This window comes from Akebia trifoliata, chromosome 7, assembly GCF_017979445.1.
Source record: "Akebia trifoliata isolate Shusen 1 chromosome 7, ASM1797944v1, whole genome shotgun sequence".
NCBI classification, from domain to species: Eukaryota; Viridiplantae; Streptophyta; class Magnoliopsida; order Ranunculales; family Lardizabalaceae; genus Akebia; species Akebia trifoliata.
The window spans coordinates 29,742,523-29,814,611 of NC_141381.1; the positions used below are offsets into that span (position 1 = coordinate 29,742,523).

Here is a 72,089-nt window from a genome sequence, read left to right on the forward strand (position 1 = left end):
TATCTTTCAGTTATAACTATTTTTGTCATAATTTCAACATTTTTTACAGAGATTTATCTTCAATAATTAGGATTAGTGACTAAAAGAATTATACCAATTTACAGAGATTTCTCTTTTATAAGTTATATATTTTTTAAGAGATCAAATCATTTTTGTTGTTTAAGAGGTAGAATTGAACTCCAAATTCACTTGTTCTTTCAGGCATTTGAGAAGAAAGGCTTTCAATATCCTCAAAATCCATCGATTTGTGCTTGTTTTTGTCATTTTTTCAAATCTACGGATTTTAAATCCACCTTCTCATTTTCATATTAAAGTCACGACACAAGTATGCCTCATATAGAGTTTTTTTTTTTTGCTAACCAAGTGTTCGGCCAGCTTGCACGCACCACAACTAATCTCGGGGAGAACTACCACAGCAACCCACCGCATGGTCCCCAGGTAAATCATGAGAAAAACTCAAACCCAAGAGGGGAATCGAACCCGTGACGTGCGCCTAACCCACACTTCACCTGCTGGCCCTTACCACTTAGCAACCCATGGGTGGGTTACTCATATAGAGTTATGATAATAATAATAAAATAAAATAAAATTTTGAGTAAATGAAATTATTTTAATTTTGGTAGTCGAATTATGACTTCATTTACAAATCATGCTTGCATTTGCTTCGTGTGGTGATTATTTGTAATACTAGACTACAAATAATGTGCTACTTCTTTAGTTATTTGGTTTTAAATATGATTGAAAATTTTTATGTTAGGATTGCCAATGGATCAGAATTTTGGATTGGTGTTGATCTATAATTTATTTGAAAACTTATTGCATGGGGTCTTTATCAAATCCTATAAAATGAGGAAGGAGATGCCATCCCAAAGAGAAAAAAGAAAAAAGAAGAGAGAATGATAATGAAGAAGGGGAAGCCATAGACAGAGAGAACTTAAGAAAGAATGATTTCATAAATAATTTTGTGTTTTATAATAAGGATTAGTTGTTTTTTAATGGTCTGTTTATGATTGGTTGGATTTCACTTAGAATAACTTCATAAATTTTTAAGGGTAATTTACCTTCTCATTTTAGAGTTCATCCACTCCATGGTGCACCAAAAGAGGGTGGTACGGAAGACACATTCATGCGAGAAAACCCCAAATGAAATTTTCATCTGGAGCAATTAAGTGGTAAACCAGATCATCGTCTTTCAATTGGCAACAGATACCGATCATCATATTTAAGAAATTGTTCACATAGACATGTACCTTGGTGAAAACTTGGCCTGAAATGGGTGAACAACTGCTCAATGCAAACATCACGACCAAAAAATAATAATGGGTGAGACCTACCATTGTTATTGTTGTTGTTACTAGTACTTCTACTATTGTTGTGGAAGACTATAACTGCTCTATTAAATAACCAAGGCTTTCTATAGAGATCAGTAGGACGCTCCCAATAAATAGTCAGCGATCAAGTAAGGTGGTCTGTTCCTATAAATAGGAGTGGTGTCTACGTGGCATATTTTGATTGCACAATGTGAAAAAAGCCAAAATTTGACACACTTGGGCCGTCAAATTTCATAAAATTCGATGGACCAAGAGGTCAAATTGGCGTCGAATTTTTCATTGTCAAATTATTTGTTTTGACGTGCCCAAACTGTCAAATTAATGCAGGATGGGAGAAATTCAACAACTCTAAGCCATCAAATCTGAGAGCATAAAAAATTTCAACGGTCCTAGACCGGCAAAATTCAGTTTCTAAAATTCGTGGGCCTTGGCTCGTCAATTTTTTCTGTCGAATTTTCCAATTTTCACATAGTGTTGGGCTGCATGTACACCCTGGTTAGGAGCCCAAGATGCTTTAAACTCTAACTAAAGTGTGCCGCATAGAAATTGTTCCTATGTTATAGAGTTGTGATAATCTGACTTAACCACTTGGCATGTTGTGTATGTGAACACCTTTGTGAAGCTCACTCAGTAATTTGATGAAATACCTATTGGGCATTTGACCAAACACCTTATATATGCTACACCTTCCAAGACTTTTTTTGTTAAATGTTTATGAAGGATAACTCAATTAATAATAGCAAATGTAAATAAGATACATAATCATACAAAGAAAGAGTAAGAACACAATACTCACAATATGAGATTTTACGTGATTCACCCAAAGACTATATCCATGGAGATATGAGCGTTGGACATCAATTTCACTATAAAGAAAACAGAACAAATCGATACAAAAAAATACCTCTATCACTTAGCTTCACTGTCTTCTAGATCTAAATCTTCTCAAACCTCATAACCTCTTCTCTTTTGATTTTCTCTCTCTTTCTCTCTACTCTTTCTTTTAGAAAAGGCTTAAACTTACAGTTACAACAAAAGAAAATAAAACTCATTTTAAAAGCATCACAAAGTAAATCACTTACATAAGTTACAAGTCCAAACCAAATTATCTTGGATCGACCAAAAAACACATACACACACTTGGACCAGACATACTTAATTTTGAGCCATACTTCAACAATAGCATACTCAATCAACACCCCTGTCGTGGCAAGCTTGAGAATCGTAGATCTGCTCTTTTTGGGCTACAAAACTACACCTTTTTATGAGGAACCATAGTTCTGTATCCCAAAGAGAGTAGATCTACGATTCCCAACCCTGTCGCGTTAGGGGTGTCGATTGAGTATGCCATGTGGCTAAGTCAGATTATCACGATTCTATTTTATACCAATGACAAACTGTATTGATCCTCAATCGCCAATTAATAACTCTGACTAACCAGACTAGTCTGAGTTAACCAACTTTTAATAGTGAGTTGTGACAAACATATGCGCTTAAACATGCGCAATTTGTACACGGATGACGTGGCAAAGACACATAACCATAGACCTTTTTCTTCAGGATACACAAGGAAAAAAGATCTACGATTTTGTGCCCTTGCCACATCAGTCGCACATAATTCGTGTATGTGTCAGTGCATTGTTTTATCATTAGTCTTTAATAATTATAGTATAGTCATGATTTCATTCTCAAGAATGTGTTGGGAAGTTTCATTAAAGTCGACAGTTGGTCGTTTGGCGAAAACACCAATAACATGGCTGAATTTCTTGCTTTGGAGAAATCCTAAAAAACTCTGGGCGTTCTTCATGAGAAGGTGGTTATTGAAATGGATTCACTCCTCTTAGTTTATTGGCTGAAAGGAGGGTCTATTCCTTGGAAGCTTGATGGTAGTATCCATCGAATCTGCGATTTTCTTAGGAATGTAACTTGGACTGTGCAGCATAAATGGAGAGAAAGCAACACTATGGTGGATGCTCAAGCTAGATTGGGCATGCGACATAATTCTAATGTAATTTTTTCTTTGGTGAAGATCGCCTTTGTAGTGGATAGGATGGGTCCACCATCCATTCGAGTGGTAAAGTAGGGTTTTCCCATCTTTTTTCTTTTCTTAATATATTCTTACTTAGCCAAAAAAAAAAAAATAAGTAGAGTCATGCTGGAGTGACCTCAAGCTGGAATCTCATATCGCACTTCTTGACGTGAAAGTGGATAGGAACCATAACTGCTTTTTCACTTGTATCTCGATGAAAAACATTTATGGCTCCCTTGCTCTTTCACGTCAAGAAGTGCAATGTGGGGTTCCAGCTTGAAGTCACTCAGCATTATTCACTATAGTATGTTGTGGGTTGTCAAAATATATTCAGTTATAGGTTCCAGTGACTTACGAATAAGAATGCTCCTAAGAAAACGCATGATCAATCCAAGCCGTGTAAAAATGATATCCAACCATCGTGATTTACATCTTGCCAATAATATATATCACAAAGATACTTATCCTGAGGGTAAATCTCATCCGTTGAATTTTGTGTTTAAACGAATGCAATCATGTTTTTTTTTTTTTACATGGATCATTCTTCAAAAGGAACCGCAACATGAACAATCACACAATAATCAATATTTATGAGAAGTGTTTGAAGATTGACCATCAACACCGTGGCTTCAAAACCCAGTTTATGGTCCTATCTTGCGTCCAACAAGATCTAGTTGACTAGTTTGAGTCATTTCAAGTCAAATTAAGTTAAGCTTCTAAATCTTAGGTGCTGTTTGTTAAACTGAACAAATAAGTGCTGAATGCTTATAATTGCTGAAACTGTATAAGCGCTGAATTTAAGTGCTGAAATTGTTGTTTGTTTACCGATCTAAATTGTGCTGAACTGATTTAAATTAAGCACTGTAATCGCGTAAATCTGTTTGTTACTTAATGCTGAAAACTAGTAAATTGACTATATTACCCTTTTCAACAATTGTATGTTTAAGGAGAAATTATTAATAAAATTCAAAAATAAAATTTATTTATTAAAAAAATACTAAATTTAATGAAATTCGTTTTGGGAATCTAGCCAAACAAATTCTCTCTCCTCCACATCATTTAAAAAGTAAATTTTAAATTTTTTTAATTCAAATTAAAGAGAGAGAATATTAAATATAAATATTTCGATAAATATTAAATATTAAATATTCCAAAAAAATAAAAAGGAAAGAGGAAATTTCTCTCTTCTTTTATTTTTTTGAAATATTTAATATTATTTAAATGCGTGAAGGAGAGAGAAAATTTCGACCCTTTAAGGGTCAAAATTTTCTCTCTTTAATTTGAATTAATATTATTTTTTAATTTAAATTAATATTATTTAATTTGAATTAATATTATTTTTTAATTTGAATTAAAATTATTTTTTAATTTAAATTAATATTATTTAATTTGAATTAATATTATTATTTTTATTTGAATTAATATTATTTTTTAATTTGAATTAAAATTATTTTTTAATTTAAATTAATATTATTTAATTTGAATTAATATTATTTTTTATTTGAATTAATATTATTATTTAATTTAAATTAATATTATTTAAATACATAGATGAGAGAGAAAATAGGAGAGATAATATTGGTGTGGGTTGCCTTATTAATTTGTGGGGTGCTTATAGCATTATTCATAGGACATAAAAGGTAATATCATTTCAAATATAAGGGTATACTTGTCCGTGTTGAAAAAGACCGGTGCTTACTGCTTCAGCAAAATAATTAAGTGATCCAACTTCACTTAATGCTTATCACTTATTTTTCAGCAATAAGTGCTGAACATGTGGAGTAAACAAACGTACTGATTGCTGAAGCTGAATTGCATTCAGCATTAAGTGCTGAAATTAGCGGTAAACAAACACCCCCTTAGTTATCAATCTCATTGTACCCAACAGAACCTCTGAATCTACAATGATGCAGCCCTCTATCAATATAAAGTCACTGAATCCATATTTTGACGCATCGAGGACCATTCTCATTTTTGAATTTAAAATTTTTGGGGTCCTGGTCTAGTCAAGTGGTTGAGTAATATTCTACTCCTCTTTTACACATTTGGGCAATACGATTCATCATCTCTTTGCAATTAGTTACTAAACTGCATCTCATTGACAATAAAATTAGCAACGATGATGGCACATATTTGGCGCAACGGTGGTTCTTAACTTCTTATCTTACAAGACAAAGACAAAATAGTTACAAGAGCTCAAATTTTAGAAAATTCACAATAATTTTCAATTACTATACGTTTGAGAGGTGGTATTAGAATATTAAGACATTATGCATTGTAATAAGGTGTACTTGATAGACCATATCTTCTTATAGAGATTAAGGTTAGGATGAAATAAGCTTAATATAGACATGGATTAAATTTGATTTTATTAGATTGATTTGTTATTATTTAATATTATTGTTTTTTTTTTTTTCTATATAAACCATATTAGCTGGATTCCTATAATCTCATCCATGAGAATCAATCGAATCTCATAATTTTACAAGAACAATTTTATACACGACATGATTTCCGAGGAAAATTTACGTGTATTTGCCCATCTCAAAAACTTCCTTTTTTAGATTGATCATCTAAGATATGCTAGAATTTTCCCTTAAAAATGAAGAGTGGAATTGATGATCCCATTGTGCCCCATTTTCAATTTGTTTAAAATAAATTAAAGAAATTTAAAATTTAAAAAAAAAAAAAATTGATAATATTACATGTCCTTTGTTGGGTGGTTCTATTTGCACATACCTAAATGGCTTTACTTAGTTACTAGCGACACCCACCTTAAAGACAAAATATCTCATTGCACACACCTAATTCTTAATTTTTAGCGAGATCTCATCATACCATCCCAAGTCACTTGTCCTTCTTCTTCTTCTTCTTTACATCTAAAAAGGTTTTCAACGAGGGTATTAAGCTTTGATTTTACTTGTTTTGTTTTTTACTCTAACACCTCAAAAATTCAATTGAGTCAAAGCAATTTATATGAGAAATTTTATTTGCGAAATTTTATGTTCAGTATGTCAATATCAAATCATTTTTATAATGTTTGGTAGGTAACTACTGATCCTATACATAGAGATTCGATACTAGCATACTGAACGCAAAGATTTACCAAAGAAATTTTGGTTAGGTACCTATTGAATTTGCCAAAATAAGCTCGATTTGAATCTATCGAACAAAATATAGCAAAAATCTTTGAGTTCTTCAATCCAAAATTGTCGTTTTGGAGTTTTTAATAATGGTCTTCCATCTTCTTGAGTGATTAAATGCAATAAAAAATAAAAACTAAAACCTAATCTCCATTTATTCAACTTTTCACAAAACTCGAAAGGACATGAAAATGCACACAAGAGAGAGAGAGAGAGAGAAAGAAGAAAAAGTGGGTTTTTTTATGATAGGTTATGATGGGTGCACCAAGTACATAGAAAATGGTAAAATTGTATAATAATAAAAAATTACAATTTACTTCTTAAAGTGGGTACAATGAGCCATCTAGATATATGCAAACTGCAAATAGTCACTTTTTTTTTCCTTTTTCTGCCGCTTGGTTCTACTTTCAGAGCCACAAACCCTAGGTTCAGCATCTAGCTTAATTAAAATCAAAAAGAAGAAGAAAAAGAAAAAGTTCTTGATGATATCTAATTATTTGATTCGACCATTTTATTTTTCACATTGAACCCATTACACGTGTGCAGCTGAGATGGAAAATATTCATGAGGATAACTTAGATAAATTCATTATTAGAATATTAGTACCGATCAGCAAAAAGAAATTGTAACTTTCCTCCCATCTCAACCGTATTAATATTGTTAGGGATTAAAAAGTTCGCTATCATATATTTTTGAAAAATGCTGAAGTAACATTAAAATTGACATTGTTTCACATATTGCTGATGTGGGTGTGTACATAACCATAAATGCTTTTCATTGAAATTCAGGTGAGAAGAATTTATGGTTTGGTTCACACCAATGACACCAGCATGTATGACTATATTTTTTGGCTGGGATAGGAGGAAACAAACATTCACCTATTTGAAAAGAAAACAAACAAGCGAAATCTATATTAGCAGTCTGAAAAGATTCCTTTATTAATGTTCAACATTTGAATACAGACTCACTGTTGCCATTTATACACCAATTCGGGTTTTTTACCATCAGGATAATAAAAATATATGCCATCGACTTGGGCAGATCGAATGCATTCGCTATTACACGTATACATATCCCTTGAAGCGGTGTATATCTTGAAACTTCCACGTACAGTTCGGCCTTTAGAGTTCACCCAATCCATGGTGCACCAAAAGAGGGTGGTACCAAAGAAGTTAATGCGAAAACCCCAATTGAAATTTTGATTTGGAGCAAGTAAGTGACGACCAAGATCATCATCTTTGGATTGGCAACGGATGCCCATCGTCGTATTTAAGTAATTGTTCACATATACATGGACCTTGGTGAAAGGTTGGCCCGAAACTGGAGAAGACTGGCACAATGCCAACATCACCACCAAACCAAGCATAAAGACACACTTGAGACTTGCCATTGTAGTTGTTGTTGCTGCTGCTGCTGCTACACTTGTTATTGCTATGGGTGATTCAAGGTACTCGTGGATTAAATAACAAAGGTTTTCTATAAAAAAGGAAATTGGACATATAAGGTAGTGAGATGCTCCCAATTAATTACTCTGCAGACTAGCCTGACTATGTTAGCTTCCCACCTCGCACCTTGGGAGGGACTGGCTATAGCCAATTTTCTTCTCATGTGGTGCACCCAGAGGTGTTGGTCAGGATGGGAGTAAGGCTAACATTAGTTGGCTTAGAGATTCTCTTAATTTGGTAAGAGTTAACCAACTTTTAAATATATTATGTTGTGGGTTGTCAAAATATAGAGTCGTGATTATCGGACGCAGAGAAAGAAAAAAAATACTCAACTGACGCGGCTTGTGCACGATTTTTCTTCCTAATACAAAAGGAAAAAAATCTTGACACATTCTTGAATATATTTAAATATATTTATTTGAGTCAGTTATCAATATTTCAAAATATATCCCAATTACAAGTCGGGTTCAATTACTCGCGACGAATGACTCATGAGAAACACATGATCCCAACCATGTAAACAAGAAATCGGGGATTTATATGTGACCAATGATATACATCTCAAAGATATTTATCTCAAGGAAAAATCTCAACTGTTGGATTTTGTGATTAAACAGGTGGTAAGATCGTAAATCTTACTAAGGCTCGTTTTGCCCACATGGGTCACATGATAGGAATCAAACTACATGCTTCTAGATTTCAATAAAAAAAAAATATAAATACAAATAAATGAATAACTTAGTAAGGTAATAATTTTTTCTTTCCCAAACTAAAAACTTAAATTATTTGACAAATACCTTAAACCACCCTTTATATCATATATAATTTTTTTTTAAAAAGAAATGTATTATAAAAAAGTTCTAGGAAATTCTAGTAAAAAAATTTAAATAATTATTGATAGATTTAAAACTACATGTTAATAATAGAATAATTAAATATGTTAAAATGGGTTAACACCCGTAACCCGAACCCAACCCATTTAATAATCATGTTAAACATGTTGACACTATTATGACCTAAATCCGTTAATTTTGTATCATTTTTGAGTCGTGTTTGCAGATCATGTTAAGATTGCCTCCCCTAGTTTTACCCCTCAAGAATCAAATCGGGCCAAAGCTAAGCCTGAAACCGAACTACTAAAAACCCAAAAAAATCAAAAAGAAAAAATTAAAATATTCCCCCAACCCCACTTTCTATCTATATTGCTATAGAATTGGCAACAAAATATCTATTTTATAGTAGTAAATAATTATCAATGAAAGAAAAGATTCTTTGCAGAGTTGCCAAATAGAAAAAATAAAAATAAAAATTCTATCTTGATATTTTATACTTCATACCATAGATAACAAAATAATTATTTTATAGTAATAAAAATTACCAATACAAAAAAATGTTTCTATCTCTATGTTTTACATTTCATAGAATAAACAACAGCAGAATAACCATTTTTCTTTCTATATGTATGGTTTGTACAGTTGAAAATAAAGTAACTATTTTATTGTAATAAATAGTTATCAAATAAAATAAAATAAAAAGTTATATGTTTACATTTTTTTATTTTATACAATAGGCAACATAATATAGTAATAAATAATTACTAATCAAAAAATTTAGTAATAAATTTTATATTTTATACTTTAGAGAATTGGCAGCAAGTAGATAACTATTTTATGGTAATAAATTGTCATCAATCAAAATATATAATAAATATTTAAATAATAATTTAAAAAAGAAAACTATTTCTAGAGGGTTTTCTTTTGGTTTTTTTTTTTTTTTTTATAGCAAAAATACATTATTAATGGAACCAAACCCAAACTCATACCAAACCCGAAGGAAACCGAAATTTCCGGGTTAGGTTCAGTTTTGGTTTAAGATTTTGTATAAAAATCCAGACCAAACCTGAACCTGAAATTTTAAGTTTGGTTCTTATTTTGGCAAAACACAAATCAAATCCCAAAATTCGCTTCGGGCTTACCCAAATGTACATCCCTATCAGAATCGGAGCCAAATAAAATTTTGGTTTTTGTTCCAATTGATTCCGTTCTGGGTAAGAAAACCTTGGAACCAGAACGACCCTACAAATACGGTACCCGTTCGATACCTATTAAGATAGATTAAAAAAATTAATGAGAACAAAAAAATAAGTATTCAGTAAAATAGAAAATCATTTATAGATGTAATAATTTAACTTGTAATTCTTCAATTGAAAGTTAAAATCAACAATGAATTCTTTAAGCAAATCAATTTTTTAAAAATAAATCATAGAAAATTATGGTAAGGGCCATTTATTTGCTTTTAAAATTACATAATATGTGGAAAATGAATGGACTTTTTAAGGTAGAGAAAAGTTAAAATTAAACACTTCATATTTTCTTTATATTTTATTTTATTTTATTTTAGGCACATTTACTTCAAGATATCTCTTTATCGGGCTTCATGTAGTCCTAACCCAACCCTAAAGAGGCGGCTCTCCCTAAACCAGCCCCATACCCTTATTGGGCCTAAGTAGACTACGCCGTAGCCCAGCCCTAAAAGAAAAATACTAAAGTGAGCAAAAATGAACTAAACATGAAAATAGGCACTACTTAGAAGTAAAGCAGAATCAACGATACGTGATTTTGACTTCTATAAATAAAGTTATAAATAAAACAAAACAAAACAAAAAAAAAATTAAAAACCTAAAAAGGATGGTAAACGAAAGAATCGGATCCAAAAATGAAAAGTCCAAAGTATTGCTTAGATCTTGAAATTCTCAACATTTCTACTCAAGAATGGATCTTCATAAATGATTCAGACTCCATCGTCCATCCAGGTCTGTGAGCCTATGATTTTATGAGTGTATTTAGGCCTTCCACTTGAACTTTTGGCAATCCAAACCTTCCATGAATTCTTCAGCAAGTTATCCTACATCAATATAGTATCCTTCTCTCATAGAAAATTAATTTTCTAGACAAACGAGGTATTTGAGAAGAGCATCCAAGTGTAACCTTAAATCATGTACAGAAAGCTATATGACTACTATCTTAATTTAAAAATAAATAAATTGATGACCCAAATTGTATTGACCATGCCATATTCATACTACTCAAGTCAAATATTGGATGAATCGTGATAATCTTACTACCTCATGTGGCATACTTAATCGACTCCCACCCAGATGTGAGATGTGCTAGAAACTTAGAACTATATTTTAGGGATGTACAATTACATTTTTATGGGGATGTGCAGTTGTGTATCTCAAGGAGTACAAATCTACTATTCTCGCACATGTCATACTCGATATTAACTCATATGGTAACCCTACTTGCACACGTGTGATCGTGACTCGTGAGCGTGTGAGAGCAGCAAATATAGTATACGTGACAATGTGATGGTTGACATTTAATATTATATTAAAAACATGATGTTAACAAGTTTAGCAAACTAAAGGAAAGATCCATAATACGTGGCAATATATTACTATAAATAAAATAAGAATAATTGTACACTATGTTACCCGTAAAGTATTTAATATAATATATCACAAAGTGCCTACTTCTTACGTTAAGAAAGTTTGGTGAAACTGAATTATTAATATACAACATGTATAGGGAAAATTTTCAAATAATAACGTGTTCTTCCTTTATGACCAAAATGTTATCAGATTTGTCGTATTTCCAAAAGATATAGATTCAAATTCAATCAATGAAATTTGGTTTCAAATTAGTCATTTTCAACTTTTTAATCTTAAAAAATGTATTTTACCATCTTTTTTTAATTTGAAGAATCTATCTAGTTATTCAATTTTCAAAACTCACTATTAAGATATAATAAGACTTTTAAGATAGAAGAGGAAGAAATTTTGTTTGAAAATGAAAATATTTAAATTATTTTTCATTAGTTTATAAGAGAAGAACTTAGGTCAAGGGAGCATATATTCAATTTTAGAAAAATATCATGAATATTCATTGAAACATGGAGGGTAATGGTAAAAATCACAAACAAAAAAAAAAAATTAAGATCCCCTTCACATAAATGTAGTTGGGTCACCAATTAAATAGTTTGAATTGGGTGGATTGTTTGGTTTCTTAAAAATGGATTTTTCACTTGACTCAATCCAACAAGACAAACATCAAACTAACAAATTTTATTTAATAATAAATTCACCAAACCAACAGGGAAAGAGTCTGCCTACATTTGGGTTTAGGTTTACTCTGATTCTTTGTTTGTCCAATCATAGACCTTCTCGGCTGACCGAGTGTCTGCAAACACATAATATATCCCATCCTTTCTTACAGACCAAAGGCACTTTCTACACTTATCATAATCCCTATCGATACTGAACATTTTAAAACTTCCACTTGTCTCATGGCCGTTTTCAACAAAACTCATTGCACACCAGAATAATGTAGTTCCCCAGAAATTGGGGTGGAAAGCCCAGTTGTAATTTTGAGTCTGAAGCAACGTGTGCTCCCCGAGATCATTGTCCTTTGATTTGCAATGGATGACCAACGGGGTGTTATTGCCTATGTTATTTGTCACATATATATGTACTTTTTGATAGACGCCGATGCTGCAAACGAGAGACAAGCATTCACAAAATGCGAATATGAGAAGAGCAAGCTTGAAGCCATGACTACTATCCATTGTTGCTATTGTTGTTGTTGTTGTTGTGGTTTCTTATTCTTGGTCCTTATATAATGAATTAATGAAGATAACATTTAATTCATTTAAAGGTCCTACACTCCTACTCAGCATTGTTTAATTGTGGTCAATAGGTTTTATTATTTTGGCAATAATATAAATGGAAAAGGACTTTTATAAACCCGAATGTACAGTTGAGATGGAAGGAAAAGTATAGATTTTTTTAGAGATAAAAGAAAATATCTAGAGGATATATCTTTCTAGGAAATCATTTTGCCCACATGGGTCACATAATAGGAATCAAATATTACATGCTTCTAGATTTCAATAAAAAAAATATAAATACAAATAAATGAATAACTTAGTAAGGTAAAAAAATTTTATTTCTCAAACTAAAAGCTTAAATTATTTGACAAATACCTTAAACAACCCTTTATATCATATATAATTTAAACAAAGAAATGTATTATAAAAAATTTCTAGGAAATTCTAGTAAAAAAATTAGTAATTTAAAAAATTTTAAATAATTATTGATAGATTTAAAACTACATGTTAATAATAGAATAATTAAATATGTCAAAATGGGTTAACGACCGTAACCCGAGCCCAACCCATTTAATAATCATGTTAAACATGCTAACACTATTATGACCCAAACCTGTTAATTTTGTATCATTTTCGAGTCGTGTTTCCAGATCATGTTAAGATTGCCTCCCTTAATTTTTCCCCTCAAGAATCAAATCGGGCCAAAGCTAAGCCTGAAACCGAACTACTAAAAACCCAAAAAATTTAAAAAGAAAAAATTAAAATATTCCCCCAACCCCACTTTCTATCTATATTGTTATAGAATTGGCAACAAAATATCTATTTTATAGTAGTAAATAATTATCAATGAAAGAAAAGATTCTTTGCAGAGTTGCCAAATAGAAAAAATAAAAATAAAAATTCTATCTTGATATTTTATACTTCATACCATAGATAACAAAATAATTATTTTATAGTAATAAAAATTACCAATACAAAAAAATGTTTCTATCTCTATGTTTTACATTTCATAGAATAAACAACAGCAGAATAACCATTTTTCTTTCTATATGTATGGTTTGTACAGTTGAAAATAAAGTAACTATTTTATTGTAATAAATAGTTATCAAATAAAATAAAATAAAAAGTTCTATGTTTTACATTTTTTTATTTTATACAATAGGCAACATAATATAGTAATAAATAATTACTAATCAAAAAATTTAGTAATAAATTTTATATTTTATACTTTAGAGAATTGGCAGCAACTAGATAACTATTTTATGGTAATAAATTGTCATCAATCAAAATATATAATAAATATTTAAATAATAATTTAAAAAAGAAAACTATTTTTAGAGGGTTTTTTTTTTGTTTTTTTTTTTTTTATAGCAAAAATACATTATTAATGGAACCAAACCCAAACTCATACTGAACCCGAAGGAAACCGAAATTTCTGGGTTAGGTTCAGTTTTGATTTAAGATTTTGTATAAAAATCCAGACAAAACCTGAACCTGAAATTTTAGGTTTGGTTCTTTGTTTTGGCTAAACACAAATCAAAGCCCAAAATTCGCTTCGGGCTTACCCCAATGTACATCCCTATCAGAATCGGAGACAAATAAAATTTTGGTTTTTGTTCCAATTGATTCGGTTCTGGGTAAGAAAACCTTGGAACCAGAACGACCCTACAAATATGGTACCCGTTCGATACCTATTAAGATAGATTAAAAAAATTTAATGAAAACAAAAAAATAAGTATTCAGTAAAATAGAAAATCATTTATAGATGTAATAATTTAACTTGTAATTCTTTAATTGAAAGTTAAAATCAACAATGAATTCTTTAAGCAAATCAATTTTTTAAAAATAAATCATAGAAAATTATGGTAAGGGCCATTTATTTGCTGTTGAAATTATATAATATGTGGAAAATGAATGGACTTTTTAAGGTAGAGAAAAGTTAAAATTAAACACTTCATATTTTCTTTATATTTTATTTTATTTTATTTTAGGCACATTTACTTCAAGATATCTCTTTATTGGGACTTAATTAAATTATAAATTTTATTATAAATGAAAATAAATTCACTAGTCGAGTACCTGAATGAGACCCGATTCTTATCAGATCCTCAAAATAACCCAGAACCGGACCCAAAAATGATAGGTCCATTATGGTAGACCCAAAACCGACTAATTGGATACTCATTGACACCCTTAGTTTAAAACATGGGCCTGATGCAGTCCTATGTGTGTTTACTCCAAACAAAATGTGCCATGTACACACCCTGGATTGGGACTCAAGTTGAATTTAAAACACATTGGGCTCCAAGCAGTTTTCTACGTGGCACGAGCCCAATGTGGTTAATCTCCAACCAAAAACTAACATGTAGACACCGTATCTCTCTCTCTCTCTCTCTCCCACACACACAAACAATGAGGCGTAGGGCTGTAAATGGGCGGGTTCGGGCCGGGCTTCATGTAGTCCTAACCCAACCCTAAAAGAGGCGGCTCTCCCTAAACCAGCCCCATAACCTTATTGGGCCTAAGTAGACTACGCCGTAGCCCAGCCCTAAAAGGCTCGGGCTTGACTCAGGCCGGGTTCGATCAAATAAAAATGTCTAGAATTCAAATTTTTAGTGGAACAAATGTTTTATTTCAAAAATGTTTTTTTTTTTGTATTTAAGATTATCCTATTGAATTTGCAATTAATATCTTATTAACATATAATTGTAGTAAAAGATGAGAGCTAAATTCTAATTATACAACATATTTTATTTTTTTTAGAAAAATATTTATCTAATTAATATTTTATGAATATTTCTAAAATATAAAATAGTGGATCGGTAGGCATGTCCTAGAGGAAAATTGGCCATACCCACTGCCTAGCTTATTTTTGGGCTCCAAAAAAAAGGGTTTGAAGAGTCAGGCCGGGTGAACCACACTCGGGCAGGTCAGGCTAGGAACTAGAAGGTCCTAGCCCAACCCGGATTTGTCGGGTTGAAACCTATTGAGCCCAGCCTTACCCTTGCAGGCTCAACATGCATTTTTATTAATCAGAATTGTTTAAAGCTCATTTCTCCAAAAATAATAAATCAATTACAAAGTAAATCTACTTTTAAATTTCAGTTCATTTTATAGAAATTTGAAATTATATTTACTGTAAATTACACTTTGTTGGAAACAACAGGTCTAACACTCTTTTGAGACATATTTTTGTTGAAAACATTTTCAGGAAAATTTGTCTTTGTGAAATTAAACAAAACCCTCTCCATTCGTACTTTTTCTTGTTTATAAAACCATGTCTTCTATTAAATCAAGTGCAACTAACCTAAGTTTGAACAACCAGTAAAAGTGAGTGAACCCTTGATAATAATAAAAAAAAAGCTCTTGCTCTTATAATAATCCTTTTTCTGTGCTGATGCAAGGATTTAAAGAATTAAGATTGCCATTGATAGTGCTTGAGGTCTTTGTTTCTCCACACATTTAGAAACAAACTTTTAGAAATGAAAAAAAAAAAAAAAAATCATAAATCATAAACATCCATATGCAAGTATATATTTACCTGAACAAAATTAGGTTACTATACTAGAAAGAATCTTTCTAATACTACTGTTGTAGAGAAGTCGATCAAAGAACAATAAAGAAAGATGCAATCACACACAAATATAGAGATTTTTACGTGATTCCCTCAAGATTGAAGTACGTCCACAAATCACATTTATTCCACTATGAAGAGAAAAGTCACACTTACATAATACCAATGATGAACGTTACTCATTCCTGACTAGCACCATCAGGCTACATAATCCATAACAACTACGGTACCACTGGTGTAAATGAACTAGAGGAGAATCAATTGTCGAAATCAAGCAGGATACTAAGAATTGAACTGGCCTTCTTGCAACACCCCTGTGAGTGAGAGGGTCTTTTATAAGAGCAACTCCAATGAACTCAACATCCCACTCAGCATCCCTTCTTAACTACCATTTTGGAGAGCCATATCTAAAATGTCTCCCACGCACTATCCATCCTGCTCTCCAAACTGGAGAGTGAGAATTTCACTATCCATTTTAGCTAGCAAGTTTGAACTTTCCAACCCCCAACTGCTATTTTGGAGTTATTTTAAATTTTAGAGGTCTCCAATACACTAGTCATGTCCATCAAAATTAAAAGAATATTAAAATCTTCATGGACAACCATTTGAATAGCATGGTTGGAGTGCATACCCTTTGTATATCCAAAATAATTATTCATAATGACATTATGCCTTGTCATTTCGGATATTCCCCTTGGAGTTGCCCTAAGACTGCAAACATCTCTTCGCCACCATTGATGCATAGCGACATTAAAATTGAAACAAAGCACTCCTTTACCATCTCAGATGCGTAGCATACCCACTAATAAGAGGTAAAGCTTCTGGCACATAATAGAAGCTGATGGGTCAGCACCACAACCATCTAAATTCAAACATAACGCAACATCAATAGCTCGTGAAACCTGTTAAACTGCTTAGGAGCACAACCTCCCTCTCATGAACGTTTATACTCTCTAAACCAATTTCCTCATCCATGAATTTTATTTGCTTGTTATATTCATACCAGCTCCCAATTTGTCGAGTCGAGAACCTATTTCAGATCAACTAGGTTGGGAGCAACCCTGTTCTTGAATTGCTTTAAATCAAAACTAAATAATCTTCTTTACTCTTAACAAATATGCTCTACTTCTCAGACCATTTCTTCATGAAAGGAAGCAGTATGACATAATTTACTGATCCTAAACTAAAAGCAAATTACTCAAAAAGAAGCTTTCAATCTCACCTTCCATAAAAAAAATTCACATAACAGCAGAGCAATCAGCAGAGCAAATCATAACATGACTAAAGAAAGGTTCTCAACCTTGTAATTCAATTTTATAGATAAATAAAAGATAATTTCATACTGAATTTTGATGGGTCTACTTAATTGTTACACTTTTATTTTCTGTTATCCAAAAAAAACAATTGAAATACACACCAATATATATGAACATGCTTCACAATGAGAAGCTAATTTAATCGTTAGCTCTTAATAAAACCGAGCTAACTTCCTAATCTCAAAAAACAAATCAAAAACATCCATACCCAACTACATATATATGTATATATTTACATGAACAAATGCTTGAACAAAATTGTTTTACTGAACGTGAATGAATCGCTCTTGTGATACTGCAGAGGTCAACAAACCAGACAAGTTTCGATCATGGAATTCATGTAGGATACTAAGAACCGAACTGGCCTTCTTACTAGCACGAGAGGTGCCATCTGTGAGAAGAGAATACAATGATGCCATAAGCGAGGGGATCTTTTGTAAAACTGCGACCACCTCTTCACCACCATTGATGCATAGAGACAATAGAATCGAAACACAATACTCCTTCACCGTTCGAGACGTGGAGGAGTGTAGTACACCCGCTACGAGAGATAAAGCTCTTGTGCAAAGAACTGCATCTGTTCCATCGGGTTTATTCACTAGGGTCGCTAGAACTGCTAGAGCATCGGTTATAAGATCAGGTCTTTCGGAAGAATTCAAAAGATCGACCAACAAAGGGACAGTTCCAGCTTCTAGAACCCTCCTATGGTTCCCAGGGAACAAGAGAAGCGCAAAGATTGCAACGACGGCATTCTTCTTCCCACGAGGGCTTCCGTCTTTGATTAGCTCCACCAATGCTGGGATTGCTTCTTGTGTTTCTCCAATCAATTTTCGATACTCTTCGATCGAAGAAAGATAAAAGATTGTAGCTGCTGCAATCTGTCGGGATTCTGTCTTTAATCCCCTTTTTAATACATCAAGAATCAATTTCAATCCCCCATTCTCGATGATTACCGTTTTGCTCTTAGAATGCTTTGAGAGGTTTAATAGAGCTGCAATTGCGTTGTCTTGTGTCGATGGATCTGTTGAGGAAAGAAGATTTAGGAGAAATGGGATTGTACCGGCCTCCACCAAACAAGATCGGTTAAATATGTTTGATTTAGCTAATAATCGGATCTCATAAGCAGCTTTATTCCTCTCTACGCCCGTTCCAACATCAAGCCTACTTCTTAGAAAGTCGGAAACCATTCTCATTGCCTCTGCTGCAGATGGGCAACCAGCGAAAATTGTCCTCGTAATATCCTTATTCCGATTACCCGATTCCACAATTGGAACCCCATTATCAGAACAAAATTGCCGAATTAGCTTCTGCAGAGCTACATTCGGGACCAATTCCGTGTTCAATAGCTTCTCACCTGTTTTGGGGCAAATATGGTTCCCAGCCTTAAGCCACTTTTGAATCGAAGAACGATCATAGGTATGCCCAGTAGCTATTGTCACCGGATCGGTCATAATCTCGAGAGTGATCGGACATCGGAAATCGTCCGGATTTAACCAACTAAGCATCTCTGCATTGCATCTAATATCGGATGTATCAGTGCTTCGATTGCCCACAACATCAAACACCACACAACGACAATAGCTCATGAACCCCATTAATCCGCTTAGGAGCACAATCTCTCTATCGTTCCCCTTCGAGCTCTCTAACCCAATCTCTTCATCCAAGAACTTGATTTGCTTGTTACATTCATTCCAGCTCCTAATCTCAAGATGATCGAGAACCCGTTTCAGATCAATCGGGTCTGGAACAAACCCATTCTCGAATTGATTTAAAGTCGAAATTACAATACCGGCCGCTTGTTCATCATCCGAGTCGACCTCGAATTTCACCTTCTGTGCCTGTTTTGCTACCAATTGAATTATCTCCCTTACATCAGTGGGTAAATCAATCGAACACATGGGGAGAACATCAAGTGCTGTCGCGATGGTCCGTATCATGACCCGTAATTCAGTCGAAACCCGTTCCCGCTTCATCAAAATCCATAACCGAGATTCTTCACGGCTGCAATCTTCTAGTAAAAAAAGAATCTTTTGGAAAGCGAGATGGAGCTCGAAGAAGCAGAGAACTATGGACTTTGGTAGAATCGATGGACAATCTCGGATTTCTTCTAAGAAGATTAAAAGAATTCCGATTTGCCGAATCGCTTCTCTGGAATTTCGCTTTTGAGTTGCGAAAACCTTCGATTTGTAATCGCGGATTCTGCGAGCGAGAGCTATCAGAGAGTTAAGAAGGGTAGCCGGAGAGATACCTTCACAGGGATGAATTGCCGGAAATGTCAGAATCCGGCGATCGGAAAGATCAGATTTTTGGATCATTGAAGAAAGAAGAACAAAAAAGGAAATTTATTGTACTTTCTATATTTTTCGATTGTTGGTTAAGTTGTTAGGGATCTAAAGATATAAAGGAATCTGGGATTGGCAGTTACTTATATAGGGAAGAAATTAAAGTAAAAAAAAAGGGACACGTGTCAGATGATAAAGATTTTTACTAAAATCGAATATTCATGAACGACACGTGTCAAATTTTATTGGGAAAGGCGGCTTCTTGGGATCCGAGGTAATTATTATCGTGAGCCATAAGAATAGGCTGTCGTTGTTATTTTAGGACCCCACGAACCGACTTTTGACACGTAAATGCATGAGGAGATGACACGTTACAAGAGAAATAGGAGGAACGAGCTCGTGCAGTCAAGGAGAGGAAAGAAGACGCGAAGCAGCGTTACCGACAGATACAAAATATGCATTATTTTACGTACAGCGTTGTACAGTTTAAGAGTAAGATTGATTAACTATTTTCCACAAGTGTAAATAAAATGTTTGAGTCGTGATAAATCAACACGCTAAAGATAGTATGTATGTACACAAATGATGTGAAAAGGACTCACAACCTTAGACCTTTTTCTTTGGGAACACAAGAAAAAAGGTCTATAATTTTGTGTCCTTATCACACCATTCGTATACACGTGTAATTATTTAGTTAGTCGATTTATCATTAGACTAAAATATTTTTTTAGGAAAAAATATCAATGGTTGGTTTCGTGTCACGTCAGCTTCTAATTAGAAAATAAGTACTCTTTTAAAAAATGCTTAAGTAAAATTAACATCATTTCACACATTGTTGACGTATATAGATGCTTTTTATTAAGATAAGAGTGAGAAATATTTATGCAATGATTTAACTTTACGACCCTACATTAACTTTTTGCCAAGTGTAAATTAAATGTTGAGTCGTGATAAATCAACGCGCTAAAGTTCGATGGTATGTTCACGAATGATGTGATTAGGATACACAATCTTAGATCTTTTTCTTTGGGAATATGAGAAAAAGATCTACGATTTTGTGCCCTTGCTACACCATCTTTGTACAAACCGTGTAGTTTTTTAACAAGTCAATTTGTCATTAGACTAAAATATCTTTTTAGGGAAAAAGATATATGATTATGTATCACGTCAACTGAGTATTGATCGAGTGAAGGCCTTCTAATTACACAATCAACACTCTTTTGAAAAATGCTCAAGTAACATTAAAATTGATTTCGTTTCACACATTACTTATGTGCGTAGATGCTTTTCATCAAGATAAGAGTGAGAAATATCTACAGTTTCATGCACACGAACATGTGAAATGATGTCAATTTCAATGTTATTCCAGCACGACTCAATGTTTTATTTCAATATTTTTTCAAGAATAATGATAAAGTGACTCAAAAAAGAGTCACCAAAAATTCATTCAATTGCACATAACCATAGATATTTTCCTTATGTATTCGAGGAAAAATCTATGAATCTATGCACATGCCACGTCAGTTGAAGGAATTTTAAGTCTCTTTTTTTTAGCTAGTTTATAAGGACTCTTTTTCCAATATAAGGCTTTGAGTTCACTCAATGACCAGCTACAAAACATTGTAAAACTACTCTCGACAATGACTAACTTTATCCAACTCTACACTATTTTATTTTTTTGTCACATGCAAGTAAAATGTTATGTTTCAACATTTTTCCAATAGTCCAACTAGCCTTACTACTAAATTTTAGATCTCTTTTTCTTCCGAAAAACATTTTCTTTTTGGCATGATCTAAGGTTTTGAAAATGGATGGCTAACAAACTTCCACTAACTCCAAAATTTAAAATAAAATTTCAACGTGAAAAATAAACTTTTTTTCATAGTTCATAGAATTTTGTCCTCTATTACTATAAAGCATCAGATCATGTTTTTGAATGTCACAAGGTGAGCCCATTCAATGAAATCTAGAGGACTGTGGTGTTGGATTGTTATTGTAGTAATCTTTTTTAGCAAAACGACCCTTAGTAAGCTTAAAATCTTTATATGCTAGTAAGGAAAATGTTTCTCTTTTTCTAATTCTAGGCTTTGCGTCCATTCAATGGCCGGTATTTTTAATCTCGTGCTATTGATCAAGGAGTTACTATTAATAATTCCATGATATTCATTGAGAGAATCACGGGTATTTTCATACTTTCATTGATATTATATCAAATCCTAATTACGTTTTTGAGAGTATATATTTATCTTAAATGAGTGAAAGGGTGTAACCTATAGCTATGTTACCTAATTCATTGGTTCACTTCATTCGTATTTAGGTTCATGGTTCGTAGTTTTTTGCTCTTGAACGAATCGATTCATAGAGTGTTGACAACAAATTTCATGATCTACTTCGAGATGAGTAAAACAAGATTGCAAATGATGTTCATTGCTTTTGATAAAAATGGATATACAAATCTCAGTATTATCCTATGATTAACAGTCAAATACAATGAAAAAAGTGTGTGTGTGTGTGTGTGTGTGTGTGTAATTTCTATTTTCTTCGAGTTTCTTGTTTGATCAGTTAAGAAGACGGCTTTTGATGTATAGATGGTTTCTTTTAATGTTTGATCTTCTGTAAAAGTTTTTGTAGATTTTTTTCTCTCTGGACTTCATGCTTGATTGGCTAAGAAAGACTTCTTAACTTTTGAAGAAGGGCTTAATCTTCTTTTAAATTGAAATTCAAGTCTCTTTTGAAGAACCTTGCTTCGTCTTAGGCAAAGGCTTGAAAGTTGTTTCTTCTCTAAAAGGAGAACTTTTGTCTTCTGAGAGAAAGTGATTCAGGTCCTCCTTAAAAAAAAAGAGGTTCTTATATTTATGGACTTAGGAAAATCTAACTTTCCAACAATGCCCTGACTTAATGAACTTTACTTAGTTGGTCTAAAGGTTAAGTTCGTCAGACTCTAATTTTAAGGATTCTATGTATTTTTGTAGACCAAATTAAACTCATTTATTTGGGTGTAGGGTCTAATATTTAACGTGGATCACTTTGATTTATTTAGATTATGAGCTTTAAATGTGAAAATCCAAAGTGTACGAAACTCGCTCCCTATCAATGGGCCCCAATTAAGATGTGTGGGCCCAACTTTTATGACTTTTAGGGACCTTTTGATAATTTAGAAAGTTGTAAGATCCCTTTAAAATTTTGATGCCTGCATAGAGATAGTTTATAGAGGTTATTTAAGTAATGTATATTAATCTCATAGAAGAAAACTCAAGTAAAAGGACAACTTATCAATTTGAAAAAATAAAGGGGTATATTGACCAAATGTTGGTATTTCCAAGAGTAGGGGGTTATCTCTTATATTGATCAGACTTTAGGGACTTCTCTAAAATTCATCAAAAGATGGGGTATTGTTAGGTTAGCTCATGTTGACGAACCCACTATAAACCAAACTCGGGAACACAGATCTATAGTAGATAATTTTCCTTTATAGTAAAATTGGTATGGATCTATGGATGTACCTCAATCTTGACGAATCACAAAAATGTGTGTTTCTTGTGTACTTGCATCTTTGTTCACTCCTTCTGTATTGTCCTTGGATCAATTTTGTTACATAAAAGTCTCTATAGATCTATGGCCAAAAAAATCATCAATCAATTTGAGTTCTATTTTTTATTGGGCCAATTAGAATGTATTAGGAGTGGTAGTGGGTCTTGTCATGTTCATATCGTGTTGAGGTAAGAGTACTCTGAAAATTTACTAAACCCAAACCCAACCCATTTATAAATAGGTATACCTAACCCAACCCCTATATGACCTATTTAATAAAATTCTAATCATTATTGGGAAAAATAAATTTCACTACCATCACCAAAAAAAAAAAAAATACTATTACTAAAAATAATGTCGAACAACCGTAAATCAAGTTCAATGGTGAAAAATAACTTTCTTTTGATTTTTTTTTCAAAGTTCATAGAATTTTGTTCTTTACAACTTGTGGCATCAGATCACGTTTTTAGATGTCATAAGGTGATGTGGTGCAAAAACTTACCTTACTTAGTAAGAAAAGTGTTTTTCAATATTATAATAATAATAATTATTATTATTATTATTATTAATGTTGTTATTATTAGCTTAAGCAAAGTGTATTTCATTATCACATGAGACATGCTAGTTTTACTATGTAAGATCTTAAATCTTCCTAGGGTCCTTTTGCCCATATTAGGATCAAACACTACATAACTCTAGATTTTAATATAAACATAAATAAATAACTTAGTAAGAAAAGTGTTTTTTTCTTTTCCAAACCAAAACTTAACCATTAATTACTTTTAAAATATCTTAAAACACTTTTTACATTTTTTAGAATTTGAAAAAAAAAAAAAAAGGTTATAATGAAAAAGTTCTAGGAAATTCTAGAAAAAATAATGAGTAATTTAATTTTTTTTAAATAATTATTGATATATTTAAAATTACATGTTAATGACATAATAACTAAGCGTGTCAAAACATGTTAAGTGAGTTGACGCCCATAACCCAGACCCGATCCATTTAATAATCGTATTAGATGGGTTGACACTATTATTACCCAAACCCAATTAAACTTGATCCAAATCCACTAATTTCATGTCATTTTCGAGTCGTGCTTGTGGGTCGCGTTGAGATTTCCACCCGTAGAATATATCACGTGGCATAAATGAAGACATTGAGTTGAGGTGCATGGAATATCAGACGCGTTTTTAAAATATCTCGTTAAATTAAACTTTCAAAGAGTCACTCGAAGTGATTGTGACAAAAGCCTTACAAGTTTTGTTGGTTATATGTTCTACTTGTTGACCCAATGAACATTATATATTGAATCGTGATTATTTGACTACCCCACGTGGCACACTCAATCGACTCTCCTAATGTAATAAGTTTGGGAACCGTAGATTTATATGCCTCGGGATACAAAACTGCATTTCCCCATATAAACAGGGTGCCACTAATATTCAAATATGTTATATTGTTAGAAAGGCGCACATTCATTGAAAATGTGCCCACTTAAAATGCATATTTGACCAAAATAAATTCGAGCAGTAACACTTATAGAATCCAAAACGTAGTACCCTTAGTATGAGCTGTGATAAATCGAGATGAAACATTTATGATTTGTACACGACGGATGTGACAAGGGCACAAAATCATAAATATTTTTCTTCTAGATACACAAGGAAAAAGATGGACGGTTTTGTGCCCTGTCACATCAACCACGTACAGACCACATATGTTTTGTCGCATCGATTTATCGTTAGTCCTTTAATACAAGAAGAAAAAAAATTATTAATATAAGTTGCGTGGATCAAAGGACAAACAATCTATGTGAACTGAACACCAATGGGCACTCAAAAAGTTGATGGGATGTCAGTGGATGCAGAGCATAAATAAAATTTTATGATTTTTAAAAATAGATAATTTTTTATATTAATTGATTTGAAATTTAATTAATATGAATTCACTGTCAAAGACCAGTAAAAAAAATATTGATTTTTTTTTAAAATGTAATCTAGATCACGAACTTTAGAGCACTAAAGGTGTAATTTAGAGTTTTGACACATAGCAGTATGAGTGACCCAAATGAGGATCTAGGCGCAAACTTTTTATTGGATGGACACAGTTGATGGTCTCAATCCAAATTATTATTAGGACACGAGGAAAAAAACACAGATTTCATATAGATCAATTTCTATATTTAGGATTGGCAATGGGTCAGATAATATCTATTTACTCTACTTATCCTATCCAAATTATTCAAGTATGGGTACAAATTGTTTATCCAATTAAAATTTTGGGTAAATTTATCTGCACTTATTTCTATCCAAATCTTTTTAGAGTCGGATATGGACATGCATCCTATCCAACCCGAATAGCCGTTTATCCGAGTTCAATATGATAAATTCAAGATAAAATATATGTATAATTCAAAATTAAATTTTTTCCATCATCTTCACTATATATCCAACTTGGACATCCACTTGAGATTTGGGTATAAGTCGGATACGAATATCCTTTAAAAATGTGGATAAATAATTGGATATGGATATCCTGAGCATAAGTGAGTAAACAATCAAATATAGATGACCGGATGTATAATTGGATAAGGATACGGAAATAGTTTCATTTGACCTACACCTAACCCGTTGCCAGCCCTACCTATATTCTATGGATTAAATTAAATAAAATTAAGCATATAAATTATGGGCTTAGACCCATAGCTGGGTTGGGTCGACACATTGCAAAACAACACTGATGCCGTGGGTTCAAGTCCAACATACCCATAAAAAAAATGATGGATTATCTCCCATTTTTCTAGGGATATATATAGTTTTGGGAATCCCTAACATCTTGCGGTTATGTTGATAGAGAGCCTCAAATCATCAAGACTAGCATTTTTTTTTTTTTAGGATAACTACTTTCGAACGCTAATAAGTGTTATATCTACTTTGAATTCGCCTACAGTCAGCTTCCCACCCGAGTTCCATCATTTTCATCTTAATAGGTTAGACTTTCTATACATATTGGGAAAAAAAATTGAGAAGTATTTATACTTAATTTTAGAGAGTTATTATTGTCGCACCAAATTTTACTAATGCCACACCAACCGTGTGCAATTCTTTGGTGATTTACATAGTAATTGGTGTGGCTTTAGTAAAAGTTGGTGTGGTAATAGCAACTCTCTAATTTTATCTTTACATTATTTTTGAAATATGCATATTATTGTAAATCGATCACCATATTGACGCATTATGAAATAATGAAGGAATAAGAAAATCTTGAATCCACAAAAAAAGAACTCTCAAAGAGAAATTTTTACTAAATTTGAAGATGATTTCTACATTGCACTTACAATCATTTTATAGAAAAGAGTTCTAATTTTAGTAAAACACAAAACTAGTAAAAAAATACTAAAGTAAGCAAAAATGAACTAAACATGAAAATAGGCACTACTTAGAAGTAAAGCAGAATCAACGATACGTGATTTTGACTTCTATAAATAAAGTTATAAATAAAACAAAACAAAACAAAAAAATTAAAAACCTAAAAAGGATGGTAAACGAAAGAATCAGATCCAAAAATGAAAAATCCAAAGTATTGCTTAGATCTTGAAATTCTCGACATTTCTACTCAAGAATGGATCTTCATAAATGATTCAGACTCCATCGTCCATCCAGGTCTGTGAGCCTATGATTTTATGAGTGTATTTAGGCCTTCCACTTGAACTTTTGGCAATCCAAACCTTCCATGAATTCTTCAGCAAGTTATCCTACATCAATATAGTATCTTTCTCTCATAGAAAATTAATTTTCTAGACAAACGAGGTATTTGAGAAGAGCATCCAAGTGTAACCTTAAATCATGTACAGAAAACTATATGACTACTATCTTAATTTAAAAATAAATAAATTGATGACCCAAATTGTATTGACCATGCCATATTCATACTACTCAAGTCAAATATTGGATGAATCGTGATAATCTGACTATCTCATGTGGCATAGTTAATCGACTCCCCCCAAGATGTGAGATGTGCTAGAAACTTAGAACTATATTTTAGGGATGTACAATTACATTTTTATGGGGATGTGCAGTTGTGTATCTCAAGGAGTACAAATCTACTATTCTCGCACATGTCATACTCGATATTAACTCATATGGTAACCCTACTTGCACACGTGTGATCGTGACTCGTGAGCGTGTGAGAGCAGCAAATATAGTATACGTGACAATATGGTGGTTGACATTTAATATTATATTAAAAACATGATGTTAACAAGTTTAGCAAACTAAAGGAAAGATCCATATAGTGTCCACGTCACCTTTGAATTATAGAAGATAAGCGTTGAACGTGGACAAATCGTGTTAAGACGGATTGTACGTGATTATTTTTCTATTTATTTCCAATTTTAATACGTGGCAATATATTACTATAAATAAAATAAGAATAATTGTACACGATGTTACCCGTAAAGTATTTAATATAATATATCACAAAGTGCCTACTTCTTACGTTAAGAAAGTTTGGTGAAACTGAACTATTAATATACAACACGTGTCTTTTTTCTTCAGACTCCTAATCTCTGTATATGGAAAATTTTCAAATAATTACGTGTTCTTCCTTTATGACCAAAATGTTATCAGATTTGTCGTATTTCCAAAAGATATAGATTCAAATTCAATCAATGAAATTTGGTTCCAAATTAGTCATTTTCAACTTTTTAATCTTAAAAAATATATTTTACCATCTTTTTTTAATTTGAAGAATCTATCTAGTTATTCAATTTTCAAAACTCACTATTAAGATATAATAAGACTTCTAAAATAGAAGATGAAGAAATTTTGTTTGAAAATGAGAATATTTAAGTTATTTTCCATTAGTTTATAAGAGAAGAACTTAGGTCAAGGGGGCATATATTTAATTTTAGAAAAATATCATGAATATTCATTAAAACATGGAGGGTAATGGTAAAAATCACAAAAAAAAAAAATAATAAATAAGATCCACTTCACATAAATGTAGTTGGGTCACCAATTAAATAATTTGAATTGGGGGGATTGTTTGGTTTCTTAAAAATGGATTTTTCACTTGCCTCAATCCAACAAGACAAACATCAAACTAACAAACTTTATTTATTAATAAATTCACCAAACCAACAGAGAAAGAGTCTGCCTACATTTGGGTTTAAGTTTACTCTAATTCTTTTTTTGTCCAGTCATAGACCTTCTCGGCTGACCGAGTGTCTGCAAACACATAATATATCCCATCTCTTCTTACAGACCAAAGGCACTTTCTACACTTATCATAATCCCTACCGACACTGAACATTTTAAAACTTCCACTTGTCTCATGGCCGTTTTCAACAAAACGCATTGCACACCAGAATAATGTAGTTCCCCAGAAATTGGGGCGGAAAGCCCAGTTGTAATTTTGAGTCTGAAGCAGCGTGTGCTCCCCGAGATCATTGTCCTTTGATTTGCAATGAATGACCAACGGGGTGTTATTGCCTATGTTATTTGTCACATATATATGTACTTTTTGATAGACGCCGATGCTGCAGACGAGAGACAAGCATTCACAAAATGCGAATATGAGAAGAGCAAGCTTGAAGCCATGACTACTATGCATTGTTGTTGTTATTGTTGTTGTGATTTCTTATTCTTGGTCCTTATATAATGAATTAATGAAGATAACATTTAATTCATTTAAAGATCCTACTCAGCATTGTTTGATTGTGGTCAATAGGTTTTATTATTTTGGTAATAATATAAATGGTAAAGGACTTTTGTAACCCCGAATGTACGGTTGAGATGGAAGGAAAAGCATAGGTTTTTTTTAGAGATAAAAGAAAATATCTAGAGGATATATCTTTCTAGGAAATCGTTAAATATATTTCTTATTTTGATAGATTCCATATCTTAATCATATCGTTGACTTTGATGAGATTTTTTTTTCCTTAAAAGAATGAGTGGGAATTGAGGATCCCAATGTGGGCCTTCACTACATGAAAATCGGTATAGCGATGGTACATTTTCATCCGTCGGTATAGAGGACTTATAGCGACGGATCAAAAATAATTTCGTCGGTAAAGAGTTGATTTTTCCGATTTTTTTTTCCATCTCCTTTCATTTTCCGTATGTAAACGAAAAACCTTATTTCTCTATTTTCCCAACCGAACGAAATCACCGACGGATTGGTCACAGTCGGGGCTGATTGGCTCGAACAGTCCACATTTTATTGCATCTTGCAAAAAAGAGAAAAGAAAAAGAAAAAGAAATCAGACAATCTTAATCTTCCTATAAAATCAAGGCCTTTTCTCTGTTGATTTGCCGTGACATTTTGATCACATACAATACAGAGGAACATAGCAAATGCAGATGGCCAACCAAATAGGTGGTCTGGATTTGTGAATTGTGCACTATCATGATACGAACATGAGTTTATTGTTTATGGTGGGCACAAAGTATACGATTTATTCTGCTCTAATCATCATTATTATGAACAAGATTAAGCATTTTAGAATGCATGTGAGCACATTTTAGCTTGCCCTACGTCATTTTGGTTGGCATGGTTGGTGATCAGATATGGGTACACTATTTTGCAAATCATGACACCTTATACTTCTTGTCCACCAAAAAAAAAGAAAAAAGAAGAAGAGATCACTAAAACAAACTAGGGCAAAGTCTACTTATCAATCCTCCCATCTGAATATAATGGTTGATACTCTTATTCATTAGCTCAAGCTCTGTGTTCTGACCTCTGTTTTGCTGTCTGTCATAAACAAACAATTTTTTCTATGTTTTCTTGATAGCCCTGAATGATACACTGAGAGAGGAAGTCCAGTGTTTGAAACTGATGACACCAGTGGTGGGTGGGTCCATGATGAACTTTGGGTCGTCCTTCGGAGCCAATCCCCTTCACATAAACGTAGTTGGGTCACCAATTAAATAGTTTGAATTGGGTGGATTGTTTGGTTTCTTAAAAATGGATTTTTCACTTGATTCAATCCAAGAACGCTATTGGATCTAGTATGATCAACCAATTTAGTCCAATTTTAGGAACTGACTCCCTATGACACTGTACTTGACAATCAACTTATGTTGCATTTGGCGTAAAATCATTAATTTTTTTTATTATATCTTGAGGAAAAATCTATTATTTTACGAACATTGTCACGTCAATTAAGTGTCGAGTGTAGTGTCATAGGGAGTAAGTTGAGAAAGACTATACATTTGTGTGATGTCTTGTTTTCAAATATATATATACATAGGGTCCCGTTCAGCAACAAACATTTTGACAAACATTTTTCAAAACATGGGTTAGAGGTTTTGGAATGGGCTGATTTTTGGTGAGGATGATCTCCTCGGCCCATTCCAAAACTTCTAGCCCCAGTTTACAAGTTGAAAATTTGTGGACCGTCTATTTTTTGTAAACCATTTTTGATGGGGTTAGAAGTTTTGGAATGGGCTGATTTTTGGTGATGATGATCTCCTCACCGTAGAGATCAACCTCACAAAAAATCAACCCATTCCAAAACCTCTAACCCATGTTTTGAAAAATGTTTTGCCAAAATGTTTGTTGCTGAACATTTCCCATATATATATATATATATATGAATCCTGATAATGTGACTATTTTTTGTACGTTTCATTCACAGAACTGTACAAAATCATAAAGATATGTTCTTGTGTATCTCGAAATAAAATATTTACAATTCTGTGAAGAGACCGTACAAAAATGAGAGTCAAATTATCACAACTCTATATATATTTATGGATTGATCACCTCACCATCAAGAAAAATCATTTTTTACCCTCCTAATGCAATTCTCTCGTGAGTATTGCATCTTTCAAAATTATAACATTCACTCCCATTTTGACATTTTTCTAAATGTAATTAAAAGTGTGACTATTTTCATATTAGTTTGCTTGCACATCATCAATTAACCATGTGTCACTTTTTTATTGGTTTAACAATTAAATAGATTCAAGCTCAATCAGAAAAAATTTACTCATTCAAAATATATAGTACTTCTTGTCAATAGTTGGTCTTGTTATAATACATTAATTTACCATTGTTTCAATCCACAAATTTTTTTATTGTTTTTTTTTAGAGAAAAAAAGGAAAATTCTTGAGTCGACTTCTTTATAATTTTTATATGTGGTATATAGCGTTCCACGTGGCATAATCTCTTGCAACCACTGACTTATGGATGCTTAAAGTCCAAAGCGTGATAGATCTGTGTAACAATAATTTTGCTTTTCAATTTTAGGACTTTATTATTATTATTGTTAGTTAGTGACCAAATCAGTCGAACCATGGTTTTTAAACTCGTCCGAGACCGAGACGTATCGTCCAAGTTAACTCGGTATCGGAGCTGAACGAGACCAACTCACAAAGTGATTTTTTTGACCGAGTTTTACATGTTATGTACAAATTTTCGAGTTATCTCATGAGACGTCTCAAACGTATCGGAAAACTCGTCCAAGACGACTCAGTATCGGAGCTGAACGAGACGAGACGCGATACCGAGTTTAAAAACCATGAGTCGAACTGACACTCATAAAACGTCATGATGATGCTCTATTTTTCTATTTTTTTTTAAATCAAATTTGGTTTGGCCATAAAGTTTATGCTCAATTTAAAAAATAATATAATTTTCATTCACTTTATGTAGCAGATTAAATGGACTGCGTTTGTCCCCTTAAAACTCGCGTGGGGTTGGTCATGCGGGCTCCCCAAGGAGACTAGTCTGTCACGCTTACTTGAGAGTGTTGATGGGATACTCCCTCAATTATATATATATATATATATTTGGAAAAGTAATTTCTAGATTAATGTTTGGATCAATATTAGAGAAGTGTTCACTGCAAGAGAATTTGAATGGAAAAATTGACAGAAGTCCTACAAATTTTAGAAATCGAATTCTAACAATCCAGGACCGTTGAAAAATTTTATGTTCCCCTACATTTGATGGTTTAGATCCGTTGAATTTCTCTCATCCTCTATTAATTTGACGGTTTGAACTCATTGAAGAAAAAAAAAAATTCATAGTGAGAATTTTGATGTCTTGATTTGTTGAATATAAGTTTTTTTCACGTTGTGGTTGTTGAGTTAGATTGTTGTTTGGAAGCCATCCTAAGTTTTGAAAAAATTATCATAATGTCCATATAACTAGAATAAAACATCAATTGTTATCATTACACTTTTAATATTCTTTGCCAAAAAAAAATTACAATCACGATCACAAATATTGGTCATCTATGATGTAGATGAAAAATGAAGATTTATTATCATTGGCAATCATCTAATTGTTTTCACATTTTTCAAAAATTAATAAACTTTATTAAGGTCTTTATCACAGATAGTGATGTTGGCAAACAATCATCAACAGTCAGATGATCATGATCATCAATAATCATAGTGCATAGATACGATGGAGATGCTCAAATAAAAAATGCAAGAATGATCTAATTCAAGACAAATCAGATAATTTATATCAATTCCAAACAATTAATCTTTTAAATTCAAAAGATTACAATATTTCTCTTTCATGTCAAAATCAAATTACATAAAAATGGTAAATACCAATCAAAGCTAATTCAATTAAAACACATCACAATTGAATCTCGAATATTAATTCTTGAATAGCAATTATTGTAATATAGGAAAATGTTTGATTGCTTGCGTTGGACACTGGGTCCAACATTGAGCCGAGTTGACACTACATTGATTTTCTAACTTGTATTTCAAGGAAATAAATCTATGATTATTTGTGCACTACTGGGTTTGCTAAGTGTTGAACCCAGTGTCCAACGCAAGTAGTGTAACACAACTCTATTCTAGGCTGGAAATGGGTAGGATAATATTCTCTTACCCGATTCATCTTACCCAAGTTATTCTGATACAGATACAATTTTTTTAAGGTAAATTTATCTACAATTATTTTTAATGTTGGATATAGATAGTAGAAACACCCCAATTTGAACGAGTCCCACTCGAAAAAAGGTAAAAAAAAATACATATTTTTATCAAAATAGGTTTAAGAGCCCAAAACCCTCAAAATAATGGTTTTATTCCAAATAAAAGTCAAAGGCCCCTTGTTTAACCCATTGGTTAATAAAAATGATGAGTCACAGCTCACTTTTCAATCCAACCCATGCCCTAACCTAATCAAACTCAACACAACCCTTAAGCCCATTAGACGTAAAATCCAACTCAAAACTATTATCCTAAACCCAAATCTCAAGTCAAGCCCAATGAACGCCATCAGTTATCATAAGAAACCAAATATCATTAAAATGGGACACATGTCACCACCACAATTTATCTCCCTAATCCATCTATCAACTCCATCATCTTTCTCTAAAAAGTTAACTTACCCACACCTATGTCATAATCTACTCCCATCATTCTCTTCAAATCCCTCATCACAAGTCACTCACACACCATTTCTCTATAATCAACTCACCTAACACATAATGTGAAAAAAAACTCAAATTTGACGATCCTAAACCGTCAAATTTCATAAAATTCTACAGATAAAGGGGTTGAATTGACGTCAAATTTTTATTTTTTAACGGGACAAAACTGTCAAATTAATGAAGGATGAGAGAAATTTGACAGTTCTAAGCCGTCAAATATGAAAATATCTAGAATTTCGACGGCCCTAGACCGTCAAAATTCAGTTTCTAAAATTCGTGGGCCTTAGCCTGTCAATTTTTTTTGTCGAATTTTCCAGTTTTCACGTAGTGACACACACCCCCCCATACACCATCATTCTTTTAATCAAAACCCACTCTTTTTAATCACATTTTTTATACATGTCACCATCTCCTCCATCCTCCCCAAAATATCAACAACTACCCCTTTACACCATCATTCTTTTAATCAAAACCCACTCTCCTTAATCTCACCTAACGCTCAACCTAAATAGGTTAAAAGATCCAATCCATTTGGATCTAAAACAATCCACCTATACTACATTCCACATATACCCTCCCCCTAACCTTAAATTTCATACACCTCACCCATAAACCTCGTGTCATTTTTCACCTTTTTACATTTTCACCCCATTCTACTCCTAAAAGTCACCTCCAAAATCCAATAAAACCCTCCTTATTCTCAACACAATTTTCCCCCAAAACTTAAACCCTTTGTCAAGCTTCAACTCTCTCTCTCTCAATTCCCCTAAAACCCTACCCAACCTTCCAAAGTCAAGCTCATCTACAATCTCAATCCATTATACACCAAAACCCTACATACTTTTACCTCCAAAGCTCAAAAGTACAAAGTCAAATAAGTTCATCACTTGAAGGTTAAGAAGAAGAACATGATAGGGTAAAGATTAAAAAAAAAAAAAAACAATACCTCTCCCCCTTCTCATCCTTCTACATTTTTTCTCTTCTACTTCTCTTCCCTCTATTTTTTATTTTTACCTTTTCTAAAACAACCTTAAGATGTAGTGTCTACTCTCCCCTACTTCCGGTAAATTGGGCTTTAGCTCTGTCGAAAAGGTAGAAGTTAAAATCCTTTTTCAAAAATATTTCTTAAAAAAATCTCTACACTAATGCACCCACCACGAAAAAGTTTTGAGCTAAGGCATTAGGTCAATTCCTTATGGAAATGGACCTTTGACAAAAAAAATCTATATTTTTTGAGATTTATCAAAAGGTATGGATCATAGAATGCCTTCTTCCTCAATAAAAAAGTCTTGAACGATTTAAATTGAAATCAAAACCCCTCGCACTCGAGGGCACAAATCGAACTTTTCTGACTTTTTTTTATTCATTTTTCAAATTGATCAAATCCGAGATTACCACTAATGATGGAAAGAGTAGGGTGCCTAACACCTTTCCTATTTTATAATATAGACCACCCTTACCTATATCTTAAGTAGACTAATATGCTTATCCGTATGAAAGTCACTACAAATAAAACAAGTTTTTTGAAATCATTTTTCGAGTGCCCATTCACGTTATTTAAAAAGAAAATGGTGATGACTCCAAATCCAAGTGGTAGAGATCTTCAGATTCAAAAATCTCATGTCTACAGATAAGCATCATATTTAACTCGAATATCCATTTATCCAAGTTTATTATGATAAATTCACAATAAAACATATGTGTAATTCAAAATTAATATTTTCCATTATATTCACAATGAGGTATACACATTTGACTTTGATATCCACTTGAAATTTAGATACAAGTATGATACAGATATCCTTTAAAAAAGTGGATAAATAGTCGAATATGAATAACCTTACCATAAGTGGGTAAAAATTCTAGATAAGGATATGGAAATAGCTTCAACCCTAGCCCTACCCTATTCTATAACCTAACCTATGATATTATTGTACTTCTAATTACTACATTTAGCTAGTTAACATGCGCAATACAATCAATCAAGTATTCGATTCATGAAGTGGGCCAACGATTAGCTAATCTAATCGCGTTTTTGTGCCGTGTAGACTAGGTTTAGACATGAACAATAAATGCATGTTTGGTAACTGCAGCTATACTTGCAGGTAGCTTCACAAGCCCTGCCAAACATCCTTAACTAATCCCACATGCTTGCTGATTCTTTTGTCTTTTAGATCCAAAACACTCACCCAAAAAAACTAAAGAAGGACAGCTAAACCAACTTTAGACACAACTAAATACTTCCAACTACATTTCCAAGCTCCTTATAGTTCTTTTTTCTCTCATATTTCCTATCTAAGAAATATGCCATTTTCGCAAGAAAAACTTGTGTTTTCCATATTCTTAATCTCGTGCACCATTGTTGCGACATCGTCGCGCCATGGCCATTTCACACCTCCAAACCTCAAGCGTTTAACGGATATTTTTCCTCATCTCACATTTGACCAAGGGTTTGCTGAATTCTTTGGAGGATCAAATATTCGGCTCATTGAAAATGGATCTTATGTTGATCTTGTTCTCAACAAATCTTCAGGTATGTGTCATATTTGTGTGTTAGTTGGTAAATGTGGATCATTTTGGGTGAGTTTTTTTTTTAATCAGATATGATATTTGAGTTATTTTGCAGGCTCTGGTTTCATCTCACAAAACAATTATTACTACGGATTTTTCAGTACTGCCATCAAATTGCCGATTGGTTACTCATCTGGCGTGGTCGTAGCCTTCTATGTCTGTTCTTCCTCTTTGATTACTAGCAGATTCACACTCACATTGAGATGTATATATATACATTGTGCAATCTAGAAACATGAGTGACATTGATTAAATCGACCTTTACATTAATTTGCATATATGTGTGCATTTGTTATCATTATCAGAGTTTTAATCAACATCTTTGAAGCTTTATCCCAATGTTTTGAGCTTAGCTAAACGAATATTATCCTGACATTCAATTTTATCCTAAGCCCTGTTTTTTGTTATTGAAAGTGTGTTCATATCTACTTTCACTATCTCAATTCATGATTTTTGGGTCTTCCCTTATATCTTCTCAATTGCATTCATTTTTAATTTTATCTTTTTGTTGATTCATGTTGATATACCTATAGCAGTTGTGCTCAATCTATTAATATGTTACTTTTTATTCATTTAAAATTCAGCTCCACACAGCAAAGTTGCTCACCATCAAAATTTTATCTGAAAATTTTGGTTCAACTGAACGAAGCTCATTCCAACATTCAGTAATGTCTAATATCATGTCTGCATGAGCTAACATATGGGACAACAAAAAAAAAAACTATTTAAAAAAAAAAAAAAAATGTGGATCGTATGCGCCAAGGTTGGAGGATTGAAACCCTCCTCCCACACTCCAATACACGCCACATAAGTTGTAATCCAAGGAAATTTTTAAAAGGAGATATTTTAGGCTCTAATTCCTTAAATTATAGCTTACGTGGTGTGTATTGGGGTGTGGGAGGAGGGTTTCAATCCTCCACCCTGAGTGCATACGATCCGAACTCCTTAAAAAAAGAATCACTCCCTTCACAAAACCATAGATCCATTACTTCGGGATACACAAGGATAGATATTTGTGGTTTTGTGCAGTTCTGTGAAGAGAGCAGATCAAAAAAGAGCGTCAGATTATCACGACTCTTGAAAAAAAGTATTTCCATGAAAGTTGAACATTGAAAGATTAAGGTGATTTGTATCAAGTTTTAAAAGGATACATAATCTAACAGATTCTCTCTTTTTTCCATCCAATTTGTGTTTTATAGGATGTTCTTGTTTCATAATTTTAAGCATTATTTATAATTGGCCATTGTACATAGTAGATGCATTATATCTAGCATATTACATACTGGTAGGGAGCCTTACCATTATAATATCATTTTATTAATTTTATAGTTAAGCTGTCGGGCTATTATGACCTATGAGGGTGTTTTTGCACATTTTCTATGCCATAATGTCTAATATTTGCTGTCAGACACATTAGTTTTTCGATTCCCACCAACACTGACTTCATGTGACATTATTTTTAATTGACCGAAGTGTTCAAACCCCTAGGCCAGACTAGGGGGCGAGGCATGTAGTCTCTTAAAGCACCATATGTCACCCAAATCCCTCATATACATGTAATACCCCACAAACCACACATACTAGGAAAATTAGGATAAATCCTCCTAGATGAATCCATTTCTTTCATTCATGATGTATGTATATTTGAGTGTATATGTGTGGAGTTCGTTTTTGGAGACCCCACAATCTCATTGGTCCATGTATATTGAAGGGCATCCGAATTTACAGAAATATACCAATATCTTATTTAAGTTTCAATTCGTATGGACCAGTGAGAATGTGGAGTCTTCAAAAAAAATACATAAATTATTTATAGCATATATTAAATAAACTTGCAAAATTACAACTCCACCATAATTCCAAGAATTCATATTTTTAAGAAATTATGAATTAATCGAGATTAAATCCCCAATTGAAAAGGTCATGAATTAATTAAACTTTTTCAAAAAGTCATCCACGACATCAAGAAACATCAGTATCCTACACACAACCACATTTCTTCTATTTTGAAAGATGGATTTCGTGTTTATATTTATAAACTAGATGCATTATGCATTGAGGATATTGGCATTGATATGTGCATCTAACTGATGGCATTAGCAAACTCAGATGTCCAATGCAGATGTGTTCCCTCACAGCCATGATGAGATAGACATCGAATTGCTGGGTCATGAAAATAGGAAAGATTGGATCTTACAAACCAATATCTATGGGAGTGGCAGCACTAGAATAGGAAGAGAAGAGAAATTTCGTCTCTGGTTCGACCCCACACAACAGTTCCACCATTACAGCATCATTTGGAACAACAATCACACTGTGTAAGTCAAATAACATTACCTATAGAATCCTGATTTATTGGTTTGTTAGGTACTTAGAATTGAAATCATCATATATTTTTTCTTCTGGTTTTCATTGATTTTGGTCATATTTAAAATAAGTGAAATTTGTACCAAAGAAATCAACCAATTGTGTTGAACCGAATTACCCTGAGTATCCCCTCGGTAGAACTGATTCTATCTGTTCGATTTATATTAGAACCAGCAACGGATATTTTAAAATAAAATTTAAAAAAAAAGTGTTCTAGGATTTGTTAAATGAGTACCCATTTTTGACGCCCACAACTAGTTGGTTCTCGGGATATATTTATCCATTCTTTTAGTACAATATCCTTATTGTCAAATTCCTTAATATTTTAGTTAATTTTGAATGCTTGATCTTAAGAATCCATGAACATTTGCAGATTTCTCGTCGACAATGTACCAGTAAGAGAAGTGACCCATAATGAGGCAATATCTTCGGCATATCCATCGAAACCCATGTCAGTGTATTCTACAATATGGGATGGATCAGAGTGGGCAACCCATGGTGGTAAATACCCAGTTAATTACAAGTTTGCCCCATACATTGCTTCATTTGGGGAGATGGAGATGGAAGGATGCAAATGGGATCCAACAAAACAAGTTCCTTTGTGTACCAACAATGGTGGTAAAGGTTTGTTGAGCTTAGATCCTGTTAAGGGAGAAGATTTTGTCAAGCTTACAGAGGAACAAAAGATCGGAATGGAGCAAGTTAGGAAGAGCTTCATGATTTATTCGTATTGTAAAGATTCAGCCAGATTTAAAGTTTTGCCTCCCGAATGCAAGAAGTAATAGTGGGCAGACCATGGTTTTTATTTTTATTATTTTTAATTACTTAGAAAAAATATATATATTTGTTTTATTTGTCATTAATAAGATTCATCATGCTTGTGGCAAAATTAATTTCTCTTCATGACCACTTATGGCCCCTAATCAATTTCTTACATCTAATATGCATGATTTTATTTGGTTAGTACTTTGTAGGGTATGGTGGGTTTTGATCCTTAATAAACAACTCCAACCAATGTGGGCACCATTCATGTTTATATGACTTTCTCAAATCTCAATTATTCAATTTAATTGTAATTCTATCAAAGGGAAGGTAAGTTTCAGATTCATAGTTGGTATAAAATAATGTCAAAACCTCGATACGGATCCCCGAATTCTAAAACATAGTTTTAAAACTCGAATGAACATCTAGTCAATTCAATTGAAATGTCGATCGAATTGAGTCAACACAAAAGGTCAACCAAAATAAAGTATGACTCAATGGTGGAGTTGATGAGTTGACTTGGTAGAGATTGTTCCATCAAATTTGTGAGCCAAATAAAAATTCAATCAAGTTGAGCCAACTTGACCAAATTTCGAAACTATGCTCTAAACAAAACCATTAAAATAAATAGCCATCACACCACTGGGACTAGAAATCCACAATTCTATCCAATTTCAACAGCTTCAAATCATTATATCCAAATCAATGTCTTCTTTCAATTCTAGAATAATTTGATAAAAGTATTGTTGCGGATGAAGAGAACAGATATAAATCCATTTTATTAGTAACCGAAGCATAAAAAGAGAGGGGGGGGGGGGGGGGGGGGGGGGGGGGCGGGGGCAGAATCAAATTCAACCTAGTATCTGGTAATCACAAGTTAACATCATCATTATCATCATCATCGTTCGATCGCAATGTGATTGGTGTTTTTTTTTCTAAATAACTGACACGACCAAGAGATTATAACCAAGCAGGGTTCTTCAAGGGAGTAACAACAGCCTTAACTTGCAAGTAGTTGTTAAGGCTGTAGACACCCTTTTCTCTGCCATGTCCACTCAGCTTGAACCCACCAAAAGGAATAGCTGCATCAAAAACATCGTAACAATTAACCCATACCGTGCCAACTCTCAATGCGCGGGTCAGAGTGTTGGCCATGTCTATGTTCTTAGTGAAGACTCCTGCCGCTAGACCATATGGAGAACTGTTTGCCCTTCGTATCACCTCTTCAATGCTCCTGTTAACAATGGAAACCTCAGAGCCAATGAAATGGGGGGAAAACGAAGAAAAAAAAATCATTTGTTGGCACAATGGTAAATGTATTGGATTGTTGGTAGCTCACTTGAATTTCAAGATAGTTTGCACTGGACCAAAGATTTCATCCGTTGCTATCAACATATCATCCTAATTGGCAAGAGAGTTACAAATTAGTCCTATTTTTTTTCAAACTCCATTCGATCTGTTGAAGAAGTGGTGTAAGTGTTTTACCTGAACATTTGAGAAGACAGTAGGCTGAATATAGAAGCCCTTGGTGCCAAATCTTTCACCTCCGGATTCAAGGGTAGCCCCACTTTCAATGCCAGATTTTATGTACTTCATGATCTTCCGAAATTGCTCGGAATCTATCTGATATTTTCAAAGTTGATGGAACAGAATCACAAATCAGACAGAAAATCCAAAAAGGTACTTTTTTTTTTCGAACATTTGGATCATTTTTTTAGAAAACCATTATGAGGGAGAAGATGACTATTTTACCTGAGGACCCTGTTCAATACCCTTCTGGAAGGGATCACCAACGACGCGTTTCATAGCGCGCGCCTTTGCTTTCTCAGTAAACTCATCATATACACGTTCATGTACAAACGTGCGAGAACCAGCACAACAACATTGTCCCTATAGAGAACATAGTGTTTATGATCAACAAAATCAATTATTCTAAAGAAAATATTAATAAGACATACCTGATTAAAGAACAAAGCAAAGTGTGCAAGCTCAACAGCTTCATCAATATCGGCATCCTCACAAACAATGAAAGGGGATTTTCCACCAAGTTCTAACGTCACTGGCTTAAGATTGCTTCTTGTAGCCAACTCAAGCACAATCTTTCCAGTGGCAGTTGATCCTGTGAAAGCAAGCTATAAAGAAGTACAAATGATTATAGAGAGCAATATGACGTCAAATTGAATAATAAGAGACGAAAAAAAATAGCTTTTATTTGCTTTCTATCACCATTTTAATTTGCTATCAATCAATTTATGACGTAAAATACCTTGTCCACATCCATATGACTGGAAAGAGCTGCACCAGCAGTTGGACCAAACCCAGAAACAACATTTAGAACACCTGGAGGAGCCCCAGCCTGCCATAAATATTACACATAAGAATGTAAGATTGTCCCAAATGAAAAGGAAAGTCTGTGGGACTAGCATTTCCACATAATCCATATAAAATCTCACCTGAGACTTGAGACAAGCACATAAATAAATACTATTAAAAAGGTGTCAAAATAAATAAGGAACCAAAGTACAGATAAATTCCAACATCAACGACTGCAAACTACTAACAATATTGAACAAGCAAGATAAATCTTAGGTCAGAAAATACAGTGTAAATCACACTTTGTGTGATGCCAAGGGATCTTTCCCACGCACTCACGCCATTTGGCATCAACATGGCTGTTTTTTTCAGCAATGGCCTTTATAACATACACCAGAGTAGCGCCCATCGAGTCCACATAGCTTATAGCCACACAAATGAAGGAACGAAAACTAGGTCGAAAGTAGCAAGGGATTGATTCGAAATTGCTGAAGCAAAATAATATATTGAATGTGCTAATACTCTAGAAGATGGATTCACCATTGCCCAATTGAGTTCAAATATTCACAAACACATGGACAGTCACGTCTAAAGTATTTCAGAGGGGGTATGTTGAATATCACCTAAGTGTTAGGTAAGGAAGCTAAAGGGATTAAGCGCTAATCTCTCTTTGCCACACCCGACAGAAGAAGAAAAATGAGAAGTACTAGTATGGTCCCTCCATCCCTCCCTCAATTTCCATAAATTTCCTCACTTACCATGAAAATGTTAAAGATGACACCACATCATGTACCTTCTCATCCCCTACAATTGAGTAAGAGGAAAATGTAACATCATGGATAATGAATTCAGCCTTCAACATATAAAGTAGCACACTTACATGAAAATTGAAAACTATGATGATGACGATGATGTGCAAGATCCCATGTTATGATAAAATAAACCACTTGATAGTACTAAGCAGCTATAAAAGATATGAGTCAAATAACAAAACACATAACAACAACTATAGCAACTCTATCGTTGAGACATCTAAAAGGCCAAAATATAAATAAAACTAACCCAAGTCAAATTGTATGATTGTATAACTCAGTTCACTACATCAATTATGTTTTAGCAGACTTGTGTTCACTTTAAATATACTATTAAGTAGAAACACTTTGGAACATTCCAATATTTAAATTCTTCTATACAAAAATTTTGACCGGGACTACATTCTTCACTTGAACTACAATTGTCTTAAGCATATAGAAATATTTTGTTTTCTGGGGATCATTGTTGTATCCGAGTTACATAGGAAACATAACTCAAATAATACGTAAATACCCCCAATTATTCCATGAAACAATGCTAATAGTTATTTCCGATTAAAGGCACATTGAGATACGGAAAAAAAGTATCTCGCGATGAATATTTTACTTACGTCTATTCATAAATATGTTTGCAAGAAGTTCTCACATGTAGTCTGGCAGAGTTGCTCCAACTTGAAATGAGATTTTTAAGTAAAGACAGAGAACCAAATACCTACCTCAAGGAACAGCTTTGACACATATAGAGCAGATAATGGTGTCTGCTCTGCAGTCTTTAGCACAATAGTGTTACCAGTAGCTAATGCGGGCCCAACCTTCCAAGCAAACATGAGAAGGGGAAAATTCCATGGAATAATCTGCCCAACAACACCAATTGGCTCGTGAAGAGTTTGCACATGGTATGGTCCATCAGCAGGAACTGTGAGACCGTGAATCTTATCTGCCCAACCTGGATATTTTCAATACCAAACCTTAGAACTTTCAACCAAATAATGTAGAACAAGGGGAATTCAGTAAATATATCTAATTAATGTTAATCAACCAACAACTCCAAAAGCCCGATCTGTTGGAGAGGGGGAGAACTATGAATAAAAGAGGGTCATAGGGCTTAACTGGGGTATGACACACCCATATAGGTGGAAAGTATTGAACCGGTGAACTATATAAACCTAGAGCCCAGATACCATGTTAATCAACCAACTACTCCAAAAGACTAATCTTTTGGAGAGGGAGAAAACTATGAATATAAGAGGGTCACAGGGCTTAACTGGGATATGACACACCCAAAAGGTAGAAAGCATCGAACCCGTCACCTATATGAACCTAGTGCTCTGATACCATGTTAACCAACCAACTACTCCAAAAGACGGATCTTTTGGAGATGGGGGAAACTATGAATATAAGAGGGTCATTGGGCCTAACTGGGATATGACACACCCATAAGGGTAGAAAGTATCAAACCCATGATCTATACGAACCCAGAGCTCTGATACTAAGTTAACCAACCAATTACTCCAAAAGACCGAACTGTTGGAGAGGAGAAGTATTAATATAAGAGGGTCATTGGGATTAACTGGAGTATGACACACTTAAGAGTGAAGGAAAATATAGACTTAACAAAAAAGATTACAAAAGTATCTAGAATACATTTCATTTATGTATCCCACCAGCATAATATCGTAATAGGCGTGCCAGCATTGGTACTTCAATGTTCGCAGCCTGTTCATAAGGCTTCCCATTATCCCAGGTTTCTAGTGTTGCGATATCATCATTGTGCTTTTCAACCAAATCAGCAAAGCGATAAATTATCTGTGATCTTTCCTGTACAAAGCCACACAAAAAAATGGAGAATAAGTTAAAGAATTTCGGAAACTATCCAAGATCATGTATCAGAACACTAAAACACAAAAATTTGCAATTATTACATAGGGGGACATCCTTGGCCATGGTCCCTCGTCAAATGCCTTGCGAGCAGCGGCAACAGCACGGTTGATATCCTCTGCGTCAGCTTCGGCAACTTCAGCAATGACTTCCCCTGTCCTTGGGTCCAATGTAGGAAAAGTTCTTCCTGAGACCAGTAAAAATTTACGACATCGGTTCAGTAACATAATTCTAAGCATATAACCTAGTAAGAAAGTAAATGCTTCTTAATGTGTAAAATAGATGGAAACAAACCTGCTGCTGCATCGACAAATTGGCCATTGATTAAAAGCTGGGTATGTTCTACTTGAACATTCGGAGTGATTGGTTCTTCATTCACAACAGCTGTGCCATTCGCAACAGCTGTGCCAGTTATGCTTCTTGCCCAGATAGAATTTTTGCCTGAAATATTACATACAAATATAATATATCTCTTCTGACATTCTTAAATGGACGAAAATACCAAAATGTCTAGACCACATTTTTAGAATACTAAAGATCTGAAACAGAAGAACTCAAGCAGTAAACCAAAAGAACTACTTTGTGTCTAAATGGTAAAAAATATGCAATCTTGTAAATTACCAAAAAGACTGGACCACATATTTAGAAAACTAAAGATCTGAAACAGAAGAACTCAAGCAGTAAACCAAAAGAACTATTTAGTGTCTAAAAAGTAAAAAAGATGCAACCTTGTAAATTACCAAAATGACTGGACCACATGTTTAGAAAACTAAAGATCTGAAACTGAAGAACTCAAGCAGTAAACCAAAAGAACTACTCAGTGTGTAAAAAGTGAAAAAGTTACAATCTTGATTCTTGATTCCACTCCCACATCAATAAAATACCCTGAATACTAAAATCAAATAGCGAAAAATCTCCATTTTTATATTTTATGGTTTCGCATGTTTAGAAAACTACAGATCTGAAAGCAGTAAACCAAAAGAACTACTTTGGTACAAAATGTAAAAAAGATACAATCTTGAGTTGAGTTCCGACCTCAATAAAAAAATACTCTTGAGTACTAAAATCAAATAGAGAAAACCTCCCCATTTTTATATTTAATGGTTACTCAATCTTCTTATAAATACTACAATTCCCTTAAGTTTCCTTATAAATAAACCAAAACTCATCCATTTTATCACCATTACGACTCTCTTTTCGAACATTTCTTTCTACAACATAAAGAAAGCGCGTCCCTTTAAATCATCGAAGGTGAAACTAAAATTTTAAAACATTTAAAATACCCAAAAAAAAAATTGAATCTAAGATCTTACTTCAGAAATCCAACATTTCTCAAGAAGAAACAAACAAAACTAGAAAAACAGAGAAAGAAAAAAAGAAGGAAGCGTAATTTGATTTTTAATCTCCCAAAAAATAAAATATTTAAGAGAAAATCTAATTAAATGACTAATAAATCTTCTTCTTCACAGTTCATCCTTGTAGAATTCTTTTTTCTTGCATGTTTAATTTCATACACTCCGATCACCGATCTCAAACAGAAATCCAAAAAAAAAACGAACTAAAAATCATAACTTTCTCCATTCAAAATCAATAAGAAAGCGAAAACGCAAATCATCGATCTCATCAAACAAAAACGAACACTCCATCGATCGAAAATCATCGAAAACTAAAACAACAAAATACAGTCCAAATGTCCAAGAGACACAAAAACTCTCTCTTACAAAGAGATTTGTTACCTAGAGAACGTAACGTAGCAGAAGAAAACGAAGTAGCAGATAAGGATCGAGAGAGGAGAGAAGATATTCTTCGAGCCGCCATGATCATAAATTTCCGAGCTTCAAAAGGATTGCAGAGAATATCTGTGCCTATGCAGAAGATTTGGATATTATATAAAATTAAAGAAGAGATTAAAATGGAAAGAAAAATTTATTTGTACGGATAGCGACGAATATAATGGCTTACGAATGAGTCCCCTTTGAATCACCTAGTAAACAAAATGACCTAATTACCCTTATCTTTACAATAATGCTCCAGTGACCTCTGCCAGTAACCTCATATCGCACTTCTTGATGGCAAATGCTATTCATTGAGATACGAGTTAAATAACATCGATGGCTCCTATTCACTTTCACTTAAAGAAGTGGCGAGTCACTCAACTCGTCTCTTATCTTTATAACCTTTAAAAAGATAAAAAGACCCTTTATTTTCGGAAATTACTGATGTGACAATTAAATACACTGTGTTACGCACTTAACTGATGTGGATGTATGCACGGAAGTGTATATACTTTTCCTGGACATACGAGTGAAAAGAATCTATGGTTCTGTGCGCACCTCAACATCGCCGCACTGTAAAACGCAGTGTATTGCACAGTCACTCCATTCGACTCTTTATTTTCACTCCAAAAGCAGCAATTATTTTTTAGAATTGCTATTGGCACACAAACTTCTACTTATTATAATATATATTTTCGTAAATTATTCATCACATCATAATTAAAGATTAAAACACATCATTCGAAGTCAATAAAATTTTGGTTAAGTTATTACCTCAACTTTACAGAGCATTATAATACATCCAAACAATTTCAGTAGCTGTTTACAATTGGAATTTCAACCATTGATTTTTCTTATTTTTATTTTTATTTTGGGTTGTAGTGTAACAAGTAAAAGTTGGGGTGCCAAAAGTAGATCTCTTTTTTTCTTGCCTTCAAATAAATTATATCTACTATAACCTTGACAAAAACTAAATAAATTACAGATCTCTTAGAATAATTATATATGAAATATAGATTAAAAGAAATGATTTTCTTTATAAAATATGATTTTGGGGCATTTGATTGGGTATTTTCCATTAAATTCAATTTTACATTTTAGATCATTAATTTTTTGGTAAATTATTAAAACGACTAAATTTTATCATTTATTCTATATAAAAAACGTACTACATTTTTTTTTAATTACTAAAAAAGATACCAACAGTTCCTAAAACTGTTGGAACGTTTTTACTTATACTCTCATTTTAACTTATCCTCTCTTTATTTTAAGATACTCACGGCTTTTTTAACTTGATAAGTCTAGTCTAACTAACTTAATAAGATTTCAAATCTTACTTAGTGTCGTATGATCTTGTGGCATCTAAAAACATGATCGGATGCCATCAAAATGTAGAGGACAAAATTCTATGAACTTCAACATGTAAAAAAAAATCAAAAAGACTTTTCCACCATTAAATTTGATTATTCGATTGGACTTAAATAGCTATCCATCCATTTTTCAAATTCTTGGAACAAGCCCAATATTTTTTTTTATAGATATGAATTTTTCCATGAAATCTAGAGGGTTATGGTTGCTCAACCACCCTTTAGTGAGATTTCTACCAAGTTAGTAAGAATAGAGTTACTCAAGTTAAAAAGTGAGGATATAGAAAAGAAAAGAAAAAAAAATGTTTAAAACATTGGACAATCCAATTTTAAATCTCTTTTAGTAATTTTTAAGAAATTATCATTTTTTTTTTAATAATAAACAACAACATTAATGTTGTTTTTGAAGGAAAAATAGACTCCATCCAACCATTGGCAAAATGATTTTCCAACCCCTTAATGTTATTTCACTCATGGATAATCCCAAGAGTATTGATTTTTGAACTCAACCTGACAAGAAAACTCATAAACTCACTGACATGGCATGAGCAAAGAATCGTAGATTATGTCCTTTGGGACACACAACCAATCTATCACATGCAGTTGTGTATCCCGAACGAAAGAATCTACAATTCTTTGCACATGACACGTCGATGAATTTTGAGTCCAACTATCAAGTTGAGTTCAAAAATCATTAGTTTAATCCCAACCTTAAAATAAAAAATCATGATTTACAAACTCAACTTGACACAAGTATCCATCAAGTCAATAACTAGCTATCAACTCAATTCAAATTGGTAAAATAAAAATATACTAAACTTAATAACTCAAGTAAAGTTGATTCAATGAATTGATTCCAACAAATTTTGATAATGATTGAAGGAGGTGAAAAATGAGTTCATTGGGATCTGAACCTAGGTCATGTGATCAACCTTCCTTCAGGTCTTTTACCATTTAGCTAAGTGTCACTTTCGTGCTTAAATTTTATATTTATTTGAAAAAATATATAATTTATTGATAATTTAAAAATTTTATCTAAATAAAAATGAATCGTGATAAAATGAAGTACTAAAAAAATACGCAATCTGTACATGATTGACGTGACAAGTACATTGGACCACAAATCTTTTTCTTTGAGATACACAAGGAAAAAGATTTGCCATTTTATACACTTGTCACATCAGACCACGTGTCATTTTATCATTAGTTTACTTAATAATTATATATATTAAATTCAATAATTTATCTCATTTGAGACTTAAATTAGTAAAAAAGTCAACTTGACATCTGAGTTTTGAAAGTGAGATACAAGGAAAAGAGTCACGGAGGAGAAAAAAATAAAAATTGTAATATAAGGGGCAAAATCGGAAAGGAGTAATAGATGGAACTCTAAGAAAAGAAAGACAAATTTGAAGCCGCGTGTTATAACTTGTACCGAAGGAGTGTTCCTCCAAAACTTTGAAGAGGGCCGACAGATTCAAAGTTTTTTTATTTTTTTTCCTCGCGAGTGACGTTACGTTATTGCCTTCTCTACTCAGACAGTCGAGAGAATAAGTAAGCACACTTAAAACACATGGAAGCTGACTTGTATGAAAAATTATAATTTTTAATTTTAAAATTAAGAATAGTAATACTAGATTATTTTGAAACCTTTTAAATGGAAAGAGACTATAGGGTGAATTACCATTTCGTGAGTTGAAAATGAGTTATTTATGATTTTGACTAATTGTTAGTTTTAATTATCAAAATGTGAATGATCACATTTTTGTTAAAGAAGAATGCAGAACACTAACGAATTCAACAATTTTAAAGTACTTATTTCGTAGGTTCAAAGTGAAATTTTTACAAGTTTAAAGTTTCTAATTAGTCACTTAAATTTGTGAAATTTTCACTTTAAAAATGTATGAATTCATTATTGTTCGCGTTTTGATAATTAAAATGAACAGTGAGCAAAATTTGTAAATTCGTAAAAAATTGATCACTTTTTCATAAATATCTCAAGACTATATTATTGAATTTATCCATCCCTTTATTTTAAATTTAAAAATTCAATAAATATTGAGATTGAACAGATATAATCTAAGAAAGTTAAATAAACATATTGTCATATTTAGTAATTAATCAATAAACAAATTAATTTGTTGATTTGTGATTTAATCGATTAATCCCTTATTAAAAGAATTTAAAAAAAAATTCAAAGATTTTGTTAGTATCATTTTTTTTAAATTAGTCGAGGACTTAAATTCAATCGAATAGTCTTGATTAGATTTTTTTTTTTTTTTTTTTTTGAGCAAACTCATTGCATGTGTCAATTCAGAAGCTCAACCAATTCAATAATTTGATTGGGCATTTCCAATTTTGAAAAAGAGCTACTATTGGCACTCAACTTTTACTTATACACCCTTATTAAAATAAAGAAGATAAGTGAATAATTGAGAATAAGTAAAAGTTGGGGTGCCAATAGAAACTCTCTCTCTCTCTCTTACAGAATTTTTTTTTTTTTTTTTTATATCCCATTGAATGTGGTGTGTTTTAATCTCTTATTGGAGTGTGATAAATAATTTCTTATAATAGGACTCCACGTAGCTAGAAACTTTTTTTTATATCACATTTTAAATATTTTAAGTATAACATGTCACGTGATCAGACCCTTATCAAAAATACTCGTAAGGTACTTTTATTCGAAAGGTGTATTTATTGCTCTTTAACATGTCATTACGGCACACATGAACAAATTACAAACAATATCCTTTGTAAGAGAGTAACTATTCCCACATCAACTTTTTCTAACGCCACACTAACTGTGTGTGCAATTTGTTAGCGATTTACATAGCCAGCTCTCTTATTATATTTGTCTATATATTTTGATTATGTGAAACTTGAAAGAGACATTCTCAAAAGAGGAAGGAAACACATGAGTCACCAAACCAAAGGAACATGTTCTTTGAATGGGTCTCTCCAAAAACAATTACAAAAAGATAAGATCGTTGACTGAATATTATTGGAAGATCATTGACTGTTCATGTAAAACTAAATCCATTTTCAAGTTTTTGAGAGAAAATTCCCAAAAAATGTACAACTTTTGTAAAATTTCCATTTCATGCGAGTTACTGAGATTAGGGATATTTATTCTAATTTTAATGTGACGATCTCATCTCATTTATAAAATTAAATAAATAAGGAAACTAGAGATATTTTATTCTAAAAATAACAATATTGTCAAGGGTTGAGATTAGTCGACTAATGAAGAATCTAGGATCTCATTAGGATGTTAGTATTATCCACCACATTCGTTTTCTAATAATAACTTTATCCAGTTTATTTTTTAGTGAAGAAGATAATAATATGTTAGTCTTTTAGATAGTAAATACATTTATATGCCCATAATAAATGTATTTATTATGTTAGTATTAATGGATAAAATATTTAGTACAAAATAAGTAAGGATATTATTGAAAAAATAATATTGTGGAGAATGCTAACGTCCCCAAGAGGTCTCAGATATTAGCATTCTCCAATATTAAAAAACCACATAATAAATTAAATTATTTTAAATAATCATAATTTTTTCTGAAAAACATAAATATAACTCTAGTTTTTATCCAACTCAATGAGTTTCACGTTAATTTTGCCATTAGTTGACTCAACAAGTTGCTTTAAATTAATAATCAACTTGAAATCAAATTGTGTGGAGTGAGTTGAGTGGACTATTTTTAAAATCTCGATTCAAATTTCAGACAAAGAACCATCTGAAACACATGTTTTGAATTAATAAAACTTAAAATCAAATTTAAAATTTAAATATTTTTAAAATGTGATTATGAAAAAGTACAACTACTTTAGATTAAAATATATATATAAAATAATATAAACAATACAACAGTTATCATCTTCCAATTGCTATATTTTTTTTATAAGAGTCTCACTTGTAGTTGATTTTAAACATATTTTATATAATACATTTCATTAGTAAAAGTTATAGAATGTTTCTATTTAGAAGTAGAACTTAATAGTTTTTGTTTAATTGCCGATATGAGAATAATAATATTAGATTACTTTAAAATTTATTTATTTTTTTACTAAGTAACTCTAAAATTAAACTCATTGCATGGAGGAATTGATACACACTATTATTTTAAAGGAATAATGATGATTGATTGAGATCCACGATATAATCTCAAAAAATTTGTACGTCTCTTTCCATCTAAAAAATTCATTAAATAGAAATGTTTGCTTTGGCATTTTATTTCTTTCACCAAATATAATGTGTCAATCAATTTTAGATTTTTAATGTTAAATGGCGAATTTGAACAAAATAGAGAAAAAGTTTACTAAATAATTATTTAACCATTATCAAGGTGACATCTCACAAATTTGGTAAAATAAATAAAAATAATTCACAAGAAGATTAAATAAATGATTATTTTGAAAAAAAAAAAAAACAAATTTTTACAATAGGGGTGTTCGAACTTACATCCGGGGACCTGAAAGTGCTAAGGCCAGAGCCAAGGCATATGAGTCTCTCCTTCAAGCACGTGCAACACCCGCACATCACACAAATCAGGTAAGTGAGGATGCACCCTCGTTGGTTACTTACTAGGTATCGAACTCACAATCTATGGACTCTTATCATTTATTGGATTCAAAATTTCCTCTTAACCACCCCTTGAAGGTTATTTGAAATATTATAATAAATAAATACTTTTTCTTTTACATAAATAAATAAATATAATTTTTAAAATAATAATATAATAAGGATAGTGGGTTAAAGATTGTACTACTTTTTAAAGAGACAAGTTGGAGTCCACTTGGGCTCCACATGTGGGAAAGAGATTTTTTTAATAAGCAATCTCATCGTGCTAATGGTTGGAATGGAGAAAAGGTTGGACGACTACCTGGAAATTGGAATTCGTGTTTGTGCAGATATATGGGAGAGAAGATTTTCCCACATTTAGGTGATGTGAAACCATGAAAGTGAGATTCATGTGCCACCAATTCCAAAAACAGGAATTTTGTGCTTTGGATGAGTCTTATTTGAGCAAGTCCAACTAAAACAACAATGAAAGATAAATTGAAGGATAAAGGATAAGGGATAAGGGTTGACGAAAGTATTGCTAAATCTCCAATTCATTTTGAAGGGGGAGAACATATGATTCTTTGACTCATATCTCCACCTTTCATCATTTACTACCTATTTGACCAACTTCTCACCATATCTATAATATAGGAAGAAAATTCCTAAATTTCTAATTATTTAGAATATCTTATATAATATTCTTCATTTATATTAAATCTCACAAGAGATCATTTCAAATTAAATTGGTTAATTTGAATAAGTTCGTGGAAGTTTTGTAAATAAATTCCAAGATTATACTCAACCTCCCTAAACATCATATCTTGTTATTGAGCTTGGTATGATGAAGAAAATAAAATTTTGAGAGTGAAAAATAAAAATTCTATAATATATATATATATATATGGGAAATATTCGGCATCTTACATTTTGCCTTACTTATTTTGTCTTACATGGGTTACAAATTTTGGAATGGACTTATTTTTTGTGATGATGATCTCTGTGATGAAGAGATCATCTTCACTAAATTCAGTCCATTCTGAAAACTTTTAACCCTATGTTTACAAGTTAAATAATCATGAACCATCTATTTTTTGTAAATCACTTTTGATGGGATTATAAATTTTAGAATGGAGAGATTTTTTGTGAGGATGATCTCATCTCTATAGAGACCATCTTCACAACATTAGTCCATTCAAAAATTTCTAACTCATATAAGACAACATTCATATGACAAAATGTAATATATATATATATATATATATATATATATTGATAATCGTGTATCCTTATAAAGAGAGGATCGAGTTCATACCTGAACTTTGCCTAGTCCATAGATTATGGTCTTGTTCAAAGATTAGTCCTGGGGCACGGGGGTGCACTCTCGCAGGTGTCTCCTAAGGGATTAATATTCATATTGGGTATCGATTTAATATTAATTTATCGATTCGTCAATTTCATTGATTGGGTTCTATTTCGACAATTTGATGAATTTTGTGATTATCGTATCATTCTTTAAAAATTTGTCGTTATTGCTTGAAATTTCGAATAGGCTTGATTATATTTTGATGTGACACATAGCAAGACTCGTTTGTAGAGGGTATTTAACATTTTTAAAGAGACTAGTACGACTCCCCGTGCGGAAAGAATCATTTACATCACCTACCACGTGTCATTTTCGAAAGAGGAAGCGGACGCATGAGCCACCAACCACTGAAAGGAACATGTACTTTGAATGAGTTGCCAAAACAATAATAACTCATAAAAGATAAGTGGGAAAATTACTTAAAAGGACTCTTGGAGAGGGATTTCTTTCTAAATAATTGCAAAGTTTGGGGTGATAATCCATTTAATAAACTTTTTATTTCATTTTTTTTAAATAACCAAATATCCTTGTAGACAGTGGATGGGGCCCGCCCAGTCCATAAACTATAATCTTATCCAAGGATTATTCCCGGGCATGTGTAATTCGCTTACATCCTCGTGGGTGGTCCTTAAAGAATTAATGCTCATACTAAATATTGAACTTACGACATACGGGGCATCAACCACTTATTTCTTAATAGTCCTTTAAACTGATCTCACATTATAATATTTTAGAAATATCCAAACTACCTTTTGTCTCGTCTACTTCACATATTTAAGTTTTTCAATGGTGGTTGCAATCATTTTTTTGATGAGTTTTTATCGTAAATGACAAATGAAAATGATATACTTCTAATTTTAAATATTTTAATGTATTTTTTAATTTATTTCGATGATTTATAACAAAAATAAAAAACAACAAAGTTGATATTCCAAAAAAATTATACATTGTTGAGCTCACCACTATTTATTTATTTTCAAGTTTAACATTTTTATTGTCGAGCTCACCATTTTTATTGCCAAGCACTACATTTTACATATTGCTGAGTTCACCACTTTTTATGAGTTCAACATTTTTTATTGTTGAATTCAACAATTTTAAAAAAATGTTGAACTTGTCAATAAAAAGTGATGAGCTCAACACTGGTAAAACACGCCCGTTTTCGTTTTTGAGGTTTTTTCAACTAAAATACGTGAAAAGATCAAAAAAAGAATTGACATAACGACTTGTGTAGATGATTCCAAAAGAAAAGAACCATCCTTGATAGATTTTCATCCAAAACGAAACACAAAAATTAAAAAAATCCTTGTTTTTTACATATGCCTCCAGAATATTTGAAAATGGCTACTTATTCGTTCTCAAATCATTTCCGTCAGAATGGAATCGTTGAAACTTGATTGGAATGCTAGAAATCCATTTTTTAGGACAAAAATAATGAGTTCAAAAGGTTAGGATAGTTTCAACATTTCTATTGTGAGAAATGTGGAGAGTGAGGTTCACGAACTGATTAGAAAGAAAAGTTTTGTTAAATGGACCATTCAGAGAAATCTTAAAATTTAGGGAGTAATTAGAAAGAAATCCCTCCGACCAAGTCCTTTTAAGTAATTTTTTTCAAAATAAGATTGTTAACAGATTATTAATGGGATAAGATTGACCATTCATTTAAAACAACATTAATTGATATGATGTAAAAATTCACACCTCCACCCGGATATAATATTTTTCAAAGAAATGTCGATGCTTAAGTTAAATTCACATAAAAAATTCAATTGGAATCAATCAAACTAAAAATATACATTTATCGCTATATATTCTTTTTTATTTTTGGTATCTTTCCATACATTTTTTTTTAAAATTTGTTTCTTGATTGAATTGATTTACTTCATCATCAAGATAAATCATGATGGAATCCCTTGATATTTATTGTAATTCGTGAGATTTAATTTTATCTCGTTGTTAAACTTGTTATGATTCCCTAATAAATGTTCTATATCCCGAGATTCACTTTCAAATCCTCTAAACTTTTGGAGCGAGGACGGTCCTTAGGACGATAGGATTTGGCATGAATTTTACTATCACCCTCGGTCTAGGATAATGCTCGTAAAGTTAGTATTTAAAATTGTAAATAAATAAATAAAATCATGCATTATATTAATTTTGAGTAGGGGTGTCAATGGATAGTTGAAAATTTGAATTCGAAAAGTTTTATATGTTCGAATCCTTATCAGATACGAATTCAGATATTAACAATTTGAATCCGATAATATCCGATTCGAAATAATATAATATATATATTACGTTATTTGATTAAATTTTTATATAAATAATATAATATATATTATTTTATTTATTTATTATATAAATATTATAACATATAATAATTTTTTTTAAATATTGAAAAATCAGTTGGACAAGAAAATATTATGTTTTTTTTTTTAAATATAAATTATTCAAATTCTATTAGAATATTATCCTATATCCGATAGGATAATTGCATTCAAATTCTGATATTAGATAAAAATTTCGAATTCGGATATTGCCTGAACTGATAAGCATCCGTTGACAGCCCTAATTTTGAGTTGATGTGAATTAAAGTGAAATATGTTTAGATTATGAAAAGGCCTCTTTATAACATTAAATTACACAGAAAACTTCAAATCTCCATTCAATTACATTAAACGACAACCAATAATTGGTGTGATATAGTTTTAAAAGTTGTGGAGTCCATTATAAGAAAGATGTAGATTTAGTTGTCCTCTTTCACACAAAAGGTATGGTGTCCAATCCATCTAATTTTAAAAAATGTTTATTGTATTTTAAATTATTTGTATATATATGTGATTATTTTAATACTGTTGTACACAATTTTGCTTATACCACTGTCGTCATCATAGTATAGATTTCATTGGAGTACCATTTATTTCTTTGGTAGGACCATATAGAAAATAATGTTTGGAAAATTTGGTGAATTATTTGATCTTATTTTTCTAATCTATTATGAGGACTTTTCTAGAATCAACTCATGGTTGAACCTTTCCATCAAAACTACAGTTGAGATAAAAATATTTATTTATTTTCTTTCTGTTGATCATTATTTATCTTATAAGAGTTAGGTGTTGTTTGTTAAACTGAAAAAAATAAGTGTTGAATAGCATTAAGCACTGAAACTTATAAGCGTTGAATTTAAGTGTTGAAAAAGTTGTTTGCTTAGATGCTGAATCATATTTGTTACACATTGCTGAAGCTGGTAAATTGTCTTTGTTACCCTTACAATCATATTATTCATTATTTGCATGTTTCAAATGCTTATTTCTTATCAAACACAATAAAATATATTATTTCTTATAAAATTAAAATACAATTCATTTTTAAATAATAAATAATACTCAAATTTTCATTTTATAAATAATAATTTCTATTTATAAAAGCCCACAAATTTCAAATTAAAAATAATAATGTCATACAAGTCACAAAAATTTAAAATCAACATTAAAAGAACTTAATTTTGGATGAATAATTTTCGATGGAAATGAAGGATGTGTAATTATAAAAGCACCCTATGAATTAATAAGGGCAACCCACACCATAGCCAATTTTTTTTGTTTTATATGGGTTAAAATTTTTGGAATGAGCAAATTTTTAGTTAGGATGGTTTATATGGTCTAGAGATCATCCTCACAAAAAATCAGTCCTTTTTGAAGCTTCTAACTCGTCAAAAATAGTTTTCAAAAAAAAAAAAAAAAGGGACAATTTACAGTTATAGAACTTGTTTTGATAGGGTTAGAAGTTTCAGGATGTACTGATTTTTGGTGAGGATGATCTCCTCATTGTAGAGATCATCATCATCAAAAATCAACTTATTAAAAAAAATTTAACCCATATAAAACAAAATAATTTAGCCATGGTATGGGTTTATTAATTTGTGGAGTGTTTATATACTAATGAGGAGATCATCCTCACCAAAAATCTATTCATTCCAAAACTTTTAACTCAAATAAGACAAAATAATTTAGTCATGGTGTGGGTTTATTAATTTGTGGGGTGTTTATATACTTATCCATGGGATATAAGAGGTAATATCTTTTTAAGAATAAGGGCATACTTGTCCATGTTCAAAAAAATAAAAGGCATACTTGTCCGTGTCGAAAAAACGAAGTGTTTACCGCTTCAGCACTTTTTTTCAGCATCAAAATAGTGTTGAATTTTTTTCACTTATTTTCAGTAATAAACGCTGAAAATATAGAGTAAACAAACGTGTTATTTTAACAAAAAGTGCTAAATTTAATTTTTTTCAGCAATAAGCACTGAAAAATAGTGCAAACAAACACTGCTTCAGTATAATTTTTTGAGACTAACTAGTTGCACACCACTCATTACCAATTGTACTCCATCTCTTAAAAACTCATCTTTGCATTATGTTTGGATGATTACACTCTAAAGATAATTTTAAAAAAATATTGAACTCTTTTTTCTACTTTTTTTTTTCTTGTTCTTCCTCAATTATGCCCAAAGAAATTAGTGCTAATTCAACAATTTTTGTAAGAAATACGTTTTCGTTTCAAAATCATATTTACAAAGTTATGTTTTCTTGAAATGCAAAGATTCAGATTAAATTCTAAACAAAAATTAGAGAAGGGACGGGCTAGTTGCACACTTATGAATAGAGTGCAACCAGTAGGTTAAGCTAGAAGTTATAAAAATACAAAAAATATATAAAAAATAAAGAATTTTTATGGTTGGTGTGCAACTAGTTGATTCCTAATATTTTTATTTTTCCATTTATACATTTTTCCTTGGGAATCCAGAGGAAAATGCATTGTTAAAACAAACAAAAATGAGAGAGAGAGAGTGAGAGAGAGAGGGAGGAGGGAGGGACATTTGAATTGAGGTGAAACACAAAATATTAAAAAAGAAAATCTATTTTTCATTAAATAAACAAATTCATGGGAATTTAATAAACCCATATATGAAGTGAGAAAAAACTTTTGAAGCAGCTGTCACGCTTCCAAATTTCGAAGAAACCCTCTTTTTTGGATTACACATGGCATTTATAAGGAGGTATTCTAAGTATTGACAATAATGTAGGGGCATAAAATAAATACAAAAATGTAACGTGTCTTGAACAATATATTCATGGGTCCCGTTCGGCACCCTAAGTTTTACCGCACACTTTAACAAACGCGTTTTGTCCTACATGGGTTAGAAGTTTCGGAATGGGCAGATTTTTGGTGAGGATGATCTCTATAGTGAGGAGATCATCCTCACCAAAAATCAGCTCATTCCAAAACTTCTAACTCCATCAAAAATGATTTACAAAAAATGGACGGTCCACGATTTTTCAACTTGTAAACATGGGGCTAAACATTTCGGAATGGGCTGATTTTTGGGGAGGATGATCTTCTAATCATAGAGATCATCCTCACCAAAATTCAGCCCATTCCAAAACTTCTAACCCATGTAGGACAAAAAACGTTTGTTAAAGTGTGTGATAAAACTTAGGGTGCTGAACATTTCCCTATATTCATACCATCATCGAAAGGGTGCGCTACAAACTCTGCTTCAACCATCATCAAACTAAATTGGTTGCTATTTTTAGGGTTTTCTCCATCCAATTAATGTGACGGTGTTGAAATCTTCTTTCTTGAAGAGGGGGAAGGAAAAGAAGTGTAATAATTGGAGGAAAAAAAAAAGAGTTATTATTATTTATATATTTATTTAATTTCATTGATTTGGATGTTATGAAAAAGTTGATGCGATAATGTTAATTATATATATATATTTTGTATGTGAGGGCTCAAAAGGAACTTAAAAGATCAAATTAGGTAGAGATGCTAAAAAAAAAATTTATTTTATTATTATTATTATTATATTTCTCAAATCATTCCACTAAGATGGCTGAAGAATGGAAACATGAACGCATTGCTACTTTGGAATCAAAACCATACCAAAAGAAATAAGAATTGCAGTTTTTTTTTTTATTTTTTATCATAGGCGTTGCAATTGATGACACGTGTTGTATCTAAGGTCCTACATGGATGAGAGCGGATATTATTCGGGGTATCTTAATTCGAAAAAAAAATATTTGGAATCCAAAATCCCTCAGATGATGTTGTAAATAAATATTCAAATTTCAATTTGGGGATCTTAATTCTTTCAACTTCTCAAGGTATGATAATGACATATAAAGAAGTTAGACTAGACATGATTGGGCGAGAAATTTTGTGTTATACATGATGATCTTTTTGGTATCTGAATTGTATCGGTAAATTAGATATTTATTCCTTCAATAAGAAAACTTAATTCGAATAATATCTGAAATTCAATCTGATCAATATCTCGCTTGAACTCAATCTTCTATGATAGTCCAATAAAAAATGATGTAGATGCCCCCATCATCAACCTGTAGCCAAACACTTTCTATTTTATTTTTTCCCTCAAAACCAGTGATATCAATTCTTTTCAATTTTCATGTTTAAAACTCCTCTTTAATATCCTATCTACTTCAACCTTCAAATCTCAAGGAAAGATTAGATTTTCGGAAAGTAGAAAATAATAAAATTTTGGGTAGAACAATCAAATAATTTCTATTAAGGATTAAGACAAGGTTGAAAACAATGCATTAAGATGAGTTTGATCAGGTGAACTGACATTTACCAAGAGGGGTTGAAAAATGGAGAAGATGAATTTTGAAAAAAAAATATATATACATAGTTTTTTCCTCTAGATTGAAGATGCTGGAGAGAGAGAGTATTAAATTTTAAGAGAAGAAAAGAACTTATTTTATTTTATGTAATAAGTATAATTAGATCCATACATATATATAGTTATATTTATTTATATTTCAATACTAAAGTTTCTAAGCTAGGTTACTTATTCTATCAGCCACAATGTTTCATTTGTCCAAAAAAAATTTGTATATATATATATATATATATATATATATGGAAAATGTTCAAACACCCTACTATTTGCCCTACGTGTTTTGTCATACATGGGTTAGAAGTTTTAGAATGGACTGATTTTTGGAAATGATGATCTCTATGATGAGGAGATAATCTTCACAAAAAATCAGCCCATTCCAAAATTTCTAATCCTATGTTTATAAGTTGAAGATCGTGGACTGTCCATTTTTGATGGGATTATAAGTTTTAGGATGGACTGATTTTTGGTGAGAATGATCTCCTCACGCATAAGGCAAAACGTAGGGTAAATAGTAGGTGCCGAACATGCCCCTATATATATATATATATATATATATATAGGGAAATGTTCAGCACCCTAAGTTTTACCACACACTTTAACAAACGTTTTTTGTCCTACATGGGTTAGAAGTTTTGGAATGAGCTGATTTTTGGTGAGGATGATCTCTATGATTAGAAGATCATCATCCCCAAAAATCAGCCCATTCCGAAATGTTTAGCCCCATGTTTACACGTTGAAAAATCGTGGACCGTCCATTTTTTGTAAATCAATTTTGATGGGGTTAGAAGTTTTGGAATGAGCTGATTTTTGGTGAGGATGATCTCCTCACCATAGAGATCATCCTCACCAAAAATCAGCTCATTCTGAAACTTCTAACCCATGTAAGACAAAACGCGTTTGTTAAAGTGTGTGGTAAAACTAAGGGTGGCGAACGGGACCCATATATATATATATATATATATATTGATAACGGGTATCCTTGTAGACCATGGCCCGGGCATGTATCATAGACCATGGTCTTGTCCAAGGACTACTCCTGGGGTACGTGCAACACCCACACATCGCACGCACCAGATAAGTGAGGAGAATTAATACTCATACTCTGGAATGGAACTCACGACCCATGGGGATTAACCACTTATCCTTCGAAATTGCCATTGAGCCAACCCCTCAGGGTTTGTATATTTATATTTAGATATCGAATATTATTCAATTGGATGTATCAATATCCGAACTCATATTGGATAAATATTCATATGTAAAAAAATTATCTGAGTCAGCTTAAAAATGCACTGGGTCAGAAACTCTGGAGGAAAAAAAATTTATCATTTTAAAAACTAAAATAATAATATATTTTAATATTTCCAAATTTAATATATTTTTAATTGACTCATCCGACTCGGTTCATGGAAAATTCAAGACCAGTTTTAAAACTATGGATCAAATGATGGATGCTACATTGGAAACTAACTTATCATGTGTGATTTATTACCGGGCCCAACCTGTTTTAGCATTCTCAACAAATAAATAAATGTCTGAGATTGCATCCCGACTACTTTTACCATCTTGGGCCTATCATACATAAGGTCTAAGAGATTGAGAAGATATTGCCCAAAGGATTAGAACTGAACAAAAATTGAGGTTTGCATTTAGAGTACTGTGTGATGGATGCATATTAATCAAATTAAAAGAAAAAATTTATAAGGCAGTAGTAAAACTATCAAAATAATAATGCAACGATAAGACCAATCATGCTTTATGACACTAAATGTAGGACGATCAAGAAGCATTGTGTTAATAAATGGAGTGTAACATAGATGAAGTTGCTGAGATAGACAAATAGAAAGGCTAGAAAATAAAATAAAAAATATACACAAAAGGAGTAGCTGCAGAAATCAATAGAAACAATTTGGGGATTCAACAAAGGCCAAGTTTAGCCCTAGTTAAAAGACATTCAAGTTCTAATTTCTCAATGAGAAAGAAAGATATGAAGAAAATATTGATTAAGATGATGAAAAGCTGATAAGAACACATTTTTGATAACTGGGGGCATGACTCTGAATAGTGGAATGATGGAACATGATTCATTTAAGCAACCTAACCAACCCCAAAGCCTTCAGAAGAGGAGGTGAAGGATAATGATAACGACTCCATTCCTTCCTTCAGTCATGATTTCTAAGCAACTAGAACTGAGTGATTCAAATTAAGGGTGTTTATATCATTTCTTGGCATGTCCCACATAATACTATAAACTGGCGTATCATTAAAAAAAAAAAAAAAAACTGGTACTACAGCATAAGCTCTATTAAAGAAAATAGTGGAGACGGTCAAAAAGTAGATCCAATACCAAAAAAGATAAACCATGTATACAACCAAGTCACTTATAAAGGAAACAAAAGAAGAACCGAGAAGATTTAAGTGTCAAATAGTGTTGATACTGTGTGGTGATTTTTTAGGTTTTTTTGCCTGAATGGTACACATAATCTATATATATGTCACCCCATATCAGGTTTGCAGGAAAAGGATGAAGAAGCAGAATACTTGGATATGAAGAATATTATTCAAAGACCACCACCCCTCAGTGCAAGTACGAGATGAAGAACAGAACCACCCTCAATGTTGTAGTCCCGAGCAGTTTTGTCATCTGCGAGCTGCTTACCAGCATAAATAAGCCTGTAACCAGTGATATTACACATAAAAAGAACCAGTTTAACCTCTCGCAACAATGATCACATAGATATTTAAGTTATGTACATATCAAATAAAGTAGAATAAATAATGGATTTATAATCTTAGGTCAACTCTATTAAGGATGATTATTCATAAAAATAAAAACAGAAAATAGAAGAGAGAACTCCAAAAAGGATTATGAGGTCAATGATTAACAACCTCAATGCAGATGGCCATAATGTATGGCAAATAGAATGTTAAGAATTTGATGTTCATATATTCATGTGGTGATTTCTAAGTGGCACAATGAGCGTAATAAACTAAGGTAGCTTTGTTTCAACTTTCTACATTCTCTCTTTTTAAAAATAAAAAATAAAATCAGCCCTTTATTGTTTTCAAAAAGAAAGATGTAGTTACAACCATACATGTGAAACAGAATCTGACAATTGATGGAAATGTTAAAGCAAGAACTTAAGAAAGAAACGAAAAGCTATAAACAATGTTTTCCAGCTATGAAGAACGCAACATAGGGTCATAGACGCCCTTGAATCAGCATATCATCATTTAAACTAGTATAAGCATGACCATAAAAAAAAGTAAGTACATATCAAGAACACGGAATATTTGTGTCTTCTAAGTTAGAGATGGGCTTGGGCAATAACTAAACTTCTTCAATTAGGCTACAACATTCTTCAATTAGAATAGACTGTGCAGGCATGTTATCTTATCGCATCTGTCCAGGGTATAAACTCAATACCTCGTATTGGGGTCAGATAAACATACCTTTGTTGCACTGGAGGAATACCTTCTTTCTCCTCGACCCGCTCCTTGATCCTATCAATGGTATCAGTTGGTTCAATATCAATTTCAATTTCCTTTCCAGTAAGCGTCTTCACCTTGATCATTGTCCCACCCCTAAGCCGTAAAACCAAGTGAAGAGTCGATTCCTTCTGGATGTTGTAATCTGCAAGCGTACGGCCATCTTCCAATTGTTTACCAGCGAAAATTAATCTTTGCTGATCAGGGGGAATGCCCTCCTTGTCCTGAAAATACATTTATTCACCATCATGTCATTCTTAACTTAAGTGCCACACCAAGAACAGCAAATAGAGTATATTTTGAGCTACATGTTCATGCTGTCTCTAACCGGTCTATTTTTAGGGATCCATGAACCCTATGATACGGATGAAGAGATAAGTGTGATATTTGATAACCAACATGTCAAGGAATGTGACATAGAAAAACAAGAAAATAAAGATGCGCTTAGCGGCCACAAATAAAAAGTTAGCATGTTGCACAAAAAAACTACAGGAAGGTCCAGGTTCCCCATATATTAATAAATGTTGTTTGATGGATCAAAGATGAATCATGAATCAATCAATGCAGCAACTAGGGGTGTCAAATGGGAAACCATTTAACTGGAAACAGAACTAAAAACCCCAGTTCTAGATCCTTATTTTCTATACCTGATTAGAGTTGGGTTTAAAAGGAACCAAACCAAATAGGAACAGATAGGTTACCAAATGGGTACCTGGAACCGAATTTTTTTTTTTTTTACCGCTTTTTCATATTATATATGGTTGAGGGTTTTTGTACATTTTTAAGTTAATAAATATTATGTAAATTTTTTCATGTTTTCATATAAATTATGTATTCTAATTTAAAATATCATTTTTTCACATAAGTTTATTACTATTAAAGAAGATAGAATTTAGCTTTTGAAACAGAAAAAAAAAATTTAACTCATATTTGTTAGATCAATTTGTAATTGTGTTATTGATACTTTAATAGATGATGTATTGTGTTCATGAAAGGAATCCTTTTTGCAATAACTTATGAATGATATTTTTTCGTATTTTATGACTTCAAAAATACTTTCATATAAAGAAAATAGAATATTAACATTAGTTAAGATTTCTTTTGTCTTATCCCCTTATTAAAAACCGGAACCAATGGGTACCCGAGGTTTTTGGCGGTTCCGGTTCCACTAATTTTAAAATCGGAAACGGAACCCAAAAAAATATGATGGTTCTGGTTCTAACATCCTTAGGAACCAAACCAGAACCGACCCATTGACACCCCTAGTAGTGACTAGTGATCTCCTTTGAAGAGTGTAGACTAGAAACCAGACAAACAAACGGAGAGTTCAAGGGGGCCTTGTATGTTGACAGATGCTCTCTGTTACAGAAAATATAAATCATAAATCATTTAGTGTGGTCATTTGCTATCTTCTCAAAATCTCTCAACAAACTAGGTCTACGCTCCTCATGTGGAGATATCAAATTTTAGTCTAAATAATAGACAAGAATTTGATTACACTTACCAAAAATGATGCAAACATAGTCCAAAAAACAGAAGAACCTAAGGTGAACATCACAAGATAAAGGTGGAAGTGTAATTTACGACACCATGTAAAAGTTAAAGAAGAAATTAAAATAAAGATGGAAAAAATCCTACAAAACCACAACAAACTGATCATACAATTTGAAGAAGATGACAGAGAATATAAGCAATGGGACTAATATAAAAAAATTGGGTACCCCGATTCTATTGAATAGAGCCCCTGCCCCTACATTTTCAGGAACATCATTTAGTGCAAGAGATGTCATCCATAGAAGATATTTGGATGATCGACCACAAAAGCCTTGCCAATTTTTTCTACTAAGTCAGCAAGGGAAAAATCGAAATAGTGTTACAACAATATAATTTTTTCCACTAAATGGTGTTATAATTTATATCATCAAATCCTATTTTAAACTTAAGAATCAATCATACAAGAAAACATTATGGCTCTATTCTGACTTTTGAGTTTTGGGTTCGATTTTAGTTTTAGAGAAGGTTATGTTTATTAAAATATTACCCTCTAATTTTTTTTTAATTAAATTGTTAAAACATCCTTTTGGGTTTAAAAAGTTCTAAAAATAATCATGTAATATTTAATTAAATATGGAAAATGCCTCCAAAAATTGGACGAATAAATTGCGAAGTTTGTTTAAAACGCGATTTTTTCAAAACTTGGTGATTTAATCAACAACCTATAAAACTGCGATTTAAATATAATTTTTTGAAAAAATTGGTGACTTTGGTGACTATGGCCGAGAGGCATTGTTATGCAAAGTGGGGCCATACTACTATACATTATCAAATCATTCCAAGAATATACAAAACGGGTATGCTATCCAACTTGTGAGACCCATCTACGAGATATGCTAGATCAAAAGTCAGACCCTCATCATCGATCAAAAAAAGTCAGAACCTCATCCGATCAAGTTGAGTTCGGTTGAAGAACCCTTGAATATGGGTTCCACAAATTAGCACAGAACTAATGGCAACTACCTAAATACCTAATGCTTCTCCTACATATTGCCTTGTTAATCAATTTGAATGTTTAGATTGATTACTAGAGCTATAAACATTTTTTTTTTATCGAAGCTAATAAGATTAGCAACTAATAGCATAAAGTTAAAGAATCATGTACCATCCATTGTTTGTAATAATAATAATAATAATAATAAGCTTTGGATTTTACGCACCCACTCCGACTAGAAACCCTAGAACCATAATAAAACCATCAAATCACTTGTTAAATAGAAAAACCCTAAAGGTACCACTAGAACGAAATCAAAAGAAGCATCTTTCAACTTTGAAGATTGAATCCCAAATAAGAACCCTAGCTTCAAAAAAAAAAACTGAAAAATAAAAATAAGAACACCGATCAAATACCAAATTACCAACAAAGAGGTAAATAAAAAAATAAAAAAAGAAACAGAATCATTGAGAAACCAATTAAAAAAACTCCAATAAAGAAGATTTCAAACAATTATGATCGATCTAACAGTTGCAGAAGCAAAACCGAAATACGTACCTATGAGTGAAGATCGAATTAAAAGAAGAAAATAAAATTGAAAAAACCTGAATTTTGGCCTTGACGTTGTCGATGGTGTCGCTACTCTCGACTTCGAGAGTGATAGTCTTTCCAGTTAGGGTTTTTACGAAGATCTGCATCTTTGTTTCAAATAGATGCAGAGCAGACGAGACTCGAGAGAGAGAGAAATTAGAATTAGACCGGACTTATCGACACTTCTTTCTCAGAAGATGCATCAATCAAATCAGAAAAGAGAAGAGATGGAATAATTTTTTGTTTTAAAAGATGGGCCCACATGATATGAGTGACCGATCACCACATAATATTAAAAAAAAGAATTAAAGGAAAATTATTTAAAAGACCCTGACGGAGGGATTATTTTTTTTAAATAATCTCCAAGTTTTGGACTGTCTGTTATTAGTCCTTTAAAATATCCAAATTTTAAACTACCCACGAACGAAGAATGATATTCTCTTAATTTTGATGATTTATAAAAAAAAAAATTGAGATTCTAAAATATTTGATCATTATGCTGGAATTTTTTATTTGTAACTATATTTTATATATTTTGAGTATTTTAAGGAGATTTACCCAATATCGAATTTAAAATAAAATTGAATTTTTTTTTTTTTTTTTTTAGAGTCAAAATTGAAATTTTTGATTCATAATTACAATTTTGAGTTCACCACTTTTCATTGTCTAATTTTTTTTTAAAAAAATTATAAAAATATTATTAAATTTAAAAATAATTAAATGTCAAACTACTGGATAAAAAAGTAGTGAACTTAACATTATAATGTGAATTATATTTTTTATTTTTTTTATTTTGATATTTAATAAAAAATTTTGAAATATTCAAAATATATATATTATAAATGCAAATCAATCATAAATTGCGAGATAATCATCCAAAAATTTATAATCTCAATTTCGTTATTCTTTTTTAATGGAATATTAAAATAAATATATGATTATATATTTAAAATTAAGAGAATATCATTCTATATATGTCATTTGTGATCAAAGATTGTTGGAAATGATTACAATCTTCATTGAAAAATCTAACTATGTAAAAAAGCTGAGAAAAGGATAATTTGAGGATTTTTAGATATTATTATAAAAGCAAGATGAGATCGAGGACCTTAAGAAAAGAAAAGTTTATTAAATAGATTATTAAGATAACTTCCAATACTTATGAACTATTTAGAGAGAACTCCCTTTTCAAGGGAACTTTATCTAATTTTCCCCAGAGAAAACTAAAAGAGGGCCCACCATTGACATGAACTGGAACCTATTGACATGAGCTGGAACCGAGAATCATAGTGGTCCTACGCACCCATGGTTTTAAAACTCGGTTTCGCTTCTCCTCCATCCACATATACCCAAAAATGAAACCTAAGGGCATGTTTGATAGAAAGGTAGATTTCAGAGAAAATCAATTAAAAATTTATTATTTATAAAATAGCTACTCCTATTTTTGTGGGTTCGATTTTTGAGGTCAATCGAGTACCCAAAAAGATAAATACTTATTATTACTTATAGTACTAAAAGAAAAAAGTACCAACTCCCGACACACCGAAAAACTTAACCTTTAATTCATCACTCGATAGGTTATAATGAATTTTTTGAGAAAATCAAATTTTTTAGAAGAAAACATTAGAAAATTATTGATGCGTAGTCTTTCTAATTGATATTTATTTAGATTGCTAAGTTTATTATAAAAAAATTATAACAATTAACTACCCATAATCGAACCAAAAAATGATGGGGTCGTAGTCGAATTCTATATTCTTATTTTGGATTGTTAAAATCAGATTACTTAAATTAATTTTCAAAATCTAAAATCATGTTTGATTATATTATTTTAGAAAAAAAAATTCAAAATCTAAAATCATTATCCTCTTCACTAGCTCACAATATCTACAATTATGACACAAATATTATGCCCCTTCTTAACAGCATCTTCAACTTTCCACACAAAAAGCAAATTTTGGAACTTTCAAGCAAAGTATATATAAAAAGAGTCGTGATTTTCTGACGCTACCACACGTCCCCTGATGGGACATGAGCTAGAACCATAGATTTTTCCCCTCGGGATACACAACAGTACATCCCCATAAACATGTGTAGTTGTGTATCCCAAGGAAAAGAGTATGATTCTAGCCCACACCCGATCAAAGGGCGTGTGTCACATGGGGGCGTCAGAAAATCATTATTCATATAAAAATAAAAAATAAAGAGTAATAAACCTGCACATGAATGAAAGGCAGCGTTGTTGTTGTTGTTGCTTTTTTTTTTTTTGGGATTTTGAGATACTGTTCAGATCATCACAATTTAGAGTTTTTATGCCTGGCATGTCACCATTGATATCTTCTTCCATGTCCCCTGCAGTGACAACTTCAATGGAAAGAAAATTTACCAAAGACGGAAAAAAGATAAAGCTGGGTACCATCTTTTATTTTTTCGATAAGTAAAGTTCATCGCCAAAAGAAAATTAGATGACTAACCAATACAGAAAACAGCAATGACACCACGACGGGCCAAATGAAGAATGAGATCTTCGAAAGCACTTTCGGCATTGACAGGAAAGATCAGTTAAGATTGCACCGGATAGCTTCTTTGTGAAAAAAATGGCAAGTACTCACAATAAGATTGCCTTCATAGTCGGATAAATCATCATCAACGTTAGCTAAGAAAGAACCAGCAAGAGTTATCTGTGGAGGGAGAAAAGAAAAAACAAAAGAAGAATAATTAGCAAACTATACATGAACGTTGAAACACTTCTAGTTAGTTAAGAACCATAAATTGATATTCCCAGATGAATTTATATTATGGAAAAGCACTATAGCAAAAGTTGCAAAAATGATGCCAAATGTGATCTAAAGTTCTAAAAGTAAAGTCATCACAAAACAGTACTCAATGAGAAATCGAAGGAAGTTGCAACTCACAGCCGAGGCCAGATGATGTGAAAAACCCACTTATCAGAGAGACAAAGTTTATACACAAAATCTCACATATATTGCCTTAAACTAAAACCTCATATGGGAGAGGAAAACCCCTACAAAAAGACCTCATATGGGAAAGGGAACCCTTACAAAAGAGGATAACAGAAACCCAAAACTAAGCGCCATCGGGACCAGCAGTTGCAGTATCAATTGGACAAACTACCTCAGCTGCTCGAAGGGCAGGCTCGTCCACGTCGTCCTCAACTAGCACAGGTGATGTTGGTAGAGGAGCTTGGGGAGAGGACATGTCCGATCCCTCGGACGAAGGGCAATAATACCTCCGGGCCTTCTCCCAAGTGGCAGCCCGATCGGCCTTCATCAACTCATCCAATTGACGCTGAAAGTTGTCCTTCATGTTCTCGAGTTTCAGAGTAACCTCAGCTTTGTACTTCTTATCTAGTTTAGTATGGAGGATATTAAATTGCTCCTCCTTCTTGGCCAACTTCTTCTCATTGACCTCAAGCCTAGTTTTTAACACGGCCAACTCCTTATCACTCTCCTCCTTGGCCTTCCTTGCTGCAGCAGCAGATCTCTGTGCCTCGGCAATTTTCTCAGTGGCATGCTTCATAGTCTTCTCGTGCTCATCGCGTACACGGACATAACGTGTAAAAAGTTCCATAGTATGAAGTTGTGCCTGAAACTCCAAAAATGAGAGGATAAGCACATGAGAAGAGGAAACCAACTATAACTATAGTCACCAAGTCGGGATTTGGGAATAAGCCAGCAAGGGAAAATTTCGAACATTCGGTAATATCGGGAAAAAATCGGAAAGAAATCGAGTTAGGCTTAAGTTTGTGTAATTCTTCATCAAACATCCAAATAGATATCATCCTTGCATCCACAAGAAGTAACCACTAGTCCACAACACATTCAAGGTTTATATTATTTAAAATAGAAAAATATTCAATGTAATCCTCTTTTGCAATCTCATTTATCTAACACTTCATCAATAAAATGGTCACCATTATCTTCATTTTCATATTTCGTTTTAATTCAATTTAATCAAGAAGTTCATGATTTAATCACAAAGTTCGTAAAAGTCATGATTCATTGAAAAAATCGTGATAAAACCGGTGAAGGAAAAAAGTCACATGACTTTTTTTGTAAGTCGGAGAATTTGGTGACTATGATTACAAGGGGAATGATAATGCATACCTGGACGAGACCTGTTGCAGCATTGGCAATCAGATGTTCATCATCAAGTTTGGCCACCATGCCAATGTCTTGGGGAAGCCTCGCATTCAGCATTAGTGACAAAGCATGTTTGTTGTCGAGAAGAGCAGAATCCGTCGTAGTAAGATGTTGCTCATTGTAAATGAAGGATGGTTTCCAAAAGGGAATGGCATTAGTCGACCCTGTTCCAACGTCCTCAATTGATGGACGGGTTGGAGGATTAGCCGCAAGAGGCGTTGGACGCTCAAAAACAGGGCCTCTCGCGAGTCGTTTCAAGGAATGGCGTGATCCCGAGTCTGATTTATGGTGTCTCTTTCCAAGAGTCACTCCCTCAGGAGGAGAATCGGAGGGTTCTAAGGGTCGCAAACAAAGAGATGAGGCTTCAACCTTTATATTATTATCAGGGGAAAACGATGAAGACGGGATAGCGGAATGATGCGACGAAGAAGAAGTAAGGGAAGGAGAACGATGAGGGACTTGAAAGCGTATGGGCACACCAACTGGGATATCTTTATATGTCGATCTCAATACATTCTCGTACCCAATCCTCCTCTTCTCAAACGGAAGGAGCCACACGGCACTTAGAGCTTCCTCAGCCTGTTTCGATAAATGGGGTGGCTTGATATTGGGAGGAGCTGTAGTTATTATATAAGTATAAAAGATGTCAAAATGAAATCAATTATCAAAACATCGTCGAAAATGTCGAAATCATTTGTATACCTGTAAGATTAAACGTCCTTGGCACCACGTGCCCATTGTCGTTCGGACTAAACTCCCAAGCTCCGGATACTATAATGGGATGTTTGAACCACGACTTGTCGGAATCGGGTAACCCATTGATAATTGGGTTTTTTTTGGGTCGAACGGCCAAATAATAGTAATAAGTGGACGACGGGCACAACTTCAAGCGATAACGAGATATAATGTGGTCTACGGTGATGGACATTCCCTCGTGTTCATTGAGACGGATAATAGTATTCATTATACGATAGAAATTCCCATTCATTTGACCAGGAGCGACATCGTAAGAACATAGAAGTTCCCTAATAAGTGGGTGGAGAGGGAAGCGGAGACCAGCCATGAATTGGCCATAAAAGATGCAAATCTCTTCAGGGGTATTAGTGTCATTTTCAGATTTTGCCCATCGTAGATGAACTGTTTC

General features: G+C 32.5%; 6 protein-coding genes across 8 annotated transcripts in view; 1 reads left to right on the forward strand and 5 right to left on the reverse strand.

Annotated features, from left to right (window-relative positions):
* Window positions 1–12,136: 12,136 nt before the first annotated feature.
* On the reverse strand, window positions 12,137–12,574 carry LOC147398891 (S-protein homolog 29-like). Its single transcript, XM_086446777.1, has one exon. It carries the CDS (start codon window positions 12,572–12,574, stop codon window positions 12,137–12,139), a length of 438 nt encoding a protein of 145 aa, XP_086302903.1.
* Window positions 12,575–17,479: 4,905 nt separating this feature from the next.
* On the reverse strand, window positions 17,480–19,929 carry LOC147398892 (U-box domain-containing protein 19-like). Its single transcript, XM_086448228.1, has one exon. The coding sequence runs from the start codon at window positions 19,819–19,821 to the stop codon at window positions 17,770–17,772; it is 2,052 nt and encodes a 683-aa protein (XP_086304354.1). The 5' UTR covers window positions 19,822–19,929; the 3' UTR covers window positions 17,480–17,769.
* Window positions 19,930–35,928: 15,999 nt separating this feature from the next.
* Window positions 35,929–39,575, forward strand: XTH33 (xyloglucan:xyloglucosyl transferase 33). Its single transcript, XM_086448230.1, has 4 exons — window positions 35,929–36,261; window positions 36,355–36,455; window positions 38,409–38,617; window positions 39,040–39,575. Exons 1-4 carry the CDS (start codon window positions 36,033–36,035, stop codon window positions 39,446–39,448), a joined length of 948 nt encoding a protein of 315 aa, XP_086304356.1. The 5' UTR covers window positions 35,929–36,032; the 3' UTR covers window positions 39,449–39,575.
* A 515-nt stretch (window positions 39,576–40,090) lies between these two features.
* LOC147398894 (aldehyde dehydrogenase family 2 member B7, mitochondrial-like) lies at window positions 40,091–46,348 on the reverse strand. Its single transcript, XM_086448229.1, has 11 exons — window positions 46,168–46,348; window positions 44,726–44,872; window positions 44,476–44,618; window positions 44,218–44,371; window positions 43,270–43,499; window positions 41,695–41,784; window positions 41,387–41,560; window positions 41,181–41,318; window positions 40,914–41,051; window positions 40,768–40,829; window positions 40,091–40,662 (listed from the first exon to the last, which is right to left on the reverse strand). Exons 1-11 carry the CDS (start codon window positions 46,253–46,255, stop codon window positions 40,389–40,391), a joined length of 1,638 nt encoding a protein of 545 aa, XP_086304355.1. The 5' UTR covers window positions 46,256–46,348; the 3' UTR covers window positions 40,091–40,388.
* Window positions 46,349–62,532: 16,184 nt separating this feature from the next.
* LOC147398895 (ubiquitin-NEDD8-like protein RUB2) lies at window positions 62,533–66,990 on the reverse strand. The gene is made up of 3 exons (XM_086448232.1): window positions 66,797–66,990; window positions 63,668–63,927; window positions 62,533–62,887 (listed from the first exon to the last, which is right to left on the reverse strand). The coding sequence occupies exons 1-3, from the start codon at window positions 66,887–66,889 to the stop codon at window positions 62,776–62,778; spliced, it is 465 nt and encodes a 154-aa protein (XP_086304358.1). The 5' UTR covers window positions 66,890–66,990; the 3' UTR covers window positions 62,533–62,775.
* Window positions 66,991–68,991: 2,001 nt separating this feature from the next.
* LOC147398896 (uncharacterized) overlaps window positions 68,992–72,089 on the reverse strand; it is a 3,631-nt gene continuing 533 nt past the window's right edge. Inside the window, exons 1-5 of one of the 3 annotated variants that reach the window (XR_015180071.1) lie at window positions 71,648–72,089; window positions 70,910–71,562; window positions 69,918–70,388; window positions 69,257–69,463; window positions 68,992–69,146 (exon numbers count right to left, since the gene is read on the reverse strand). The exon at window positions 71,648–72,089 is cut by the window's right edge and continues 533 nt beyond it. Coding sequence is in view for 2 of the 3 variants with exons in the window: in XM_086448233.1 (XP_086304359.1) it covers window positions 69,341–69,463; window positions 69,918–70,388; window positions 70,910–71,562; window positions 71,648–72,089 (1,689 nt within the window). In the remaining variant the exon portion in view is untranslated. Of the gene's footprint in view, window positions 69,464–69,844; window positions 70,389–70,909; window positions 71,563–71,647 lie in introns of all 3 variants that reach the window. The other 2 variants (XM_086448233.1, XM_086448234.1) reach the window with 2 other exon arrangements.

Bases quoted from the DNA above. Each gene is read 5' to 3' on its own strand.
- LOC147398891 (XM_086446777.1), bottom strand. From the start codon at position 12,574: ATGGATAGTAGTCATGGCTTCAAGCTTGCTCTTCTCATATTCGCATTT.
- LOC147398892 (XM_086448228.1), bottom strand. From the start codon at position 19,821: ATGATCCAAAAATCTGATCTTTCCGATCGCCGGATTCTGACATTTCCG.
- XTH33 (XM_086448230.1), top strand. From the start codon at position 36,033: ATGCCATTTTCGCAAGAAAAACTTGTGTTTTCCATATTCTTAATCTCG. The intron at 36,456-38,408 runs GTCTGTTCTTCC...TAGCAAACTCAG, and splicing joins GCGTGGTCGTAGCCTTCTAT to ATGTCCAATGCAGATGTGTT. The intron at 38,618-39,039 runs GTAAGTCAAATA...GAACATTTGCAG, and splicing joins TGGAACAACAATCACACTGT to ATTTCTCGTCGACAATGTAC.
- LOC147398894 (XM_086448229.1), bottom strand. From the start codon at position 46,255: ATGATCATGGCGGCTCGAAGAATATCTTCTCTCCTCTCTCGATCCTTA. The intron at 43,500-44,217 runs GTGGGATACATA...GAAAATATCCAG, and splicing joins CCTATTACGATATTATGCTG to GTTGGGCAGATAAGATTCAC. The intron at 41,052-41,180 runs GTAAAATAGTCA...TGAAAATATCAG, and splicing joins GTATTGAACAGGGTCCTCAG to ATAGATTCCGAGCAATTTCG.
- LOC147398895 (XM_086448232.1), bottom strand. From the start codon at position 66,889: ATGCAGATCTTCGTAAAAACCCTAACTGGAAAGACTATCACTCTCGAA. The intron at 63,928-66,796 runs GTTTTTTCAATT...ATGTATTTTCAG, and splicing joins ACGTCAAGGCCAAAATTCAG to GACAAGGAGGGCATTCCCCC. The intron at 62,888-63,667 runs GTATGTTTATCT...CACTGGTTACAG, and splicing joins ATTCCTCCAGTGCAACAAAG to GCTTATTTATGCTGGTAAGC.